The 72,089-nt window shown below is 37.6% G+C and overlaps 2 protein-coding genes across 5 annotated transcripts in view; one reads left to right on the forward strand and one right to left on the reverse strand.

Annotated features, from left to right (window-relative positions):
• Positions 1-411: 411 nt before the first annotated feature.
• ASB2 (ankyrin repeat and SOCS box containing 2) lies at positions 412-37,035 on the reverse strand. Of its 4 annotated transcripts, XM_087952125.1 has the most exons (11): positions 36,608-36,913; positions 32,469-32,824; positions 28,855-29,115; positions 26,862-26,954; positions 25,288-25,454; positions 24,169-24,324; positions 23,484-23,729; positions 22,327-22,498; positions 19,746-20,307; positions 4,230-4,383; positions 412-3,557 (listed from the first exon to the last, which is right to left on the reverse strand). In XM_087952125.1, the coding sequence occupies exons 3-11, from the start codon at positions 29,070-29,072 to the stop codon at positions 3,421-3,423; spliced, it is 1,905 nt and encodes a 634-aa protein (XP_087808251.1). In that variant the 5' UTR covers positions 29,073-29,115; positions 32,469-32,824; positions 36,608-36,913; the 3' UTR covers positions 412-3,420. The 4 variants fall into 4 exon arrangements, with proteins under 4 accessions (XP_087808251.1, XP_026535009.1, XP_087808252.1 ...); XM_026679224.2 differs by lacking the exon at positions 32,469-32,824 and having other exon boundaries at positions 36,608-37,035; XM_087952126.1 differs by lacking the exons at positions 32,469-32,824; positions 36,608-36,913 and adding an exon at positions 30,285-32,448.
• A 13,051-nt stretch (positions 37,036-50,086) lies between these two features.
• Positions 50,087-72,089, forward strand: part of CCDC197 (coiled-coil domain containing 197) — a 30,296-nt gene continuing 8,293 nt past the window's right edge. Inside the window, exons 1-9 of the mRNA XM_087950059.1 lie at positions 50,087-50,091; positions 51,521-51,560; positions 60,913-61,089; positions 62,859-63,016; positions 66,556-66,638; positions 67,145-67,197; positions 70,080-70,155; positions 70,336-70,508; positions 71,882-71,992. Coding sequence (XP_087806185.1) covers positions 50,087-50,091; positions 51,521-51,560; positions 60,913-61,089; positions 62,859-63,016; positions 66,556-66,638; positions 67,145-67,197; positions 70,080-70,155; positions 70,336-70,508; positions 71,882-71,992 — 876 coding nt within the window. The remainder of the gene's footprint in view (positions 50,092-51,520; positions 51,561-60,912; positions 61,090-62,858; positions 63,017-66,555; positions 66,639-67,144; positions 67,198-70,079; positions 70,156-70,335; positions 70,509-71,881; positions 71,993-72,089) is intronic.

Consider the following 72,089-nt stretch of genomic DNA (forward strand, 5'->3'; position numbering starts at 1 on the left):
GGGATGTCGGTATACACATACACCTGTTCTTATTTCAATATCCCTATTTACTCTAGGAACTTTCCTTCTCACAGTAACAGAAGAATCAGTTCTGCAAGCACAATGTTTTACAAAATCACTAGAGAAGGCAACCTATGTAGCAGTCTATGAATGTATAACATGTACACAATATCAGATAAATATATAATTGAACATGTTTATAAATTAGAATTAGAGAAACATGGTAGCCAAATGTACCTGGAAATGCAGTTTCCATTGCAGGGGTCTGATTGATTATATTGCATTAACCTTTTACAGGCCAAATTTATCTAGACTCTCCCCCTCCTACTACATGTATTTCATTTAACATACATATATATATGATGTGTGTACTCCTTTCAGAAATGTCTTAACAGTAAAAACACAGTGCAATTAATTTTACTCAAATTTAATGCAAACAACAACACCTAAAAAGCGGTGCTTTTAAAATATTAGTACACTGATCCCTCCCACTTTAATCTCCACTTTATTAAAAAAAATCTATTGTTACCATAACAAAAATCTCAAAACTACATTGCAGTCTTGTTAGGCACACATTTATAAAATAATAGATCAAACAGATAATGTTAATAGAACAGTTTGCAAAAATCCTAAAATCTTCTTTGAATATTATAGAGCATAATAACATGTTCTTTCTATCTTCAACACTATCAGGTAAAGCATGGAACTATGAAGCTTATTTTAAAGTCCTAAATATTCTTAACTTTAAGATTTACAATAGTATTTTGTACTTGTATAAAACAACAGAATTTGTACAGATTTGATAACTAGTGAATTTTTTTAAAAAAACCACAAAATCACTGGAGCAGTAGAAAGCTACTTATCTACCATTATACTTGTATTTCCCTGGAGCAGGCTAGTATATAGAATAATATTTATATTATTTTACATATGCTAAACCAGTGTTAAGGCATTACTCAGCTAATAGACCTATGTAAACCTAGCCAAGCAGATTTCTTGAAACTCTTTCTGTACAAATATTTATTACCTTAGGTGAAATGATTAAGAGAGGTAGCATGCAGAATGTGTAAATAAACGTAAAATATATATTTTTAATGACAAGAAATAATAAAGTGAAAGGATGACTCTCAAAGGGACATTTAGTGGAAAATTTCCTCCTCATTCTATGACATCCATTGAAGTTAATCCTGGTTATATGAGTGAGGAATTCAAATTGACAATTTATCTGTGTGTGTATAATGAGAAAAACTAGGAAGTCTTTTTTAATGCTTCCTTTTCTTCAATATATTGGATATGTGAACATTTCCTAAAACCAACTAGATTTCTCAGCTTGTAGAAAATATGAAATTGTATATTTTTTAAATTGGTGCTATCCTCAATCATGTCATATTAAAACAATTCAAAGGGTTTTTCCCCCCAAAAAAAGTTGTTTACAGAACTGCAATATTGTGAATATTAAGCCATATATATATATATATTCAAGGTGTCCTACAGTTTATTTCAGACATTTCTGCAAAGCACTCTTGAAATGCATACAATGAACTTGCTTAAATCTGTTTGAATTAACTTAGATGCAGTATCGTTAAGCTTCTTACACTTACACAGCAAATATAAATTATATCAATTGAAGCACTTTTTATATATACTTCAGAGACCCCTAAAGATGATCTGAATAAGAAAGATGAATACTTTCTCATGGAAGTATTAAGTGTTAAGAGGATGTCAATTTAAGGTATCTACAATACAACATCCATGAGGATACATTTTTCTTCTAATAACTCAATGCCACTAAATTATTTCCCTAAAAGTATACAAGGCCACCAAACCAGAGTTTTATTTTAAAAACTATAGTGCTGCTAAGTCATTGCTTACATACAGATCATTGGTCATTAAGACTATTCTAATGAAAGCCTAAGTTATTAGACATAATCTAATTAAGCAATAGGATTCTCAATTCATAACCGTGTTAAACTACATTATTTATTCTGAAATTAACCTAACTTCGCAATGATGCAACTCGCTATTATTGTTTTTCATCAATAGCAGATCAAGAATTTTCTCCTGAAGTCTTTCTGAAACAACATAGGCTTTGAATCTACTGTCCCCTTCAATGCTGCTAAAATAATGTTAAATACCATGAGTTTCAGTGACATTAATCCTCATAACTAATGTGTGTACATATACTGGTATCTATATAATATGATACAGATCTATACATCTGAGTTAAATGTTCTGTTCTTATTTCCTGTAAGTTAAATTCTTCAATATTTTTCATTTCTTGAAGATTAGTATTTGCAAAATTGCTTTACCAGGAACAAGAAAATAATGTTAAATGTTTTTATAAATAAGAATAAAAGGTGAATACATGTTAAATTAGATGGGAAAACATGACCCTATAATGATATAGAATAGAACAGCTGAACAGGGTAATTCAGCAAACTGAAGTAAAATAAAATACAACCCCAAAACTGAAATATTATGCTGATCTAACCATTATTGGACTTCTTTTAATCTTTGCATTGCATCAAGATGGTTTTCCAACATGACTATTCACAAAATACAGTTGTTATCCATATGAATGAGTTAACTTGTTAATGCCTGTTAACAATTACGTCAACAGATACAAAATCCAATATATTATACAATTGGCAGCAATATTTATAATTGCTGCAACCAAAAAAGAATTGATTGATGTCACTATGAATGATTACTGTGTGATCATCTGCATAATTCATTGCCTATATGTAGAGATACAACTTTTTTACCTCTTCCTTATATCTGGTTATAAACAATTTAGGCTTTCAACATGTATTTATTTTTCACTAGAATTGTGAGGTCCATCAACCAGAATCAAGTACAAAACAACAGCTTAAGAAGGCAGATTTAGAACTACTGGACTCATGCCCAGATCAGGAATTTCTTTTTGGTATTAGAACTGGAGTTTGTGCTTATGTTCTTTCATATCATAAAATCCTCCTATTTTCTTCCATTTATTTTAGCAGTTTAATGAAGGAGGGAAAAGGTTTTCTGTCACCATTGTTAAACCAGGGAGACTTGGAAGTTCTTGGTGACATGCAGATCACCTGGAGATTTATTGGTAGATTACAATCTACATTTTACCCTGCCTGCATTTTGTACTAAATATTGAGCTACTGAGAGTGTTTTTCCTTGCAAGATAGCATAATATCCCTTTCACTATTTGCTGAGTGCTTTATTCTCATTTTTTCAGCTCTTTCTCATACTCTAAATGCTGTTGCATTTGTTCTGAGATTTAACTTGCAGGAATCCTTATTTTTCTTCTTATATACCAAAACAAGTTTTCTGTTCCATCATATCAGTCTGTTTCCATCAAGGCAGCTCGCTCTATAATACATATGATTATCACTCCATATAATGGTTGACTGTCAGGTTCACCTGAGATCACTGGGTAAAATCATATTGTAAATAGCGAATTAGTCTTCTTGGCAAAGGTAAAGTGTCAATAAGTGAAAGACGGTTTTTTCCAATCACAATTCGAATTTTGATTCGACAAAGGTGTGCAAGTGGCCTTGGTGGCTCTGGAAATGAAAAGAATATTGTCAAGTAAATAAGTAAACAAGCAAGTAGCATGTTATGTTTATACTACTTTTGGCCTACAATAATTCTCTATGAGCTAATATTTTTTCATAAAAATTTGAATATATATTTCAAAGGCACTGTACCACAAACATACTTTAAAAAACTAGGGATTTTTAAATAAAGTAACTAAATATGAATGGTTAAAATGTATGCATATCTCAAGTTAGTAAGATAATATTCAGATCTTAACAGAACAACAGATTAACAGAATAACATTTGAAAGGGACCTTGGAGGTCTTCTAGTCCAACCCCTGGCTCAAGCAGGAGATGCTGTACCATTTCAGACAAATGGTTCTCCAACCTCTTCTTAAGAACCTCCAAAACACCCTTATCCCTATTTTAATGAAGTAATTTGAACAAATCATTAGGTGGTATCTGCTGACAATCAGACTATATATTATACAGTATAATTCTTGGGAGTCATTGAATTAACGTTCAACATATCTTAGAGGCTTGAATATTTTCTCCTATATAGTTAACTTTTATAAGTTGGCAATCATTCACATATAAAAATGCCACTGCATTTAATAGTAACAGTTGCATTACAAAATATTACTGGTGTATTCTATTATTCTTGAATAATAACAGCGTGAGCCCACATTGCAACTAACCTGCTTTGACTTTAATGTTGGACCAATCTTCATAACTGTCAATTTGTTCCTTCAACCGGGAACAAAGTTGCACATTGCCCACATAATCCAAAAGAACATCTATGATAGGGCCTGCCCAACGACTCATCTCTGGGGTTGAAACCATTTCACAAAACTTGGGTGGGTGGGAAGAATAAATTATATATAATCAAAACTGTAAATGATCAAAAGGCTTAAGAAAATACAAGACATAGCAGCATAGAACAGTTTTAAGTATAATTATTTGCAATAATTATTTCACCGAAACATAATTTATTTTCTCAATCTATGTGCTAGTAGCTACAATGAATTAAATTCTAGTGTGTGTGTGTGTGTGTGTGTGTGTGTGTGTGTGTGTATATATATATATATATATATATATATATATATATATATATATATATATATATATATATATATATATATATATGGCATTCAGCTTTGTTCGGGTATTTTCCCACGTCATAGCAGTTGTGCTTTTAAAGTTGTAGCGAGGTTTCAGCAGAATCTCATCTGCCATCATCAGGCTTCTGTATAGTGTTCATCTATATATGTGTGTGTGTGTGTGTGTGTGTGTGTGTGTGTGTGTGTATCTTTGGTTATTCAGGTTTTCTCCCACGTAAGATTGGAAGTATCTAGGCAACGTTTCTATGAAGTCTCATTCATCATCTTCAGGCTTGCGTCTTCGGCTCTGTGCTTCTCAGAGTAATGTGAGTTTGCAGCTGCTTCTTCTGGAAGAAGAATATATATGTATGTATGTATGTATGTATGTATGTAGGTAGGTAGGTAGGTGTAGGTGTATATATGTGTATACACACACACACACACAGATTATATATTGTTAGGTATAACATTGATACCAAATATGGTTTGGGTGAATAAATATATAAAACTTAGATATCATGGTTTAAGTGCTTATCACTTTAAGCACAATGCAGCAGGCAATTAGCCGATTAAGGGTGCGGTTAGAAGTTACAATATAAGGAAGCATTAGAAGCTGGAAAGCTGTCTGGCTGTAACTGACTGTAACTGTAACTGTGTGCTGCTGCGACTTACTGAGTGTTGCTGCGACTAACTGAGATTACTGACTGTGAGTGCCTGTGACTGAACTGTTTTTGTTTGCTACTGTTTGCTGAATATCCAGCGTTTGTTTCTCTGGAGAGTGAAACCGGAGAAGGAGAACATATCTTTATCGGCTGATAAAGATATTGCAAGGACTCTTAACTTGGACTATACTAGTGAGTCTTACTGGATGGAAATACTGTGAATGACTTAATGGACTGAATGACAATGCTTAAACTCTAACTGGATTAAAAACTATTTAAACTACAAACAGTGTTTGTATTCAGTGTGTGTATACTCTGGGGCCCTTCCACTCTCGTTTGGTTGCCTGGCTTGACTACTGCTGCAATACTCTTCTAGGGGTTAATTCCCAAACCCTAACATTGGTTATGGGCCCAGCAGCATAGTCTAACCAACCAGGATATAGCAGAAGAGAGTTGGTGTGAGTTGCACATTACTGTAAAAACAAACTGTTTTAATTAGTTTAAAATAGTCAAAATATCTGAAGAGTAATGGCACAAGTAAATTTGTCACAACTGTCCATGATATCCAGGCTGGATGGAACAAACTATGTTTCATGGTCAATGAAATGTAGTTTACTTCTACGCAGAGAAGGTTTGTGGGACATTATAGCAAACCCACCAGATGTGAGTAGATGGGATCCTGCTGATGATGATGATAAAGAAAAGTTACAAGACTTTAAACTGAAGAATGAGCAGGCTTTATGCATCATAGGACTGACTCTCTGTGATCAGCAGCTTGTCCATATTCGTGGAGAAGAAAATGCTGCAAACTGCTGGGAGAACCTCAGGAAGATTTATGTTCGGGACAGTGTAGGAGCACATATAAATCTTACACGGAAGCTTTTTCGAACGCATCTTCAGAGGAATGGAGATATGTTAGTTCATTTAAACTGTATGAAGAGCATTTTTCAAGAATTGCAAGAAAAGAGCTTATATTTAATGAACTGCAACAAGTCTACATAATATTATCTTCATTAGATCAAAGCTATGATGACTATGTGACTTCGTTAGAGGTATTGCCAAAAGAAAGCCTCTCATTAACCGACATAACAGGCAGGCTACTAGAAGAAGCCAGAAGAAGGCGTGAGCGTGACGAGCTGAGAGAAGATAAGAAAGAAGAGAAATTATCTTCAAAGCTTGAAAGAAACCAGCAAAGCAAAGTAAAGCACCCGGAAGAAGAGAATTTATCTTCAACAGCATACACAATTAAAAAGTGTTTTAATTGTGGAGGCAGAGGACATTTGGCAAGATTCTGCAAAAAGAGAAAAAGCCAGAATGTAAAAAAGCCAAAGAAAGCATTTGAACTAGCCACGTTTAGCAACTCTGAAGTGAAGAATAATTTATGGGTGGTTGACAGTGGCGCATCCCACTGCATCACAAGAGATAAGACAAAATTTATAAAAATGTCTACAAGTTCTCAACATATATCTCTTGCCAATGGCTGGAACCTGAAAGCGAAAGGTCAAGGTTTTGCACGTTGTCCGTACATAAACCAGGATATAAAAATGTTGTATGTACCGCAACTAAAGTTTAATTTGCTTTCAGTAAGGGTATTAGATAAATTAGGTTATGTAATTACTTTTAAGGATAATAATTGCATAATTGAAAAAGATAACAAAAGGGTAACTGCAGCTTTAAATGGAACATTATATGTATTAGATAATAGTAAGAAAGGGGAGGCTCAAACTGTATTTAATAATATAAAGCCTCATGATGAATGTATCCATTTATTGCATAGGCGTTTGGGGCATGTAAATTTTAAAATGCTAAAACGTACAGTTGAGTTATCTGAAGGAATAAGGTTAAAACCTTGTGATAAATATTTGCGTTGTAATGTTTGCTGTGAAGATAAGAGCAAGGTATTGCCTGCAAATAGGCTAAATGGTTTCAAAACAAAAGAACCTTTTAGAAGTAGTATTTGCAGACATAATAGGTCCAAAGAAACCCAGTATGGGGGTGCTAGATATATACTGAGCATTATGGATCATTATTCTAGATATGGGTTTTGCTATTTAATGAAAAGCAAAACTGAAACATATCAACATTTTTCAATTGGCTTAGGTTTGCTGAAAGAAAGTCTAAACGACAACTGATAACCCTGGTGACAGATAATGGTACGGAATTTATTAATAACAAATTCCAGAACAGACTTAAGGTAGCTGGAATAGAGCATAAGAAGTCTGCTCCATACAGGCCAGAACATAACGCTTTTATTGAAAGAAGAGGCCAAACACTACAGGCAATGGTTAGAACAATGTTAAATGATTCTGGGTTACCTGATTCTTTGTGGGGAGGCTACAATGTGTGCTAATAACATATTAAACAACGTTGTTAATACAACAACAGGTGAAATTCCATTTACCAGATGGCATGGCAGGAAACCTGATCTAAGTTACCTGCACACATTTGGTGCACCAGCATGGGTGCATATTCCTGCACAACTCAGAAAAAAAGGGCAACATAGAGCTAAAAGATTTTTCTTCGTTGGTTATCAGGCAAACCATAGGGCATATAGATTTTGGGAGAAAGGCACATCTAAAGTGTTATGTAGTGCTAGTGCCCAATTTCTAGAAAATGAAGGATGGGAGAAATTAGAACAGGATGCCAATAAAGATGTAATTATTGAATCCTATAGAAATCCCATTAGTTATCCCTGTAACTTTAAAAATAAAGTAAAGAGACAAATACAGGATGAAATAGTGCCCATAAAGGAAGAAACAGATTCAATAGCTGAACAGGATGAGGAAGATGAACAGGTAGTAGTTCAACAAAGTCCTCCTGTAAGCCCTGTAATTCCCAGAAGAACTACCGTATATCTAGACCGCCTGATAGGTACCAGGCTAACACAGTGTGCCAGATTAATGAAGTTCCTAATTCTGTAGAAGAAATTAAAAAGTATCCTAATAAGGAAAAAGAAAAATGGTATGCAGCAATGAATAAGGAACTGAATTCATTAAGTGATATGAAGGTGTATGAAAATGCCAAATTACCTGCAGGAAAGAAATCCATTAGCTGCAAATGGATATTTAAGATAAAAACAGATAAAGATGGTAATTTAATCCATAAGGCAAGGTTAGTAGCCCAAGGTTTTAGGCAGAATGCTAATGACTACGATGAGGTGTTTGCACCTAGTCTTAAGGCAGCAACCTTGAGGGCAGCTTTAGTGTGGGCAGCTAGTAAAAACTATATAGTTAACCATCTAGATGTGGAAACTGCTTACTTGCACGCCCCATTAAAACATACTATTTATATGAAAAAACCTGTTGGTATTAAAAGTGAAAATAAGGATAATAATGATTGTTGGTTGTTAAAGAAAAGTCTATATGGTCTTAAACAATCAGGCTATGAATGGAACCAGTATATTGTAAAGGAACTAGACAATATAGGATTTAAAGCTGGTTTAGCCGATCCATGTTTGTTTAAGAGGGAGACAAATGGGAAAGTATCATTATTATTACTATTCACAGATGACATTGCATTGATAACTGAAACTAATGATGAAGCAAATAAAATAATAGCATCATTAGGAAAGAGAATAAAGATCAAGCAATTAGGGAGATAAAGAAGTATCTCGGTTTGAATATAAAGAAAACACGGAAAGGTTTTAAGATATCTCAGGAAGATAAGATAAGCAAATTGCTAAAAGATTACAAGATGGAGCTTTGTAAGCCAGCTAAGACTCCAATGAGTCAGGAGTTTAGCAACACTGATGTACAAAGCCCTGAGTTTGATAAGGTGATTTATCAATCTTTAATTGGTAGTTTGAGTTATATTAGTAATTGGTCTAGACCAGATATATCGTACTGCGTGAATCAGTTGGCTAGATTCAATTCTGCACCATGTGAAAGACACTGGATTGCAGCTAAGAGGATATTAAGATATCTTAAAAAAGACAATGAATTATTCATTGTATTTAGAACCAAAGGGTGATTTAATTCTGTGTGCTTATGCAGATGCTAGTTTTGCATCAGAAAGAGACACTAGAAAGTCGACTTCAGGAACAGCCATAATGCTGGGTAAGACATTAATAGGCTGGAAGTCAATAAGACAACAGCATATAAGTTTGTCTACTATGGAGGCAGAATTCTCCTGTTTATCATTGTTATGTACAGAATTAATAATGTATAAACAAATGTTAATTGATATAGGTATAACTGTAGATTATCCTATAATTATACATGAAGATAATCAGGCAGCAATTCAAATGGCCACAAATATTGGAGTAAAAACAAGGAGCAAGCATACAGATCTAAGATACCTAAACGTGAGACAATCTGTAAGAAGTAAGATGATTCAGCTAGAGTACTGTATGTCGGAGGACAATCTAGCTGATAATTTTACTAAAGCCCAAGGTGCAAGTAAGCACCAAGAGAGTTGTGAAAAATTTGGGATTAGATTGTAAAGGTATTATATATTTATTTCACCCAAAAGGGGAGTATGTTAGGTATAACATTGATACCAAATATGGTTTGGGTGAATAAATATATAAAACTTAGATATCATGGTTTAAGTGCTTATCACTTTAAGCACAATGCAGCAGGCAATTAGCCGATTAAGGGTGCGGTTAGAAGTTACAATATAAGGAAGCATTAGAAGCTGGAAAGCTGTCTGGCTGTAACTGACTGTAACTGTAACTGTGTGCTGCTGCGACTTACTGAGTGTTGCTGCGACTAACTGAGATTACTGACTGTGAGTGCCTGTGACTGAACTGTTTTTTGTTTGCTACTGTTTGCTGAATATCCAGCGTTTGTTTCTCTGGAGAGTGAAACCGGAGAAGGAGAACATATCTTTATCGGCTGATAAAGATATTGCAAGGACTCTTAACTTGGACTATACTAGTGAGTCTTACTGGATGGAAATACTGTGAATGACTTAATGGACTGAATGACAATGCTTAAACTCTAACTGGATTAAAAACTATTTAAACTACAAACAGTGTTTGTATTCAGTGTGTGTATACTCTGGGGCCCTTCCACTCTCGTTTGGTTGCCTGGCTTGACTACTGCTGCAATACTCTTCTAGGGGTTAATTCCCAAACCCTAACATACATACATATATATATATATATATATATATATATATATATATATATATATATATATATATATATATATATATATATATATATATATTTTCTTAAGTTTTCATGGTACTTACATGTATGGTGTTCGGCTTGGTTCGGGTATTTTCCCACGTCATTGTAGTTCTTTTAAAGTTGTAGCAACGTTTCAGCAGAATCTCATCTGCCATCATCAGGCTTCTGTATTGTGTCCGTCTGTGAGTCAGACTTTTACAGTAGTTTCAGATTTGAATTTGGGGCAGCCTATTGCTGTGCCAGAATGGTTTTTCTTCATCCTGATTGGTTGGGAGTCTTGGTCTGTGTTTATTGGTCTCGGAGTTTGCTGTGTTCTGCTTGATTGGTGTCTCTAATATCTTCTGTCTGTTTTTGGCTCTTTTTGTATCTTGATTGGCTGGCAGCATTGTGTTGCTTTAATGGAGGCCTTTAGTGCAGCTTGGCTTCGGGTAAATGGACGGCTATCATTAGTTAGGAAGCTGGGTTTCATCTGGGTGCCTGGTTGGGGTGTGTTTGAGCTGGAGGTATCAGGGGGGATCTGTTTGTGCCCAGGTGTTTGCCTGGCTTGTGGTGTGGAGATTTTTTTGTTTGTGAGTGCAGGCTTCCAAATGATTGACAGCCTGGTGGAATCATCTCTTCTGTTCATGCTTTCTGGTCTTTTTCAATCTCTATGGCTTCTCTGATGATTCTGTGATTAGGGTTTTCTATAGTGGCCAGGGTTTTGGTGCCATTGAAGTTGATGCTATGACCTGTGGCTTCCATGTGTTGGACTAGTGAGGAAGTGTGTTCCAGCTTTTTGACTGCATTTTTGTGTTCATCCAGGCGGGTGCTTATTCTTCTATTAGTCTGTCCAATGTATGTGGCCGGGCATGATGCACAGGGGACTTCGTATATGCCTTGGTTTTCCAGGTCAATTTTATCTTTGGGGTTGCTAAGGATGGCTGCTATTTTTCTGTCTGTTTTGAAGGCAGTCCTGATGTGATGTCTGTGTAGTACCTTACTAATTTTGTCTGTAGTACCTCTTATGTAGGGCAGGACAGCTGTTCCATAGGTCTGTTCATCTTCTGGGTCTCTATTATGTTTCAGTGTGTTTTTTGTGGATCAAGCTGGTGATTTTGCTTTTGTGGAAGCCGTTGGCTGTCAGTACTTTAGTCAGGGTGCATAGTTCAGTCTTAATGTGTGTCTTGTCTGCCAGGCGTTTGGTTCTGGTAATTAGTGTTTTAGCCACGGAGTTTATCTGTGCTGGGTGGTGGTGGGATTGGGCGTTGAGGTAGCGGTTGGTGTGGGTTTTCTTCTGGTATATGGTGTGTCCTAGTGTGCCATCTGTTTTTTGTAGATTAGTACATCTAGGAATGGTAGTTGTTTGTTTGTTTCTGTTTCCATGGTGAACTTGATTTTGGGGTGTGCGCTGTTTAGGTGTGTTAGGAAATTGTTTAGGTTTTCTTGTCCATGGGGCCAAATCACGAATGTGTCATCGATGTATCTTAACCATAGTTTGGGTTTGAGGGTGGCATTGGCCAGGGCTCTGGATTCAATTCTTCCATGAACAGGTTTGCAATGACAGGTGACAGTGGTGATCCCATGGGAGCTCCTTCTATTTGTTTGTATCTTTGTCCTTTGTATATGAAATATGTGTTGGTTAAGCAGTGTTCTGTTAGTTCCATGAGGTGTTTAGCTGGTTGGTATTTATTTTTGATGATTTCAAGGGTCTCTTTTATCGGGACTTGAGTGAATAGTGAAACCACGTCAAAACTTACAAGCAGATCTTCTTGCTCCACGTGTAGATCTTTGATCATTTCCAAGAAGTGGTATGAGTTTTTACATGAGAAGCTGCTGTTTCAGCATGGGGCTGTAGCTCTTTTGCTAGGTGTTTAGCTAGGTTTTGTAGTGGTGCTCCTCTGGAGCTGACTATGGGTCTGAGAGGTATGCCTTCTTTGTGTATTTTTGGGAGGCCGTATAGTTTGGGGCATCTGGAAGATTTCTCTCTGGGTATGATCATGTGTTGGATCTCTTTGCTTATGTGGCTGGTTATAATTTTCTTCTTGGTTAATTTTTTCCAGATATGTGGTTGGGTCAGTGTTTATGGGTTTGTATGTGGAGTCTTGGAGTAGGTCTGTCAATTTTGTTTCGTAGTCTTTTCTGTCCATTACTACAGTGGCATTCCCTTTGTCTGCTGGGAGGATGATTATGCTGCTATCTCTTTTCAGGGTTTGTAGTGCTTTGATTTCATTTTTCTGTAAGTTGCTTTTTGGTGGTTTGCTTGTGCATAAGATGTTGGTAACTTGGTGTCTTATTTTATCAGCTTCATCTGTATTTAATTTAGTTAGGCTGGATTCTACTGCACATATGATGGATTCTGTGGGGATTTTTGGGGTGCTATAGCATAATTGAATCCTTTGGTTAGGACATCTGTTTCTGTTTTGGTGAGTTCTCTGTTGGAAACGTTGTGCACTAATTGTTTCAGGTGTTGTTGTGAGTTGTTGGGGGTTTTTCTTGTCATGTTCTAATTTCTTTAATTTTTCAATAATTTTTCTTGTTTGTAAATACCTTCAGAATCAGCTCTCCAAGTTGTAAGTTGTTTTATCTTGTCCCAAAGTAGAGGGTGGATTTTGCTGCTCAGTTCCAGGTGTAGTGCTAGCAAATCTTTGTTTAACTGATCTAATCGGAATCTCTTACTGTGGAGCTCGTTCCGTAGTAAAGCCATTTCAGTTCTTTTCAGGATACGTTTAGTGGCTGCTGTGCTTTGATGAAATGTTAATTTGAAGCAGGTTGGTGTAGTATTGTTGTCTCTGCAGCTGCGTAGGGTGGAGGTCACATAGTATTCCTGCTCTTTTAATTTCCAGTTTCTCGTAGGTTTTGATCTGGCTGTTTATTTCCTCCCGTGAGGTTTGATATTTGTTTTCTTAAGTTTTGCCGGTACTTACATGTATGGTGTTCGGCTTGGTTGGGTATTTTCCCACGTCATTGTAGTTCTTTTAAAGTTGTAGCAACGTTTCAGCAGAATCTCATCTGCCATCATCAGGCTTCTGTATTGTGTCCGATCTGTGAGTCAGACTTTTACAGTAGTTTCAGATTTGAATTTGGGGCAGCCTATTGCTGTGCCAGAATGGTTTTCTTCATCCTGATTGGTTGGGAGTCTTGGTCTGTGTTTATTGGTCTCGGAGTTTGCTGTGTTCTGCTTGATTGGTGTCTCTAATATCTTCTGTCTGTTTTTGGCTCTTTTTGTATCTTGATTGGCTGGCAGCATTGTGTTGCTTTAATGGAGGCCTTTAGTGCAGCTTGGCTTCGGGTAAATGGACGGCTATCATTAGTTAGGAAGCTGGGTTTCATCTGGGTGCCTGGTTGGGATCACCAGGGATCACCACTGTCACCTGTCATTGCAAACCTGTTCATGGAAGAATTCGAATCCAGAGCCCTGGCCAATGCCACCCTCAAACCCAAACTATGGTTAAGATACATCGATGACACATTCGTGATTTGGCCCCATGGACAAGAAAACCTAAACAATTTCCTAACACACCTAAACAGCGCACACCCCAAAATCAAGTTCACCATGGAAACAGAAACAAACAAACAACTACCATTCCTAGATGTACTAATCTACAAAAAACAGATGGCACACTAGGACACACCATATACCAGAAGAAAACCCACACCAACCGCTACCTCAACGCCCAATCCCACCACCACCCAGCACAGATAAACTCCGTGGCTAAAACACTAATTACCAGAACCAAACGCCTGGCAGACAAGACACACATTAAGACTGAACTATGCACCCTGACTAAAGTACTGACAGCCAACGGCTTCCACAAAAGCAAAATCACCAGCTTGATCCACAAAAAACACTGAAACATAATAGAGACCCAGAAGATGAACAGACCTATGGAACAGCTGTCCTGCCCTACATAAGAGGTACTACAGACAAAATTAGTAAGGTACTACACAGACATCACATCAGGACTGCCTTCAAAACAGACAGAAAAATAGCAGCCATCCTTAGCAACCCCAAAGATAAAATTGACCTGGAAAACCAAGGCATATACGAAGTCCCCTGTGCATCATGCCCGGCCACATACATTGGACAGACTAATAGAAGAATAAGCACCCGCCTGGATGAACACAAAATGCAGTCAAAAAGCTGGAACACACTTCCTCACTAGTCCAACACATGGAAGCCACAGGTCATAGCATCAACTTCAATGGCACCAAAACCCTGGCCACTATAGAAAACCCTAATCACAGAATCATCAGAGAAGCCATAGAGATTGAAAAAAGACCAGAAAGCATGAACAGAAGAGATGATTCCACCAGGCTGTCAATCATTTGGAAGCCTGCACTCACAAACAAAAATCTCCACACCACAAGCCAGGCAAACACCTGGGCACAAACAGATCCCCTGATACCTCCAGCTCAAACACACCCCAACCAGGCACCCAGATGAAACCCAGCTTCCTAACTAATGATAGCCGTCCATTTACCCGAAGCCAAGCTGCACTAAAGGCCTCCATTAAAGCAACACAATGCTGCCAGCCAATCAAGATACAAAAAGAGCCAAAAAACAGACAGAAGATATTAGAGACACCAATCAAGCAGAACACAGCAAACTCCGAGACCAATAAACACAGACCAAGACTCCCAACCAATCAGGATGAAGAAAAACCATTCTGGCACAGCAATAGGCTGCCCCAAATTCAAATCTGAAACTACTGTAAAGTCTGACTCACAGACGGACACAATACAGAAGCCTGATGATGGCAGATGAGATTCTGCTGAAACGTTGCTACAACTTTAAAAGAACTACAATGACGTGGGAAAATACCCGAACCAAGCCGAACACCATACATGTAAGTACCGCGAAAAACTTAAGAAAACAAATATCAAACCTCTACGGGAGGAAATAAACAGCCAGATCAAAACCTACGAAACTGGAAATTAAAAGAGCAGGAATACTATGTGACCTCCAATTCCTACGCAGCTGCAGGAGACAACAATACTACACCAACCTGCTTCAAATTAACATTTCATCAAAGCACAGCAGCCACTAAACGTATCCTGAAAAGAACTGAAATGGCTTTACTACTGGGCAGAGCTCCACAGTAAGAGATTCGATTAGATCAGTTAAACAAAGATTTGCTAGCACTACACCTGGAACTGAGCAGCAAAATCCACCCTCTACTTTGGGACAAGATAAAACAACTTACAACTTGGAGAGCTGATTCTGAAGGTATTTACAAACAAGAAAAATTATTGAAAAAATTAAAGAAATTAGAACATGACAAGAAAACCCCCAACAACTCACAACAACACCTGAAACAATTAGTGCACAACGTTTCCAACAGAGAACTCACCAAAACAGAAACAGATGTCTAACCAAAGGATTCAATTATGCTATAGCACCCCAAAAATCCCCACAGAATCCATCATATGTGCAGTAGAATCCAGCCTAACTAAATTAAATACAGATGAAGCTGATAAAATAAGACACCAAGTTACCAACATCTTATGCACAAGCAAACCACCAAAAAGCAACTTACAGAAAAATGAAATCAAAGCACTACAAACCCTGAAAAGAGATAGCAGCATAATCATCCTCCCAGCAGACAAAGGGAATGCCACTGTGTAATGGACAGAAAAGACTACGAAACAAAATTGACAGACCTACTCCAAGACTCCACATACAAACCCATAAACACTGACCCAACCACATATCTGGAAAAATTAACCAAGAAAGAAAATTATAACCAGCCACATAAGCAAAGAGATCCAACACATGATCATACCCAGAGAGAAATCTTCCAGATGCCCCAAACTATACGGCCTCCCAAAATACACAAAGAAGGCATACCTCTCAGACCCATAGTCAGCTCCAGAGGAGCACCACTACAAAACCTAGCTAAACACCTAGCAAAGAGCTACAGCCCCATGCTGAAACAGCAGCTTCTCATGTAAAAAACTCATACCACTTCTTGGAAATGATCAAAGATCTGCAACGTGGAGCAAGAAGATCTGCTTGTAAGTTTTGACGTGGTTTCACTATTCACTCAAGTCCCGATAAAAGAGACCCTTGAAATCATCAAAAATAAATACCAACCAGCTAAACACCTCATGGAACTAACAGAACACTGCTTAACCAACACATATTTCATATACAAAGGACAAAGATACAAACAAATAGAAGGAGCTCCCATGGGATCACCACTGTCACCTGTCATTGCAAACCTGTTCATGGAAGAATTCGAATCCAGAGCCCTGGCCAATGCACCCTCAAACCCAAACTATGGTTAAGATACATCGATGACACATTCGTGATTTGGCCCCATGGACAAGAAAACCTAAACAATTTCCTAACACACCTAAACAGCGCACACCCCAAAATCAAGTTCACCATGGAAACAGAAACAAACAAACAACTACCATTCCTAGATGTACTAATCTACAAAAAACAGATGGCACACTAGGACACACCATATACCAGAAGAAAACCCACACCAACCGCTACCTCAACGCCCAATCCCACCACCACCCAGCACAGATAAACTCCGTGGCTAAAACACTAATTACCAGAACCAAACGCCTGGCAGACAAGACACACATTAAGACTGAACTATGCACCCTGACTAAAGTACTGACAGCCAACGGCTTCCACAAAAGCAAAATCACCAGCTTGATCCACAAAAACACACTGAAACATAATAGAGACCCAGAAGATGAACAGACCTATGGAACAGCTGTCCTGCCCTACATAAGAGGTACTACAGACAAAATTAGTAAGGTACTACACAGACATCACATCAGGACTGCCTTCAAAACAGACAGAAAAATAGCAGCCATCCTTAGCAACCCCAAAGATAAAATTGACCTGGAAAACCAAGGCATATACTGAAGTCCCCTGTGCATCATGCCCGCCACATACATTGGACAGACTAATAGAAGAATAAGCACCCGCCTGGATGAACACAAAAAATGCAGTCAAAAAGCTGGAACACACTTCCTCACTAGTCCAACACATGGAAGCCACAGGTCATAGCATCAACTTCAATGGCACCAAAACCCTGGCCACTATAGAAAACCCTAATCACAGAATCATCAGAGAAGCCATAGAGATTGAAAAAAAGACCAGAAAGCATGAACAGAAGAGATGATTCCACCAGGCTGTCAATCATTTGGAAGCCTGCACTCACAAACAAAAAAATCTCCACACCACAAGCCAGGCAAACACCTGGGCACAAACAGATCCCCTGATACCTCCAGCTCAAACACACCCCAACCAGGCACCCAGATGAAACCCAGCTTCCTAACTAATGATAGCCGTCCATTTACCCGAAGCCAAGCTGCACTAAAGGCCTCCATTAAAGCAACACAATGCTGCCAGCCAATCAAGATACAAAAGAGCCAAAAACAGACAGAAGATATTAGAGACACCAATCAAGCAGAACACAGCAAACTCCGAGACCAATAAACACAGACCAAGACTCCCAACCAATCAGGATGAAGAAAAAACCATTCTGGCACAGCAATAGGCTGCCCCAAATTCAAATCTGAAACTACTGTAAAGTCTGACTCACAGACGGACACAATACAGAAGCCTGATGATGGCAGATGAGGATATGGAAAATAAAGGGCAAAGTGATTCCAGTGGTTGTTGGCCTACTCAGGGATGTGCCTCCTAAGCTGGGAGAGTGGCTCCAACAGATCCCAGGAACAACATCAGAACTCTCTGTCCAGAAGAGTATAATGCTAGGAACAGCTAAGATGCAGCAGAGAACCCTCAAACCCACAGCCTCTGGTGGAGAACCGAGATTGGGAGACATATCACTCATAAGGGTGAGAAGGAAATTTGTATTCCAGTAGTGGGGGGAGAGCATTTGCTGTCTCAGGTCAGATGAGGGATCACCCCATTTCTAGTATGTTATACATTATGAAAGTATAAAACAATGGAACATTTATTTATTTAATCTATTTGTATGGCTGTCCATCCTGCAAGAGTAATTTTGGCTAGCTAATCAAACTAAAACCTAATAGAAACAAAACAAGAACAATACCCCAAACAGCCAATAATGATGAATATAAAAATACAGAGAATATATACACAGAATGGCACCAAGGGCAACAAACAAGAATTATAACAATCCCCAACTCTCTGACCAGCTTAACCTTCTAACCCCCATACCCCAAAACAGCCATGTTTGTAAGACTTTCTAGAATGCTGACTGAATCAGGGCCAGATGGGTCTCAGGGGCATGACAATATTAGGCTCTTTTAACATCATTGCAAATGTGCATTAATTCTGCCTAGAATTAGATACCCATTTTTGTTTTTCTCCACAATGTTCAAAATGGTTTAGTTGAATGAATCCAGTGAAATACATATTTTTGGGATTGACATTCCAAATGAAAGAATTTCAGTCTACTAAATTCCTTAAATATATTTATATCTTTTTTTGTTTAGAGAATACTGGAATGAAATATACTTGTAACTAAATCGAGGTGAATCAAAGGAGAATTTATCAAATATGATATGTGTCTGACTTCATATTTATTGTCTGTTTATTGTCCTTGAAGATCATTTCTTTATTATTATTTGGGGGAAAATAGCATTAATGACTGCTTTATTTCATCATAACAGAAAGGTGGGAGTTTTTCAAAAAACTCAAGACAAAGAAATTCTACAACATAGATGACCATTCTGCAGAAAAAGCTGAAATCTACTCATTCCTACATAAATCAACATAGGGACATCACGGTAGATACCCAAAAGGAAATGGAGAGAATAGAATATTTAATGTTACCATTTATGATTGTAAAGTTGTGTTTGGATTCTTTTCTGCATTAAAAATCCATCTATTGTTTATTATATATGGGATGAAAGTTTATACGTGGCATTCAAAAATAAAACTCTGCCTGCAGTCTGGAAGCTATTCAGTGCAGAATTCTGTGGGTCTAAGCCAATTTTCTATGGCCATCTCACCACAGCCAACTTCACTCAAACCTTCACTACACAAATGCTATCCTTCCTGCATTCTATATGTCTGTCTATCTGTCTATAGCTGCCCATCTTACACAAAATAACTCTTAATATTAATTTTGTGATTAATTCAGCTGTCTAGGAGCTAATAAGAAATTTGATTTCTGGAGGCTGGGTGATATTGCCAAAGGCAGGGAGCCTGAATTTCTATGGACTAGACAATAAGATGAGTTGATATTGTTTAAACTGGAGAAACCAGAATTTAAACTTGTAGCTGTTCTAAGAAAAATACTATGTTGCTTACCTCTGAGCTATTTTTCCCTTGTATTCTTCTAAATGTCATAGAAAAGGTGAGATAATAAAAAAAATTACCTGTACAATTTTGTTATCGTTATTCACTACAGGATCATTATATCTGTCCCTCCTAATCTCAATAGGAGGATGTGGGCCACACCCATAAGAACATGTAAAGCAAGAGTTGGCATCACAGCCCATGTCCATCAAATATTTCAGCAGGACAAGATACTTCATTGAAAACATTACTGTAGCAGGGAAAGTTGTCGGGTGAGAGGCAATGTAGGCATTAATGTTAGCTCCATAATCAAGAAGCAGTTTCATTGTCTTCAAACAGCCATGGCGGATAGAGATGAGTAATGGATTGATAAGGTCAACATTAGGATCAGCGCCAGCCTCAAGCAACAGCTCAGTGGTATATACATTGTTGTTGAAGACTGCAAAATAGAGGACGCTGGTGCGCCTATCCTCATAGAGTCGGGAACGCTCAAAAGAAAGGGTGGCATTTACATCAAAGCCAGCATCAATTAGCTCTTCCAAGACATCATCATGGTTGCGCTCAGCTGCCAAATGCAGAGGGCTGATGCCACTACGCTTGATGCGAGTACGACTTGTTACTGGGAGTAGCATTTTCACAATCCTGGCAAAAATGAAATTAAAACACAAATGCAATCAAAGTTATTTATTATAAATGGGTATGGTAGGTAAGCTTCAAGTAAGAGACCCTCATGCTCCAATGGACTGATTCGGGCTGAGATCTCTCTCTCTCTCTCTCTCTCTCCCTCCCTCCCCCCCCTCCTCACACACACACATTTTCATACACAAGTTATTGACAAAACATATTGGGGTTTTGAATAAAAGCAGAGAACACAATTCCAGCCTCATTCCCAAGTCCCTGCTCTTTAGTTTCCCAGCCCTTGTGTCCTGCACTTCCTTTTCTAAGATACAGGATTTTTAAACAATTTTCCTCTGGCAGGGGTACACTACTTGTGGAGCATTACTATATCCTGTCAGCATTGTGCATGGTCAGTACTCAGGAATGATGGGAGAAGTGGTTTGTTGATATGTGAAAGGCACAAGTACCTCCCCCGAGTTATGTAAAGTATTAGGGGAAAAATAGGCAATAATTTCTCCCTGTGCATTCTCCTTGGATTGCATGAACAATAGGTGTTTTCAGTATGTAAACTGCAAAAATCAATGTTCTACATCTGATTTACAGATATACAGAGCTTATTAATGGAAAAGATAGGAAGCTATTATGAATGGTTTTACCTGAAACTTGGATCATTTTGATACAAACCAGCTTCTTCATAGAATAGTATTCTGTCAGAGGTGGTATTCAGCCAGTTCTGGAGAACTGGTAGCGGAAATTTTGAGTAGTTCGGATAACCAGCAAATACCACCTCTGACTGGCCCCGCCCCATCTATTCTCTGCCTGCCAAGTCCCAGCTGATGGGCTGGGTCTTCTTTTGTTGCCCTACACAGGAGAATGGAGCTGGAAAGCAGGTTAGTGGGGTGAGGAGGGAATGGGATTTTGCAGTATCCTTTCCCTGCCACGCCCACCAAACCATGCCACACCCACCAAGCCACACCCACAGAACCAGTAGTAAAAATTTTTTGAACCCCACCACTGTATTCTATAAATGGAAGTCTACCCCAACAAGAAAACATTCTAGTTCACCTGTTTAGATTAGTAACTGGGGCTAGAGTTCTTAAGTTGAATAAACATATCAAAATATACACCTTATTGATACACATATTACAAAAGTTACACTGAGATTCAGATTTGTTCATCAAAAGATTAAATCTCAAATTCTTTCTGAAAAAAAATCCATATTATTATATAACCCTAACAATTACTATGAGCAATTAAGACTTCCCTGTGCAATGAATCTCATTTGTACCTTGAAACTTACTTGAAGTAAGAATGACTGAAAATAAATTAAAAATATTGACCCTATGATGCTGATCTGTGTAAGACCACTCTGGTTAGAGATGCTGACTTACTAATATAACTTGAAATGGGTCTTGAATCATCAGTTTATATTGTGTACTGAATTTGCAAAATACTGCTAAAACAGTATAATCACTAGGATTTTTAAAAATTAAATCAACTTGGAAGGGGCCAAACTGTATAACCATCTGTATAACCTTGTTACCAAACTATAACTTTGTGGCCTAAAGAACCCATTTTCCCCATGATTCAGATCTAGCCAACTATTAGAACATCAAGGCAATTGCAGTGGTTCATCTTTTGTTATTCGTACTTCTTTCTGTTCCATGTCTTGTACCTTTACAAATAAACATTAGCTTTTAAGAACCTTGGAGACAGAAGCTTTTCTTGCCTTTATTTTTTATATTACTAATTCACAATAAATAACCAAAATAACTCTGCATAAATGTCCATATATGGAATAGAGAAAGAAATATCACATATATCTGCAGTAGAAACTTGAATATCTCTTGTTATTTTGGGTATTCTAAATTGTATATGATCTATCACATCCTGATTGTTTTTTATTTAGATGATAACTGAATTTTTGATGTCAACTGCTGAGGTGAACATAACTGATTTTTTTATTTTAACCTGCAGTTTATGCACAGTTAATCTTCATTTGTTTAAACTGACCAAATACTGAAAATTAAAGAAGCAACTTACTCATAATAGCCTTTTTTGGAGGCTACATGAATTGGCAAGAACCCATCCTTATTGCTTTTGTTAGCATCAGCTCCTTGAGACAAGAGAAATTCCACAATCTTCTCATGTCCATTTTTTGAAGCTTCATAGAGAGCTGAAGCTTTGTCACTAGCTTGGGTATTGATATCAGCACCTGAGAATGAAAGGTGTGTAAAGTAGAATCTCAAAAGATCTGGGATTAATAAGAGCACATAGTTCTTTACCAGGAATTTCTAGTCCAAAGAAAACATAAAGATTTCCAACAACAGCTTTATGCTTGTGAAGTGCTAGAAATCATACAATAATTTGATTCAATGCACGCAGAATAAATACATTTACACCGTAAAATATAATCTCCTTGTATTTTGCAGCTGTTTATTTTCCTTTTTCAGCTCAAAAAAAGTCAGTTATGACAAGAGATATGATATGGTTGAATGATCTCTTTTGATTAGGGTTTCAAGAAATCCTTTTTCTAGGAGCATACCCATGAAGGGAATGGAATGGCTGGACCAAGAGAGGGGGAGATAGAGATGCAGACAAAAAATGCAGTCAAAGAAATGACTGGGACAGCTTTGTTCTTTGCAGATAAACCACACACACACATGCGCGCGCACACACACACACACTTTGAGAACAAAACTCTTTCAATAGGGTGGTGGTTTCATTTAAACAAACATGTCAATATTCAGCTGCACAAATCTCTGCCAAGCAGAATTTGTTTCCCTTGCAAACAACAGAAAACTCTGTTATATTTGGCAGACTTAACAAAACTGTAACTAGAAACACAATTACAAAGCCCAACACTAGACTTCTTTTCAATAAGAAAAAAAATGAATATTCAATTAATGCAAATATTGCACATTTACAAGAGGAATAAAATTATTTCAGGATTCTCAGACAGGCTTTAAAGCTTGGAATAATATACAGGTGTAATGATGTTTCTTGACATTTCTATTGTTTCTGTTTCATTTATAAATAAAATAATAGTAAATATAAATATTTAAATGTACTCAAAATGAAACCAATAGCAAATTATAGGCTGATTAAAGAAAAGCACAAATGAAAACTGAATGAATGATGTACAGACTACAACCGATCCATCAATGGTTCGGTTGTGGCCTCCTGCATTTGGTACTTACCACATTTCGCCAGGAATCTCAAGGCTTCTAAGTGGCCACTCTCAGCTGCTACAAATAAAGAGGTAATTCCATAACAGTTTGTAGATTCAACCTTGGCACCTCCTTGAAGTAGAAATTCTATAATTTCTAAATCATTTCGAGCAACAGCTTCATGAAGAGCCGTCCATCCACGATTGCAGCGATGGTTCACATCAGCATTGTACTGCAATAATACCTGCACGGCTTCAGAATTTTTGCGTTCACAAGCTGTCATATCAAAAGAAAGAAAATCTGTATGTTGAGAGCTTTGATTTTATTAATTATGACACCAGCTACAGCACGGGCCATGCATACAAACATACCTTGTATTTTATTTCTCTGGGGAGATTTGTGGGGGAAGGAAATAATTTGAAATCCATGAATTTATTTTTGTTAAATGGAACAGATGTATTTCTTGAGGCCAAAACAATTTTATAACCAGAAAATTAAGAATTAGAAATGGAAATTTCAAGGGCATGTTGGGGGAAATATTGGAGGGAAAAAGGATGGGAACCTCTTTATTTCTCTGGCATATCCTACTTTCAAGACAAATTATGAACATTCAACACTCATTACATGTGTGAAGGTTCCAGGGCAGAAAACATTTCCAAATCTAAAGACACCAGTACATGCTAGCTCAAAATCCAACATGAATGAAGTTACATACCCTTATAAAGTGGGGTCTCCCTGGCTTTATTAGCAATATCAGGTTCTGCTCCAGCCTGAAGCAATGAACGCATACAATCAATATTCCCTCTGTTTGTTGCTAAATAGAGTGCTGTTTCTTCCTGAAGTGTACGTTGATCAATTGTCCCAGGGAAAGCTATTGAGAAAACATTGAACCACATTAAGCAAGGCGTACAGCGCATCTAGATAATATTAATAGTGAGTATTATTTAGCCTTCTCCAAACTGATGTAACCCCAGATGTACGAAACCACAGCTCTCTTCTTGGCAGCATAGCCAAGCAGATAAATAAAGTTATAATCTAATGCACCTGAATGATCAAGGCTAAAAGCTCACCCATGGCAATTACTATTGGAACCTGTATAAGATGGTAAAGTACTTTAGTAGATAGCATATATTGATAGATTAATGTCTTTGAGACTTAATTGGTATGCGTTGTATTGATTTGCTTTTGTAGGAAGATAGGATCGTTGTAGAATAGCTTTGGAAAGTACCACTGCCTGAGATCATCATCATCATCATCATCATCATCATCATCGTTGTCTTTTATATCAGTACAACAGTATAAACAGACAAAATGTTCATATACTAAGCCCACAGCTTTCTTATGAAAAAGCATTACAGTCTTTTAAAGCTATGGACTAAGCTGGGTTTGAATCAAATGTGCTTTCCTTCAATAAATGCCTCGAAGACTTGGAAATACACACACTCTCTCTCTCTCTCTCTCTCTCACACACACACACACATGCATAGAGAGTGGGGGGGAGATAGATAGTAGACATGGGGCATTCATTTATTTAACATTACTGTAAACTACCCAAGATTATGTTGAATAAGATAAATAACCATTTAAGTTTCTAAGTTAAAAAATACGTAAATAATGAAATTATGAAAACTTGCTTTCATTGTTGTTTACAGATAACAAACTCATGTTCAAATTTGGGGGAACTGTTTAAATAAAATGTCCATGTGTAGAAACAAGTTGCATACGCAAGGTACTTTTCTATGTTATATATAATACAACCTAATAGGTTGCTTTGTATCATAAAGTGACTTTGTCTTTCATCCACTCTGCAATCAGCCCCTTTCCTGATACTTGCCTCTATGCAGCAGTTTCAAGCAGCCCTCTTGTCCATAATAAGCAGCTTCATGGAGTGGCAACCATCCATCTTTGTTAGGCTGTGCAAGGTTTTTTCCTGCCTGTATCATGTTCTGCAGTGCGGTTTCGTCTCCTTCCTTGATCGCCAACACTACAGGATCCAGCACTCTTTAAAACAAAAGGGAGAACTGATCACTTTCTCTAGAATTATTTCTGATACAGGATTTGCAATGCCTGTTTGCATATTTATTTGTACCATATGTATACCATGTATATCAAGTACCATTTGATGTCACCACACTTCACAAGCATTGACAAAGCTGCACAATAAATGTAAAAGGGAAAGCGATTCAGGCAGCAAACTGAAACAAAATATTATATAGATAAAAATATAAACGGAAATGTTACTAGTGTCAAACCTATATGTAAAAACTAAAGTCACCTTCAACTCAAATTCAGTTCGTAGTTTTCTTGGCAACAGGACAAAATGGGTTGCCATTACATTCTTTTGGGATTATTTTGTCTTCTCAGTCTAGTCTGCATCTGTGACATTCTCTCATGGTCTCCCATTCTACTAACTAGGCCAGATATGACAAAACTGCAGCTGTCAAAACTGTTTTGTAAATACAGATACAGAAAGTACAATAAAGTCCTCAACTTACCACAGTTCCTTTAGTGATCATTCAAAGTTATAACAGCACTGAGAGAAGTGACTTATGACAGTTTTTTATACTTATGACCATTGCAGCATCCCGAAAGTCATGTGATTTACATTTGGATGCTTGGCAACTGGTTCATATTTATGAGGTTGCACTGTCCCAGGGTCATATGATCCCCTTTTTCAACTTTCTGATAAGTAAAAGTCAATGGGGAAGCCAGATTTACTTAACAGCCATGTTACTAACTTAACAACTGAAGTGATTCACTTAACAACTGTGGCAAGAAAAGTCGTAAAATGGGACAAAACTCATTTAATAAATTTCTCACTTAGCAATATAAATTTTAGGCTCAACTGTAGTCATAGGTGAAGGACTATCAGTATACTAATCATACTGAGACACTGTAGTTAATTTAACTACTAAACAACAGGTATGTATTATGGCCATAGTAGGGCCCTCATCAGAGAGCTGACATCTTTTGCAACATGTAGTAATATATACTGTATAATTCCTTCAAGGACTATGAAAAATTGATTACTGCTAATTATTCTATATTGGAGTAAAATGCATTGTGGCAATGCAGCTAAAGAAAAAAAAAATCTGGCTTAAATGGCAGTCAAAATTAATCACTAGAGAAGCCACTCATTCTTACTTTTTCTGACTCAGCTCAATGCACCAGAAAAGCCTACAAGTGACACCAAAACCAAATGAAGTTAACTATTAGGCTTTCAAGAGAGAGAAGCTCAAGCAAAGATAGAAACAGTGGAGGAGGGCAAACAGTCTAAGGGAGCAAAGTTTCCTTCAGTTAGTTTTGTAAATTCTTCACGAACTGCTTAATATGTCATTCCAGCTGCCTAAACAAGCCTACCTCATAAAAACAACATTTTTCAACAGGAAAGGGAAAGGAAGGACTTACTCAGCCTGGGGTAAGATGAAGAAGCTGCCATCGTACCTCCGCCTGACTCCTGAACCGGATGCTGAAGTCTGGCCTCCGGACTGTATAGCACGCCTGAAGTGATGACAGCATGAATAAAATAGCGAAAAATACTCCGAATAAGAAAAGCAAATCATATCTGGTCTCGTAAAGAAATCAGAAAATGAGACTGAAGAAGAGAGACAAAGAGAACCTGTTTCTGAGGCTTAAACAAAAGCAGATGGTCTTGGCTTTTTTAGGCCTTGGTCTCAGCTGCTCTTTCACTCCTAGATTATTTTTGGCCCTCAGAGGAAGTGTCATGGGATTTAAATGACCATATATGACTGCAATGAGATTAATCCCACTACCACAGAGCGGGCCGAGAAAGGACTTGAAGGCATTTCCACTTCAGGGGGAAGAAAGGCCTGAGAGTGTTGTTCAGAAATGAAAAGAAAAAGAAAGCTCTGAGGTTGGTTCTGAGTGACAAGGTTGTGCAAAACACCTGAAAGAACTGTTTCAAAGCTTGTCTCTTCAAGCCTGAAACAGCCACATCTTTGGCAATGCTTATGCAACCACTCTGAATGTTGCTTCTGCTATTTGCATGTGTGTATGCAGGATTTCAGATCTGAAGACAGAAAGTGCTTCATGGCCCAAGACACATAAACTGGCCTGTAACTCTATAAACCCAACACAGCTTTTCTGACAGGTCTGGGAGGCAGCTACACAATCCCAGGAAAATGTGCAGCTTCTTTTAAAAAATTGCAGACAAACGTGTATTAGGTTTTTCTTCCACACATACACTCCAAAGCAGCTTCTCCTTTTCCGTCCTAAGCTCCTTGAACATAAGCAGAACTACTTTGTGTCAGTGCCAGGGACAGAATGGGGTGTGGGTGCACATGGATGGAGATCTAGAGAAGCTTTGGAAGTAGTTGTGTGTCTCTTGCAAAAGATGTGGTTGCTTTAATGCTTTGAAGAAGAATGCTGTGTCAGAGAGCTTTGCACAACTAACTAAACCAGGTCAGGAGGAGATTGCTAGGTTGGGCCTAATTTTCATGAGCTTCCAATATCTTTTCAAGTTGCCCTGAAGATAGAATTATATCAGATGCAGCTTTTCCGGTCATCAGAGATTTCCAATGATGGGCCAAAGCATACATGGAATCAATCTTTACGTACGGGCTTTAGAAGTGTTCGTGGGTACTTACATGTATGGCATTCAGCTTTGTTCGGGTATTTTCCCACGTCATTGTAGTTGTGCTTTTTAAAGTTGTAGCGTTTCGGCAGAATCTCATCTGCCATCATCAGGCTTCTGTGAACACTATACAGAAGCCTGATGATGGCAGATGAGATTCCCAACGTTGCTACAACTTTAAAAGCACAACTACAATGACGTGGTAGGTATGATCAGTAGGGGATATACTGGGTGTTGTAATTCAACAGAATTTGGAAGATTGTAAGCCCTCATACCTGAGTGAGAAGAATAATTTAACTTTTCTTATTACAAAGGAAATCCAGATTCAGATAGAGTAGTTATGAAAGAATCCCCAGATTCTAATTAATCTGGAATGGGGGGAGAATACTTACATGAGAAAGAGCATGCCTTTTAAACTATCTTCTGGAACCTAACTCAGGGCCAAGCTACACATTATACACATTACGTATAATTACATTATATGTAACTCCTTGGAACATCTCTGAAAATGTTCCAGCCAGTACAGGTAGTCCTTGACTTAGGACCACAATTGAGCCTAAGATTTCTGCTGCAAAATGAAACATTTGTTAAATGAGGGGATTTTTGCCCCATTTTGCAATCTTTCTTGCCACAGTTGTTAACAGTTGCAGTTAAGTTAGTAATATGGTTGTTAAGTGATATGGCGGGGAACTTCCACAGAGCTTCAAGAAAGCTGTATCAGAAAAAAATGCAACACTGAGGTGTAGACGTGTGCAGAATTCTGGTCTGAGTTCTCTCTCATCTGTGCTTTCTCCCTGGCATGCTTACCTTTCCCAAGGATAAAGATAGAAGTTCTGACAGTAAGGTTCACAGGGTGGTGGTGCCGCAGTAACTGTCTTCTGCGCAGCTATTTGTTCAGCAGGGTCTTCTGTCAAACTCTGCTCAATGGCCATCTGAATAAGTTCCTCCTCACTCATGCTGCTGTAGAGGCTGTATTCCTCATGTCCAATTGTACCTGCTCTTGCTACGGTAACTTGTGTTGTCATTTTCCGTTCTCTTGTAAGTCAGAAGGGATGGTTAAAAATAACCCTGGAATGCATATAAATACAGGTCACATACCTTATCATGGGTAGGTCACATCAGGGGTGGGATATGACAGGGTTAACTACCGGTTCAGGATTTACGAGCTTCCCTGCATGCTGGGAGCCGCGCGCCTGTAAATCATCATCAGCACGCTGGGTGCAGAGAATCAGCCTTTGAAACAGCCCTCTTTTCCTGCTTTTTTAACTGCAGCTGTGCCTTGTTCGGCAGCTGAAGTTGCAAAATCAGAAAATAAAGATCAGGTAAGAGCCCGGGTGGGCAAAAACATCAGCAGACATAGAACCAGTATATGTGTGCTGCTCTTCAGAACTACCGGTTCTACAGAGGTGGACAGAACCGGTAGAAACGCACCCCTGGATCACATGGACTCTGCTGTCACTCAAGCAATACTTCACTCCCCAGTTTCCAGGCACTGAAAATGTGATAACAGATGAAGGCTGACTTCACGCCTGATTTCAAACCTTATGAGCTTATGGGCATCTCAGGGAGAACATCAGCTGTGACCCCTCCCACCCCAAAGACAATGACCACTGAATGGTAACTTTTGACATAAAGAAGGGGAGACATTATTACATGATTTAAAACTTTATCTCATCATAGTAATTATATGTAATTAGTTTAAAGATGATTGTAATTTAAATGCATTTGATTTCAATCCTCTTCCCATCTTTTATCATGACCAAACATTTTTACTTGTGGAAATGGTTTCTTGACATATCATTTAAAAAACAAGTGACACAGGATTTTTCTATACATTCCCCATGGATCATCTTAAATACACAGTCATCTTCTTTGGAATAAATATGTTTTTCTTTTTTATTCTTTTAATTCTTAAATTAAACGTGAACAACTTATAAAGTAGTTAAAATTATTGCCTGATTGCTTCATTTTTTTATTGTTACTAGTGTTATTAATTTTCTTATCCATTTGATTTATATCCCACTTTTCTTCCAGCTCAATGCAATATATGTTATCTGCCTCTAATTTCAAGTCTAAAAGCAGAGTGTTATTGGGATAATCACATTACTGACCTAAAAGTATCTCATTAGTCTGATCAGATAGATAAAATGTATGATTATGTTTAAGGAAACCCGGTTTCAACTCTATATTTAACCATAAAAATGTATTAAATGACTGGGTCAATTTGTGATACCTACTTTTGTCAAAACATTTCTTGGAATAATTAAAAAGTAACATGAATAAATATATTTGCAAAAGTTGGATTATTATTTAGTTCTTTCTCCCAATGCCTTCATATGTCAAGTTTATTGTTGTCCAACTTGTTGTTCAGGCATTCAGTCCATGTGATGATTCCGGTAAAATGTTAACCCCCCACTGACATCACTCAAATGATATCTTTCTTTGGCAGATCTTTTTCCATTCTCAAGCTCTTATGTTTTGAATGTCTGAATTGAGGAAAAACAGAATGAATGTGGAGGGAAATCATTGGGTGATACCAAATAGATGACAGTGTGGCATAGATGACTAAGTGCCAATTCGACTCTACATTTCTAGTGCAGAAGTACCCTAGTATGTCTTGGGGGAATATGGACGTATCCTTAATGGAAGTAATGTATTCAGAGCAGTTTCTTCTTCTTTCATGCATATGTTCTGGCTGGCAACAACTAGTAACAGAATGCTGGGTAAGGTACTCAGTCTTAAATCAAATAGATTGTGCCTGTGGTTGATTGTATTGGTCTGGAGTCCCAGGAGGGAAAGGGTACTTTCCAGAGGAGTAAGTGATAGCTCATTTCAAATAGTCTGTGTCAGACAAAGTGGATGAAGACAGTCCCTCCTTGACAGTTCTTATTGTACAATTCCTCAGACCAGTGGATGGGCATCTATCAAAGATAAATGTGTTAAATAAATAAATAAATCACCGGGGTTAAAGGAAAATGTACCAAATTAGAAGCAATATGATAGCCATATATATTTTATGCACTCATTGTCCCAGTTACATAGAACATGGAGACAGTTTTTCTATTCAAAGTGTTTATGTGTATTACTAGGAAGAATAATCCTCTTCTCCCTTGCATTGGCCTGATGTGTTGCATTATTTTCTGCATTACCATCCCTGTTTCAGTATCCAAAAAATAAATCAGGGAAGGGATTTATCTACTTTCTTTCACCATCTACTCCATTTTAAACAAATAGTAATTTCCCCTTGCTTTTTATGAGAAGGGGACAGGCATATGGTAAATTTTACCATCCTAAACATTTTGTTATAAACTTTGTAAATTAGATGACTGTTTCTCTAAAACATTGAAAAGCTTCTGGGGACCTAAAAGGAAACTTCTCGAAGGATGTCATCAAACAAGCTTTCTTCCCAAGGCACAGCAATAGAGGAAAAACAACAATTGGCAGACTTTAAAATAACAATTGGCAGACTTTAAAAATGTAATGTAAAAGATTATTCCCATTAGTTGATATTTTCAGAGAATTGTATATTTTCTACAAAATCAGAAGGGGCCTCTTATTAGTGCTATTACAAATCAACTTTCCCTCTTTCCTTCCCACTCATCGTCTCTAGGGTTGTGTATTTTAAAAATATTCTGCTTGGGTCAGGTTGCAACTGGCATTTGCCAAGTATTTCATGTGACACATAAAACAAAATAAACAGCTTGCAGCAGGTCACTGTGTGAAAAGCATTGCAAAGCAAAACTTCCCTTTTAGTAGGTATAGTGTTGCTTGCTGTTTTATAACAGCAATAAAATAATTATCTGGATACCCTGGAAAAGTTGTGCACTAAACAGCATAGTTGCTTTAAATGTATTCCAATCCAAACAATATGATTTGGAGACCAAGCTGAATTTGTCAAAAAAACCCTAAACTTTGGAGGAGTGGCATAGCCCCTAGGTACCACTGCACTAAAATTCCTGGCATCCATAGCTGATTTTGCTAGTAAACAAAGATAATGGAATCTGCAATTGGTGATTGTTCTGTTATATCACTATCTTAGAATTTTGGCTCATCCCTTTGTGGCAAGCTCCATCAACTCAGTAACTGCTTGTTTATGCTTTGGCCAAATATATCTATGGAGTTTAGACCGGAACTTTGACAAGGCCCTTCAAAAATCCTGAATTGTTTCTTCTTCCTCTATTCTCTTGTAGACTTGCTTGTACATTGACTTGCTGCTTGGCCCACTTAACACTTCAGCTTCAACTAACAGAGATGGGCTGTTCTGTAGAATTCTTTGATACAAAGCAGAATCCATGCTTTCTTCAATGACGGTGAAGTCATCTAACTCTTGAGATAGCAAAATATCACACAATAAAGAATAACAGAATAATACTTTGGAGGTCTTCTAGTCCAACCCTCTGCCCCAACAGGAAATCCTATACCATTTCAGACAAATGGTTGTCCAATTTCTTCTTAAAAACCTCCAACTTCTGGAGACAAGTTGTTCCACTGATTAATTGTTCTTAATGTCAGGAAATTTCTTCTTAGTTTTAGGTTGGTTCTTTCCTTGATTAGTTTCCATCCATTGCTTCTTGTCCTGCCTTCAGGACAACAATGATACTACAACCTCAGAATTTCACAGTTGGTATGAGGTTCTAATTGTGCAATGTGGCAAATATTTGGTTTCCATCACATGTAACATCACTCACATATCCCCCAAGGTACAATTTTTAACTCATCTGTTCTCAGACCATTTTTCCAGAAGTCTGACCAGTCATCCAAGTGCTCCTTGTCAAACCTGAGACAAAGAAGATCTGCTTAATGAGCAAGGAATTCCACCTTTCCATTTCCCCATGAATCTGATTTTCACCCAGTGCTTTTGTACTGGTGGTGCTATGAATACTGGCATTAGCTAAGGTAGAGGAAACTTCCAGATCACTATATGTAATTCTGGGATTCCCTGTGATTTTCTAGATTGTTATAATTGATGGAACTAAAAGGTCAACTGATTTTTTTATATTAATCCATTGCATGATAAACAATTTAAAAAATAAAATAAAATAAAAGGAGCAAGTGCCAACTCTAGAGTTATTTGCTTACCCATAATCAATTTACCCCTTACTAGGATCCACATGAAATTCTAATAATATCCAGTGGGAAATATTCTATGATTGTGAAATCAAAGATTTTAATGCAAGCATTTTTTTTTCATGGAACTTTGTAACTGTACAGCTCCTCATATGATTAGGATCCTAAACTATTGTATCTATGGTAAACCATTTTCTCTTTTTAAAATCAAAAGAAGTATTAAAACACTGGAAATAAACACATGTTTGGAGTTTAACTACAAATCTCTAGAGTGCTATTTTATTCCTTTCTTTGGGGGGTTGATTGGACCAAAACATTACTTTATGGCACTTTCTATTTCATTATAGACATACAACCTTGAAAGAAAGTATTTGGCTGAGGTATCTGGCAATATGCAGGTGATTAACCAAGATGCTGTAGTTCAATGTGTACAATGTTCTGGTGCCAGGGGACATACTCCACAAAGTACTGTAGGTGGAGCAGCTCAGTAAAGTACACTTTAGTGGCAATGTTTTAAAGGATTCTGGGCCATAGCCAATGTTTTCAAGAGCCTCGTGTTGTATACCCCTGATAAGACAAGCACCTTCAAACATTACCAGATTTATGTACATGACTTGTCCCTTGTTTTCCTTTTAGGTTAAGAATGAAATAACAAAGAAATTGTTACTGTGAAATAGAAGTAAGCAATCTAGGGTTCTCCAGATGTTTTATTAAATTGTACTTTTTACAATTTTTTTAGAATAGAACATAATTCTTTATTGGCCAAGTGTGATTGGACACACAAGGAATTTGTCTTGGTGAAAATACTCTCAGTATACATAAAGAAAAGGTACATTTGTCAAGAGTCAAGAATCATAAGGAATAACACTTAATAACAGTCATAGGGTACAATAAACAATCAAATCATACTAGGAAACAGTCAATAAAAATCGTTAGGATACAAGCAACAAGGTTACAGTCACACAGTCACAAGTGGGAGGTGATGGGTGAAAGGAAGGATGGGAGGATTAATAGTAATAGTAATAGTAAAGCAGACTTAGTAAATAGTCTGACAGTGTTGAGGGAATTATTTGTTTAGCAGAATGATGGCGTTCGGGGAAAAAACTGTTCTTGTAAATTTCTTGCCATTAGCTAAAGTGTATCAATGGGTTGACTGTTTTCATGTATTTGCCCTACGATAGAAGTTTCAAACAGGAATCACCTGAAGTATGAATGAGGCATTGTTTGCCACATTTGTCTGGTCCCTTTGAAATCTCATTCTCTATAGAATTTCTGCAAATTGCAGGGTGGTGGTGGTGGAAATCAATGGTGAAATCTTGCCTTACTGTTGACTGAGTGCTGTTACCCTTTCCAGAACTCAGAAAGCCTCCTCATTTCCAGGCTGCTTCGCTAAATTTTTCTAAGACTTTCTGATATCCATAAGAAAATGTTAATTAGCAATTGTTGATTTGATTTGATTAGATTTGAAAATTTAACCGAAATGGGGTCTCCTGGTTCTTACAATAGTTTTATTCATATGAAGCCAGGATTTGGACAAAGTCCAACTGACTTTGAGATCAGGGCTCTTAGAACTCTTTATTCAAAGGCCTAATCATTGCTAAGAATATATGCTATAAACCTAGATTATCCATATGTTCAGACTCTTTTATTCTATCAAATTAAGAATTTTGACAAATTGTAGATTGACTTTAACGTATGAGATCATAGCCCTTGGTACTATGGATTCGATGACCTATTCATTGCTATGAATATACACTATGAACCTAGATAATCCATATGCTTAGACTGTTAATTACATAGAATTCATAATGATAATAGTTCTATAATATACAAAAATGAATGTCCTGCAATTTGTCCTGCTTCTCATATTCCTTACACGTCATAGCAAACATAATGAAAGCAAAAACAAAGTTTGCATTAAAAATTGTCCTTGGTAGAAGTGCGGTTAGGTAGTTTTAGCTTTTGGATTTAATGGTCTTACAGGAAGCCCCTTCCTTAGATAATAAGTAAACATTAGATTACTTTAAAATGTGGTAAACCAATCCAGCTATTCGTTTAGCTGATTAGATCAGTGCCTTGTAACCTTGGCTACTTTAAGATGTGTGGACTTCAATTCCGAGAATTTTCCAGCCAGCATGCTGGGAATTGCTAAAGGCCATCATTCCATGCATTTAATATCCTTCCCCCTTTCTCTTTTTCTGCAAAAGCTTAACTTGCAATCCTGTTTTCTATGAAATACTCACCTCTCTCTTTAATAACAATGGAGCCTCTCCTGCTTACTTGAATACAGGATTCCACCTTGATATACACTAAGCAATTTCTTTAGGTGGTGGGAACTGTAATGGACCCAAAGAGCTACAACCATTGAGTGAACTGTGTTTATTTCACTATGCCCACATGTATACTAGAATGAAATGCATTGCTTTTTTACTGCAAATTGGACAAGGGAGGATTGGAGATCATTCTATAAGCACACAATTTGTGCATTTCTATCTCACTCATTTCTTTACTTACATGTAATTTCTTGTATTGCTTTAAAATCTGCATAGTAAATCAGCATAGAATTGGTCCTCAATTCTATTTTCCTATCTTTCCTTAATTCTTCCTGAGCCAGCTTATTGTTGTTGCTATTATAGCTTTGCTTTATACATTACATAAAGCCACACACTACTTAACTCTAAATTATAATTGGCTGGGTTTTCATAATATATAAAAACACAGCAGAGGTTTCAAAGCACAATTTGATTTACATATACTGAATCAAACCAAATAAACCACAATTTGATTTAGTGTACTATATGAACCAGGCTAGTGTACAAGCTGTTGTTTATTGTCCAAGACTACCCACTGCATGAGCCATAATTTTCCAAGCATTTGATTTCCAAATACAGACATTACTTTGCAGATTTCTCAATCCAATATCTTTAGATGAACTAAATAACCTGTAGATCGAGAACTGCCAAATATATTTAAAAGCTGGTTCAGCACAAAGCAGGGCAGTTCCTGATGATGAAACATTTCTGAGTAAATAAATTCCATCCATCCTCAGCTGCCTAAACAGCTGTTTATGAAGTAAAGTTGGCACATCACTTGGCACAACAAGTTTTTTGCTCTATTTTACTGTTTATCACTACATCCATTCATCCACACCACTGGTATAAAGAGCTAAAACTATCTGAATAAAATAAATTGTAACTTCAAATGACTTTCCCTCTTGTCGAAGAAATTGATTTAGAAAGTGGAAAATGTTCATATTCCCATAGTATATTTCAGAAGTAGTTCCTAGAGAAATGCATATAGATATGTACTTTGTAGAAAGTAATTTAAATTCAAAATAACATATATATTAACATTTGTCCTGCTACTACATGTGTAAATTCTTTCTCATAGCTAATTCATTATAATTCAGCATTTGGAGAGAAGAAAAATTATGTATATTGCATGCAATATTAATCCTGGACCAAAATAATACACTTAAACCATGCATGATTACCTTGTAATTTGTAGAAAGTTGTTTACTGCAGAATTATTTTTTCATGGACTATTAAATCAGAATATTCCCTTTTGGATGCATTGCTCTCCTGTCTCTCTGTGTTGATAAAATGCAAAGCAGCTTTGAACTTTCTCCTGCTTTGAAGTCTGGAGTTTATTTCTGGATCACCCCATGATCAACATTTACAAGCCAAAATGTAAGTTGTTCTGCATATCAAATTTCCTGTCTGAAGTTTGAAACAAAATGACTTGTTACTTCTCTTTAGACTTCTTTCTGTAGCATTATAATTTGTAGAACTTCACTTTGCCTAACTTCCTTTCACTAAATGAAACAAAGCCAGCCCTTTTATTATATCACTATTCATTTGCTGTCCTGGACAAGTAGACCATATATGGCCATTCTGCTGATGGTGAAAGGAGGAAAAATTGCCTGTGATTCCCTTTAGCACATCTACTTCATTTATACCCCTGGCTTTCTCTAAGATTGTTTCTCTTCTGGTATTTTTAAACTCCAAGTTCCATCAATGAGAACAAAGAGGTCAGGGATAATGGGAGGATTAATAATTGGCTGAAAGGTTTTAAAGAGTGAGAAAGTGCTGTCTTAGTTCAGATCTCTACATCTGAATTAACAAACTGTGAATTCTATATCAACAGGTATTACTCACCATTTTTAATCATAGGGGGAAAATACCTAAAAAATTAGAAATTTTGCATTGGAATGCTTCAACTTTTAAAAAATATTTAAATGTCTGCTTTTTCTATAAGACTTTTAATGCAGTTGGATATAAAAATTGGATAGGTTGAAGATTTAGTGCGCATGTTGGACTAAGCAAGATGTATTAGTTATCTACAATTAGTTAATACATGGCTAATGCAACAAAATACAGTTTAGTTTGATATGTAAACCCACCTTTTTAAAAAAATCATAGACTTAAAATGAAAATAGAAAGAGATTGTGGGTGAAGACTGTTATCTTCTAACCAATTCCCATGAACTGAATTGTAACAATCCTCTATAAGATTATTTTAATGAAAAGAGGGCTTTACTTTAATAAATAAATACAATCAATTTTAGAGGGATATTTATGTTATTTTGATGTAACAAAACTGACACCACTGTATTCCAGCTTAAAAATTACTACTACTACTATTCTGGGTGTCTCAGAACAAGCAACAAAAAATACAATAAAATTAACAGAAAGTAAAGAAAAAAGATGGCAAGTAACATGGTGAAAGAAGAGGCCTGGGAGAGATGCTATATGTAATGTGTTCTTTTCCTGGTACCAGAAGATTTTGTCACTCTTTTTTTCAGAAAAAGCTTGATCAAACAGTGTGGCTTTCCTTTAATTAGGCTGCTTTTCTGTCTTAATAATCTATGTTTATTCCTGTTTTCTTAAAATTCAGTTTGGAGTTCTACAAAGTTATTATGCTTTATTAACAGAATTCAGTAACATTTGGAGTACATTAATGATGGAAAAATAGACGTTATTAATATTCTTTGAATTAACATCTCTTCCTGTTTTTTTTCTTGTGCAATACAGTGTCTGAGGTTATTTTTCATACTGTTACTAGAACAAAATGTAGGCCATCATTTCTGAATTCAAGGCATGCATCTATCAAGGAATGCATCTGTTTCTGCTATTCTTTGAACTCTGCTGGCTGCACAGACATCATTGGTTGTATGAAGGAACTCAAGAGGCAATATTTTCCTTAGATATATCAAATCCAGCTGACCATCAGTAGTGAAACTTCAGACTATGGGAAATATTTATTTGTGTTAAGGCAAGACCTTCCAAAAATGATAAAGGACATTCTTAAAATTGTACTAGACCACTGAGCATTAAAAAAAAACCTGGCCTCAGTTCCTGCCCCTCAAGGCTGCATGACAGACAAACATCTGAGATGAGCCAAAAGCAAAGCAGAAGTTGAAAACAAAAGGCAAAGCAGGAAGTGGCATTCAGAAACCAGCCAAAAGTTCAAATGGATGAGAATTAGGGATGCAGAAACATAAGCCCTCTTACACACTTTTCTGTTCATGAATGGTGAGTGACCAGTTTGAGTGGTCATTAAGATATTCTACTGAGGAGATGAGTCCCTTCTTGCCATGAGGATAGTACATGTGCTTGTACCTATACATACTTCTAGACCAAACATGAAGATGGCAGTCCATTTATTTCTATGACCAAACAGTTTATCATTGTCCATTTTATAACTCCAGAGCGGGGGTGATTTTCCCCTTGATCTCAAAGACTTCACCCTTATTTTCTGCTGCTTGAGTTTATACCTTGACTAGATGCAAGTCAAGAAACCAAAGCAACGAGAAGGAAAATTTTAAATATGACTTTCTTTTCCAGCGGTTGGGTAACTTTTGTTTTTTAAATAATGAAGCAGTTCTTTCACTCTTCTGAAAATATTGGGGCTTATATATAATTTAAATTATGTATAATTTTTGTGTATAAAATACACACACACATACACATATATTAAAATGTCATTCCAATTTATATTGAGTAGAAATAGATTTTTAATTTTTTTATTTATTTAGTGAGTTTATGTTAAGATTAAAGACAATCTTTAATATTAAAGAAAAAATTAAAATTTGAAAAATACAAACTAAGAAAGAAAAGAAAAAAATCAACAGTCACTGTCTTAGTAATGAATTCAATTATAATATAATATGAGATTATTATAAGATATCCCAAAATGTCTGCCATACTAACACATATTGTTGCATTCATTTATCTTTTATACTGTCTTTTTCAAAACAGACAAATCACACATATCCAGCAAACACTTCCAATTTCTCTGTATAATTACTTTAGCCAACACCCATGTTCAGCACATAATATCTGATAAACAGTCATATTCAAAAGCTTGTGTAGAAATAGCTTTGCCTTTTGCCTGGTGGACTTCGATGGATACCAGAGAGCAACTAAGCAGATTAAGAATGCCAAATAAAAATGGCTAGTCTTTATTAGCATTGTGGATCCTGCAGGAGAAATTCCTCCAGCATGTCCATTTAATGTTCATAATTTAATATTCAATTGCACAGCATTAGTAAAAGTTCATTATATGTCACCTGCAGAACTAAATCCTTAAGCTCTTGTTGTTGGAGAATGTTGGAGAAACTCTACATAAACGACCTCTGTGATCATATTAAGAGCAATTGCGTTCTCTTCGCTGATGATGTAAAGCTGTTCAATACCACAGACAATACTGCTACCCTACAAAAAGATCTTGACTATGTATCCGAATGGTCAAACAAATGGCAACTTCAAATCTCAACAAATAAATGCTCTGTCTTACATATTGGCAAAAAAATCAGAAAATAAAATACAAGCTGAATAGTCAAGACCTTGTTGATGACCCAAGCTCTGTAAAGGACCTTGGAATACTCACCTCTAATGATCTGAGTGCTAGAGCCCACTGCAACTACATAGCCAAAAAGGCATTAAGAGTTGTTAACCTAATCCTATGTAGCTTTTTCTCTGGCAATATCACACTACTAACCAGAGCATACAAAACATTTGCTAGACCAATACTCGAATACAGTTCATCAGTCTGGAACCCTCATTACGTATCTGATATTAGCACAATTGAGAAAGTCCAGAAGTATTTCACAAGAAGAGTTCTCCACTCTTCTACTCGTTGTAGAATACCTTATGCCACCAGACTTGAAATTCTAGAACTAAAAACCTTGAATTACGCCGCCTTTGGTCTGACTTAAGCATGGTATATAAAATCATACATTGCAATGTCCTACCTGTCAATGAATACTTCAGCTTCAACCATAACAACACAAGAGCACACAATAGATACAAACTCAAAGTAAACCGCACCAAACTTGATTGCAGGAAATACGACTTCAGCAATAGAGTAGTCAATGTCTGGAATACTCTACCCGACTCTGTAGTCTCTTCCCCAAACCCCAAAAACTTTAACCTTAGACTGTCTACCATTGACCTCACCCCTTTCCTAAGAGGTCTGTAGGGGCGTGCATAAGCGCACCAACGTGCCTACCGTCCCTGTCCTATTGTTTCTCTATTCTTTTATTTTTCTTATATGTACCCATCTCATGTATTCACAACTATGTATACACTTATACTTATTATCTTGTAAACAATTGACAAATCAAATAAATAAAATGAATAAAAAATGTACTAATTATTGTTTCTCTAAATTGGGGATGGGCAACTAGGGCCCCTTTATGACCTGTGGACTTCCAACTCCCAGAATTCCTGAGCCAGTCATGCTCAAAGGCCATAGTTGACCACTCCTGCTCTAAATAGAACTGGGATAACATCATCAAACAAAGAACTGCCAAGAGAAATGAATGGCCAAGAGGAAGAGAGGCTTGCCAAAAATAAATAAAAAATAAAAAAAATCAGAAGACAGAGGGGAACTGAAAGCAGCAAAATTAAGTGAGAAGTGCAGTTTTCAAGAAAGGTTCCTGCTTCTGGTGTGAAAAAGCCCAGGTTGGTTTCTAAAATTAAAATTAACCTTCTTTTCAACTCTACATTAATATGGAAGCCTGCTATGAATAAGTTAAGCAATTACATCCATTAAGATCTGATATATATATTTAAATATGCAATTTCATTCTAGAATTTTAGATAGTTTACAATAAACAAAAACATACACAAAATATCTTGGTAAACATACACGCACATACAAGCAAACATATATGCCCCCCAAATTACTTACCATAATTTCTACAGTAATTCTTCCCCTGTTATACCTGTTTTCAAAGGACCATTGGAAAAACATATCTTGACTGCAGTTTGCAACAGCAGGAGAGGGACCATCCCATAAGATTCAGAGAGTTGTGCTTAGGGTTTTAGAGATAGCTTATCTCTCTCTGTATGGAAAATACAGAGGTTTATTAATGTGCATAATTAGGGTTCAGTTTCAAGAAAAAGTGTGATAAGTAGGCTTAGAATTGGTCCTAATTTCTCTTAACTAGGCATCCAGTCACTCTGAATGATATATACATTTTCTCCTACACTGTCATAGCAAAGGCATGCAGTTGTTATATTATTGAGTTTTGTATGTTCCCATGTATGGAGTTTTATTGTTCTGTATTGTGGTTACTATAGCTCAGGGATGTCAAACTCGCGGCCTGCAGGCCAGATGCGTCACACACTGGCCACTGGTCTAGCGAAGGGGGAAAAAGTCCTAATACGTCACATGATGCCACTGTGACTACGTGAGTTTGACATCCTTGCTACAGCTGGAAAAAAATACACCCTCATTTGCAAGAAGTGAACAGGCCTTCCTCCATATCCTCCACCTCTTCCCCCTTTTTCCCTCCTTTTTATCTATCTGATGTCACACAGCCTAATGTGTATTATGTTGTCTAACCCCGTTTGAATATACCGTACTTCAAAAACACCAATATGGGAAAACTGGTATACAGAAACAGTATAGTTATCTGAGCCTCTCACTGCCATTTTAGCTGTCTGCTGTCTTAGGCTGATAAATCAAACCTTAGAAGAACTGACTGTTATTACAATCTTAGATTCACTTTGTGTAAATATCAAGAGAAGGTCAGGCACACAGCTTCAGAATGGAAGTACAGTTAAAGTGGAACATAGAGTTATAAATAGAACTGGATTTTAAGCTAAAATAAAGGGAAGTATATACACATATACATTCCCTTAGTGAATAAACATGGCTGTCTATGGTCTTTGCTTAGCAAATATCATTTGTTTTCAGATGTGGTTAAGAGGAATTTTTAATTAAAGCTTTGTTGCTGAATTTTAAGAAATATTTGGAAAGCTTGTCTAGTTAGCAGTAGTCAAAGCAGAGCAAGGAAAACAAGAAATATAATTATATGACAAACACTTTTACTAAAAGTGTGTGATTGAAGTTCTACTCATTTAAAAAGGATTACAGTACAAACTGGTTTTAAGAGTTAAGATTCAGCCCTGACATGATTTTCACCTGCAAAAATAGCCAGTATCTTGACACTGTGTACACTTGACCTAAATAAAGAGAAATGTTCAAAGGACATTTACTACAAACTGACCATTTTTCTGACCATTTTTCATTCATAAAGATTAAGGAATACTGCAGAGAAAACAGATGCAAAACAACTGTAGGGATTATCATCATCATCAATCATTATTGTCCATTTATAACTCACCTCAGTCACTATTATGTATCATAGGGCAAGATTTAAGGCGATAGTTTATAAAAAACATAAAAAATAAAACTGATAAAAATGTCATAAGAAAACAATTTTAGATTAAAAACACATAAACGGACCTCATAAGGAAAATAAGAGTTGATCAAATAAAGTAAGATGTTGGGCCCATTTCTGAGGATTTAAGAGAAACAGTGATGAGAAACGTTTAAAAGAAGGAATTCCACAAGTGTGGGGCCTCCAAAAAATGGCCTTCCCTATTGCTCACCAACTTGATCCTCAAATAGTCCTTTGTCATGTTTTTGAACGTGACATTTATGTGAAGTAAGTCTGGTCCAACTCTGGTTTGAAGGAAAATAACAATAAGAAAATATATTGGATCATACTAGATAAGGGCTAATTGTGATTGCTAAAAACCAATACTGACTCAATGACAGATAATCAGTCAATGCACTAGCTAGTAGATCAAAACAAAGAACAGAAGTAATTCTAATCAGAAAAAATTGTTTGTTGAATGGGGGGAGCATATCTATCCAGCGGTGGGATTCTACCGGTTCGGACCAGTTCTATAGAACTGGTCGTTATGATTCTGTGCAGTTCGGAGAACCGGCAAATCATGCCCCTGGATGGCCCCGCCCCTCTCTGCCTGCCCCTCCCCTCCCCGCCCAGTCAGCCCTTATCATGCATGTGCAACATTGCACGCATGCCCGACATCATTGATTGCGTTCAGTCACTCATTAAGGTATTTCTTTTTCCCCTCTCCCGATGATCAGCTGTTCCTATGATCAGCTGTGCCAGGATTCCCCTCGCTTATTTACTGTTTCGCCCAGGAGGCTTCCCTGAGGCCCAGGAAGGCAAAAAATGGAGGGAGGGGGACACAGCCCTGGGCCCCAGTGAAGCTTCCTGGGAGCAAAAACACCCTCCCAGGAGGCTCCTATGAGGCATAGGAGGCCCCAAAACAGAGCATGGGGGGGTGCTACAAGTCCCCCCATGCTCAGTTTTTCTTCCTTCCTGAGCCCCAGGGAAAACCTTCTGGGAGCAAAAACACCCTCCCAGGAGGCTCCTCTGAGGTGTAGGAGGCCCCAAAACAGCGCAGGGGGTGCTGCATGCCCCCCCCTGCTCAGCTTTTTTCCTTCCTGGGCCCCAGGGAAGCCCCCCCCCCAGGAGGCTTCCCTGAGGCCCAGAAGGCCCAAAAAATGGGGCAGGGGTTGCTGCAAAAAGAAAGACACACCCACACAGTCACATGGCCGTGTCCACCTAGCTACACCCACCAAGCCATGCCCACCTAACCATGCCCACAAAACCGGTTGTTACAAAATTTGAATCCCACCCCTGTATCTATCCCCAATGGCTGATTTAAATTCTTTAAAATAACATGCATTACCTTATTGTAAATGTTTCCACATGACTAAGTCTGGTCCTTAAACTAGTTAACTGCCGATAGAATTTTAATCCAAGCCTAAAACCAGCCCAAATATGTGTAAAAACTTTCCTAATAAACAAAACAGAATGGAAATCTTTCAGTGGCCAAAGTCTTAAAAAATATGGTAAGTATTTGATTTTTGTATGTTTTAGTATACATATAGTCCTCAATTCATGATCACAATTGAGCCAAAAATTTATGTTGCTATGTGAGACATTTGTTAAACGAGTTTTGCCTCATTTTACAGACTTTCTTTCCACCGTTGTTAAGTGAATCATTTCTGTGGTTAAATTAGTAACACAGTTGTTAAGAGAATCTGGCTTCCCCATTAGAAGTTCACAGAAATTAATCACATGGCCCCGGGACACTACAACCATCATAAATATGAGTCAGTTGCCGAGCATCTGAATTGTTATCACGTGACCATGGGGATGCTGGAACAGTTGTAAGTGTGAAAAATGGTCATTGGCTCCTTTTTTCAGTCCCATTGTAACTTTGAATAGTCATTAAATGAATGGTTGTTAAGTGGACTACCTTCATAAATTAATGTATTATATGTTTCAATTTTTTCCCATAGAAAATCAGAAAGAGAATGTATTTCCTTCTTAGTAGCTTTCTAAAAATATTGGACCCTGCAACTTCTAAGCCACAAAATAGGGGTTCAATATATGCCTGCAGGCTGTGGATCAACCAGTACAGAAAAAGTAATTGTGAATACCTGTAACTTTTTCTCCTGTTTTCTACAACTCTTGCTGCACCATAGGATGTTAGGGATGCCTCATTGGAAAAAGTTCAGAGAAACTTATCTTTACCCTTTAGATTGTCTTTTATCTTAGTCTACAACAATTCAACATTTAGTGTGAACATCTGCAGCCCACAGTGGCTTTATACATGTTTGAAATTTCTCATTCCCCAGTTTAAGTACATCGGCTTTTCCCATAGATATTCATACGTAACATTTTGGGGGATGGGCCTAGAAGTCAACAGTCTTGGGAGTAAAATAGAATCATAACTTTTCTATGATTATTATTATTAATAACTTTCCTCTTTACCTCTTTTCCATTCCAAAATACCACTTTCTAACACTGCATTTCAGAAACTTTTTTTATAACCAATGGTAAAATTTGACCTAAGTACAGTCTTAATTGCCTCAATCACTTACTATTAAAATCATTTTGAAGGAATCAGATTTTCCTATCACCTTCTTGTTTTGAAAAACTGACATTTATTTGTTTGCCCTATATCTACGCTGTGAAGTTAAAATTAGCACAAGTGTCTGGACGAAATGTCAGATGACGCTAAAAAATATCTGTTGCACAACATACCATCAAATGTGTAGCATTTAAATCAGTTAAAAATAACACCACACTTAACAAACATGGCAGGCTCCTGGATTATATCTAATGATGCGATAAACAAACTCAATAACAGAAATCAACTCAAACTGGAAAGATGGATCATGAAAATCAACAACAAACAAACTATTAGAAACATATAAATGTATAAAACTGATGGCAGAAAAAAACATAGTGGTCCATCAAATCTGTCCTTTAAGTTATTTGGGTATTTTTTGTTTTCTTTTTAATGAAATCATTATTTTTAAATTTTATTTTTATTTTATTTATGTTGGATGATGGGCATATATTTATATTAATGAGATAAATTCTCATCTGGCTGATGTTTTTTAAAACATATTAACAAGAAGTTCATACAATTTAAAGCAATTTTAAATGAAAAAAATTCTCTTTCAACTAATACTAACAGAAGGAAAATAATAACTATGCTAAAATGAGTGGGAGAGAAGGTAAATTGAAGCTTTGAATCAGAAGCTGTTAAATAAGAGTCATCAATTCTGTATGTTTAAATAGCTTCCAAACAGAAAAGCACATCGGGAATTTTGAACAACTGACCATTGATACAATATAAGAGAGAGAACTTTCAATCTATTTCTGCTGATGCAATAATAGGAAAACAATTCTCAAACTAAATATATCCAGGTTCCTTTACCTTCAAAAGTTAAATGGCCCATGCTCTGGGATAAGGCTTTCATAATGGTAGCATCTCTGATGATTTGATAAATAGAACCTGTCACATAAGCAATATTAAATCAGAGTGCCTTCTCTGAACTGGATTCCTCTGGGAAAGGCTATAAACCTGAAAGGGCCAGGGTCCAATGCTTTCCAATTGTCAAGAAATTGGAGGAGAGGAAATTGGGTGGAAGGCTATATTAGTCTAAAACAGCTTTTCTACCCAAGGATAACTTATAGTGTTTAAAGTTTAGTTTAGTTTAGTTTAGTTTAGTTTAGTTTAGTTTAGTTTAGTTTAGTTTAGTTTACTTTACTTTACTTTACTTTACTTTACTTTACTTTACTTTACTTTACTTTACTTTACTTTACTTTACTTGTCATTGCACCTCGTACAATGAAATTAAATGCCATTTTCAGTGTACATTATAACTATAAAAATACAACATAAACATACATCCTTCGCATTCTATTCAATTGAATTGAAAACCCTTAATGTGACTGGTTTAAATACTTAAACTGAAGCCTGTTAGGCTAGGATCTGAAGAATGACCAGGAGTGGTTAATTTACTAGGAACAAAGCAGATAGTTTGGTTAGGATAATGAGCTGTGGTGGCGCAGTGGCTACTTCTGCAGCCTGCTGGCAGCCTGAAATTTGGCAGTTCAAATCTCATCAGGCTCAAAGTTGACCCAGTCTTCCATCCTTCCAGGTGGGTAAAATGAGGGCCCAGATTGTTGAGGGAAATACGCTGACTCTGTAAACCGCTTAGAGAGGGCTGTAAATCACCGTAAAGTGGTATATAAGTCTAAGTGCTATTGCTATCTATGAAAATGGATTTAAAGGGTAATAATCTAAGCAAGTTTGATTTCAGCAAATGCTCACTGAACCATCTTTTATTTCAAAAGGGAAAATGTGTTCAAGAAAAAGGAAAATAACATAGTATAAATTACCCATCACTAATTTTGAGGATAATTCTGGGAGTTGGAGTCCATCAATCTTAAAGCTGCTGAAATTGAGAAGCACAGAGATAGAGGGTAAGAAATGGGTGATTCCAAACAGCTATGCCAAATAAACTTTGGGTAATAAAACTTTTGGATACAAAACTTCTTTCGAAAGACCAACGATCAAATAATCCATAGAATGGTGAACAGAGTCTGAAATGATTTGTTCCAATCATCCTGCAAAACAACCCCAAATAAACAGAATGTTTCACTGTCATTATATTTCACATTCAAAATGTTATGCCCCCTAACTAATATCCCTTTAGGCCAACCTTATTTTAACACTGTTGGCCAAGATAAAGTACTTTACAAACGCTGTAGAAAATGTTACAGGGTCTCCAGGGTTGAGTGAATGACATTCTATAACCTTTGGCTGCTGTTCTCTGTGCTTTATCTCCTGAAGAAGCTTTTTCATTCTGTTTAATGATAGGGCTTAACCTGGGAATCAAGGGGTACAATTTCTCAAGTTATTTCCCAAGTTACTTTAAGACAACACTGCTTAAGATGACAGCATACTATGTGTTTTGCCAATGTGCAGATTGAAAATGATTTCTATTTTTTATTTCTATTTTATTTATTAAATTTGATTGCCACCCATCTTGCCACAAGGCCTTTATATGGTCCTTTGAAATACTAGTGGTGAATCTGGAACTTTCTGAAAACAACAAATATACTTTAACTATTGAGCTGTAATATTGCAAGAGATGACCAGGCTGAGCCCAAAGGAAGGGTCAATTGTGTCATCAGTCATGAGTCCCTTCACACCCACAAGAGATCTAAGTCCAGCCCACCTTGAATTCCTTATGTATCGCCAAATTGCTTTGACCATTAGTACTTCAGATTCTTGTAGGGAGCTTAAGCTTGCAATAAATCTTGTTAGCCATTTGAACTACCTGGATCTCCTGATTTCCCTGGCGCTTGATAGATATTTTCCCTAATTCTGTCTAAAGACTAAGCACAAATTGGCCTGGAAGAGAGATCTTTGGGATGATCTCTTGAGTGATTTAGTATCTGCTTAAATTGTGTCTAGATGTGGTCCAGATTTTTTTTCAGCAAACAGAATATATTGTCCCCTGGCATTTCAGGACTTCATCCACAAGGTGTGCTGGGGTTGTTTGGTGAACATAGAAGCCATTGAATGCATGTAGGATTATCAGATCTGGGCTACTAAAATCCTTATGAATATTAGATGGCAGCAAATGATGAATATGGAAAACTATCCAGTGGTTGCTGGGATTTGCTGGGAAGCCAGATCTGGTACTGCTGAGCCCAGAACCCAGAATATACCTCCTACTGAACTTTATTTATCAATTTTGCAGCATGAGTTTGTTCTTCAAGCTTACAATTCTCTATCTTTATTTCAAGGGAAAAACTATTCTAATGACAATAAGAGATAATGTTCACACATATGTTATGTAAATAGAAAGGAATTCGAGGAGAAAGGGCGAGGGCTTTTTTTGGAAGAGGGTTATGTCTAGTTGGGAAATACAGGTAAAATCAATTATTTATGTGATTTACTTGCAGCCTCAATCCAAACACACTCTAATAATCTATGGTGCATCTTTTAGAGAATGCTGAATGCCAAAAATAAGGTGGAAAACTTATGTCAGTGAAATATCTAGTCATCATCCTCACAAATATTGATGGATTGTAGTTTGTGTAGTAAGATTATACACTTTCCTAGAGGATAATTCTGTTGAGTGATATCATTAAAATAGCATGCTGATGCAGAATCATTTCCCAAAGAAGTTTGTCTGATACTAATTTTAGCACTAGCTAAAGCCTTTTTTTAAAAAAAGTCATCAAGGCATTTAAATCACCACTGATTTATGCATATAGAATTTGATTCCGAGTCCGTAAGCGATGCTTTATTTTCACAATGGACCCTTTGTCAAGTAACCTTTCTGTTGCTAAATGTTAATAGTTTTGATTTTTAAAGTTATGACTGCATCTTGACTTTTAATGCTGTATTTCATTTCTTGTATTGTAAGCTGTCCAAGAAATGTGTTGATGGATGGCATATAATATATTAGCAGGAATAATGGCATAGCTGTGACAGCAAAATGGATTTTTCCCCATGTATTGAGATATTGGAATGTTGAAGACCAACATCAAAGAATAGCCTCGTCCCTCTGAGTCAAGTTGTGAATTTCTAGGGACGTCTAGCTGGCCACTGTGAGAAGCAGAGTGCTTTATTAGGTACAATAAAACTAAATTTAACATACACCTAATGACAAAGAAAATGTCTGAGTAAATAGAGTACGGATGTATATATGTTTGTATGATGGGTCATTATAGATGCTTCCCAAGCAATAGACCAGTGTGGTGTGTGTGTGCGTGTGTGTGTGTGTGTGTGTGTGTGTGTGTGTGTGTAAATATACATATTAACAAAACTAATGGAATAAATTACATATACATTTAATTAACAGCCCTAAAACTATGTGATAAAATCGAATAAGTACCCTCCTCTATCAGCCCTTATTCTGCATCTCTTCCTACTGTATTGATCACCTACTACTAACAATGGATGGGGGATGGGATTGTTCCCCTTAGCTCCTGCTACCTCAGGAGTTATAAAGATGCAGCTCAGTTCTTTGCTTGCATTCTTGCAGCACCATGCTATCTGTAGTACAGCTATTCAGAAAGGAATTATACAACTAACTTTGCTTAATGATCAGTTTAAACAAGGAGAGTCTGGTGTAATCTTGTGAACTGATTTTCCCTGTAGTTAAGGCTGCTTAAGAATGAAGCAAAGAGATGTCATGGAGATGGAGGTGCCATTGTGATGCTTCATGCCATTCCTACACACTGCTGGAGTATGTCATGATCATTGCTGTCAGTGACCCAAACCTTCTTTAGAGGTTTCAAATTTGGGATGCTGAGAAACATGCGGTAAGGATGCTTTCCCCCCCCTCCCCTCAAAAAACAGTGTGAGATATTACTTGTAAAGTTTAGATAACTTAGATAGTTGGCCAACTGGATGAAAATTATAGAAACTGAGTATCATCTATGGAGAGCACTAAACTAGGGAAGATTGATTTAAATCCTCTGTGACAGGGGTCTCCAACTCTCTGGTCCGTGGACCAGCACTGGGCCGTGGCATGCCAGAAACCGGGCTGCGTAAACAAGCGAAGCCCCATTTGTGGGAGGCAGGCAGCATGCGAAACCATGCCCCGTCCGATTCTACAGAAAAAAATTCTCTCTACGGAACTGGTCCCTGATGCCCAAAAGGTTGGGGGCTGATCAGTGGTGGGATTCAACATTTTTACCACCAGTTCTGTGGGTGTGGCTTGGTGGGTGTGGCTTGGTGGGCTTGGCAGGAGAAGATTACTGCAAAATCCCCATTCCCTCCCCACTCCTGAGGGAAGGTTACTGCAAAATCCCATGTCCTTCCTACCCCACTAACCTGCTTTCCAGCTCCGTTCTCCTGTGCAGGGCAACAAAAGAAGACCCAGCCAATCAGCTGGGACTCGGGAGGCAGAGAATAGATGGGGGCAGGGCCAGTCAGAGATGGTATTTTCCAGTTCTCCGAACTACTCAAAATTTCTGCTACCTGTTCTCCAAAACTGGTCAGAACTTGCTGAATACCACCTCTGGGACTATATCTTTTATATGATATTCTTTTTCAAAACTATTTTCTTGTAAAGCATATCAAACAAAGACTGGATCTTAGAACAAAGGAAGTTCTTGTGCTAGAGTTCTTCAGTTCATGGCCAGTGCAGTAGCTGGGATGCCCTGCATGTTCAGTAGCAAAATTGAGAAGACAACAGCGGTGCTTAAAAAGACCGCAAATATGGTCAACCAGGAATGTTGCTGACACTAAAATTAGCAAATGGAAGACTATTCAAATCCTCTCTCTTACACAGAGCGCTCAGGCACAAAGTGAAGACTTGGATGATATGGTTTCTACACCAAGCAACAGTGTCCAAATCTCTTCTATTACACAAAATGTTGATCTAAGCATTTTCTTGATGTGTGGATTTTACGTTCCCAAATCCTTAGCACTAACTAACTATTCTGGATGGGGAATCCTGGGAATCTAAGTCCATACTTCTAAAAGGCATCCCGTTTGGGAAAGGCTGACCTAGGGCTAGAGCAAGGAAGCCATAGTGCTGTCAGGTAATAAGCCTTAGAAAGAAAAGCTAATGGCTCAGCCAGGAGATGGATAGGTGATGACAGGACCTGGGTTGCATAGCCACACTTGGATTCCATTTCTAGGTCACACAAGAATGACAGAATGTTGAGAGCTGCCTTTTACATAGAGATAACTTCTAGAAGTTAATAAGAGTTGTGACAATAATTCTATTTTTACGTTTTACAGGGAAGAAGACAGTGAACATGTCATTCATGTTACCATTCCGGTTTGTTGCTATTTTTTAAATTCCACATTATCTTCAATAATATTCCCAGATTAAATACACAGTGGAGCTACCTGTCAGTCCTTCAAGATAGTCCAGACATGAAGCACAAACTATGAGTACTAACAGTATGTTTATTGTAAGATACAGCAACAATCTTGCAAGTCTCCTTTAATTTTCATGTTCCAGAAAACTAGAGAGAGTCCCATCTGAAATGCTTCCTCTGTCCCATTTCTTGTCCTATGGGCTTAAATAGTTCCTGCATGATGGTTGTCTAATATTCCTTCTGTCTTCCAAGGTCATTCCCACATACCATTACAGTAGCTCTATTTCTTTTTAGGAATGTGAAAAGTTGGTAGAAAGTTCACGATGCCAGCTTACTCAGTATTACAGGTGGTCCTCATTTAATGACCCTTCTATCACTGAATGAGTGGTACTTATTAACAAATCTATCCTCCCTCCTTCTCTCCTCCTCCTCCTCCTCCTCCTCCTCCTCCTCCTCCTCCTCCTCCTCCTCCTCCTCCTCCTCCTCCTCCTCTCTTCTTCTTCTTCTTCTTCTTCTTCTTCTTCTTCTTCTTCTTCTTCTTCTTCTTCTTCTTCTTCTTCTTCTTCTTCTTCTTCTTCTTCTTCTTCTTCTTCTTCTTCTTCTTCTTCTTCTTCTTTTCTCTCTCTCTCTCTCTCTCTCTCTCTCCCTCTCTCTCTCTCTCTCTCTCTCTCTCTCTCTCTTGTGAACTACCCCTCTCCCTCAGTCTATTTATGGCTCTCACAGTGTTCTCACATCACATGATCTTCCCTTTCAGCTTCCCACAAGCAATGTCAATGGGAAAGCCATCAGGAAGTTGGAAGTCATGGTTACGTGTGGTCCTTGCTTAATGATGGCAAGTAGGACTTCTGTAACTGCTGTCACTAAGTGGTGTAGGCTATACCGTATTATGACTGCATTGTTTAATGACAGAATTTCTGGTTCCAATTAGCATTGTTAAAGGAAGACTACCTGCCTTCCTGGCATCTGTGTGTGAATGAAATGGATCAGACAATTCCAATAGATTGAATTTTGTTTTATTCTTTGGAGAAACATGCCTCTGTAAGATGATGCATGTTATCTAGGAAAATTGTCCATAGTCCACAGTTCCTGATAAAATTCACTTGAGTGCATCTTACTTTTCCAAAGATGAAAAATTCCAAAGCAAAAAGTAACCTAGGTTTGGTTTCTTTGGTAATTTTACTATGTATTTACAATGATACATAAGAACAAGGAGTGAACAAATGCAAGTTATATATGAAGAGCAAAATACAAGGACAAGTAGATGAATTTGTATACTTTGATAGACTGTTTACTAAAGATGGGAAATGAATAAATTTCCAAGCTATGCAAAATGTTGATAAAGACTGGGCATAAAGATGTGGACATAAACTGTTTCAACTCCTTCCCTCAAAACGACGCTATAGAGCACTACACACCAGAACAATCAGACACAAGAACAGTTTTTTCCTGAAAGCCATCACTCTGCTAAACAAATAATTCCCTCAACACTGTTCAACTATTTACAAAGTGTACACTACTATTACTGTTAATCTTCTCATCACTCCTTATCACCCATCCTCTCCCACTTGTGATTGTAGGACTGTAACTTTGTTGCTTGTATCCTTACGATTTATATTGACTGTTTCCTAGTGTGATTTGATTGTTGATTGTACCCTATGACTATCATTAAGTGTTGTATGTTATGATTCTTGATTCTTAATGAATGTACCTTTTCTTTATGTATACTGAGAGTATTTACACCAAGACAAATTCCTTGTCTCTTCAATCACACTTGGCCAATAAAGTATTCTATTCTCTATAAAGTATTCTATTACATGGTCTGTTTTAGGGATGAGTGGGTTGGTTTTTTTTAAGGAAAAATGTCTCTTTCTAAAACCATACAGGCAGGGAATGGATTATATTATTCACCAAATTAGAACATAGAATAACAGAACTGGAAGGGACCTTGGAGGTCTTCTAGTCAAACCTCCTGCTTGAGCAGGAGACCCTATACTATTTCAGACAGGTGGTTGTCCAATCTCTTCTTTAAAATCTCCAGTGGTGGAGCACCCACAATTTCTGAAGGCAAGCTATTCCACTGGTTGGCTGTTTCAACCATTAGGAAATCTCTCTTTACAATTATATTGTGACTTTCCCTTTTTCTACCTTCCCTTTCCTGTACAATGAGCACTCCAGCACTGCTTGGTCATTAGAAGGAGATACTACAGGTGAAACTCAAAAAATTAGAATATCATGCAAAAATTCATTTATTTCAGTAATGCAACTTAAAAGGTGAACCTAATATATGAGATAGACTCATTACATGCAAAGCAAGATAGTTCAAGTTGTGATTTGTCATAATTGTGATGATTATGGTTTACAGCTCATGAAAACCCCAAATCCACAATCTCAGAAAATTAGAAGATTACATGCAATCAATAAAACAAGCATTGTACATAGAACAATATCGGACCTCTGAAAAGTATAAGGATGCATATGTACTCAGTACATATTGGCCCCCTTTTGCAGCAATTACTGCCTCAATGCAGCGTGGCATGGAAGCTATCAGCCTGTGGCACTGCTGACGTGTTATGGAAGACCAGGATGCTTCAATAGCGGCCTTCAGCTCTTCTGCATTGTTCGGTCTCATGTCTCTCATCTTTCTCTTGGCAATGCCCTATAGATTCTCTATGGGGTACAGGTCAGGCGAGTTTGCTGGCCAATCAAGCACAGTAATCCCACGGTCATTGAACCATGTTTTGGTGCTTTTGGCAGTGTGGGCAGATGCACAATCCTGCTGGAAAATGAAGTCAGCATCCCCATAAAGCTCATCTGTGGAAGGAAGCATGAAGTGCTCCAAAATCTCCTGGTAGACGGTTGCGTTGACCCTGGACTTAATGAAGCACAGTGGACCAACACCAGCAGATGACATGGCTCCCCAAATCAACACAGACTGTGGAAACTTTACACTGGGCTTCAAGCATCTTGCAGTGTGTGCCTCTCCATTCTTCCTCCAGACTCTGGGTCCTTGGTTTCCAAATGAGATGCAAAAGTTGCTCTCACCAGAAAAGATGACTTTGGACCACTGAGCAACAGAGCAGTTCTGTTTTTCTTTAGCCCAGGTAAGACGCTTCTGACATTGTTTGTTGTTCAGGAGCGGCTTGACAAGAGGAATACGACATTTGAAGCCCATGTCCAGGATCCGTCTATGTGTGGTGGCTCTTGATACACTGACTCCAGCCTCAGTCCACTCCTTGTGAAAGTCCCCAACACTTTTGAATGGCCTTTTCCTGACAATCCTCTCCAGGCTGCCGTCATCCCTGCTGCTTATGCACCTTTTTCTTCCACACTTTTCCCTTCCACATAACTTTCTATTAATGTGCTTTGATACAGCACTTTGGGAACATCCAACTTCTTTTGCAATTACCTTTTGAGGCTTTCCCTCCTTATGGAGGGTGTCAATGATGGTTTTCTGCACAACTGTCAGGTCAGCAGTCTTTCCCATGATTGTGATTCCTACTGAACCAGACTGAGGGACCATTTAAAGGCTCAGGAACCGTTTGCAGGTGTTATGGCTTAATTAGCTGATTAGAGTGGGACACTTTGAGCCTAGAATATTGCACCTTTTCACAATATTCTCATATTCTGGGATTGTGGATTTGGGGTTTTCATGAGTTGTAAGCCATAATCATCACAATTATGACAAATCACGGCTTGAACTATCTTGCTTTGCATGTAATGAGTCTATCTCATATATTAGGTTCACCTTTTAAGTTGCATTACTGAAATAAATGAACTTTTGCACGATATTCTAATTTTTTTAGTTTCACCTGTATATTGAACACTCCAAGCATGAAGCCAACCCTTATGCATAGTAAAACTCCAGTGAATTGGAGAGATTATTAGTAATATTTCCTTTGGATACATATATGCTCTTCATGCAGCAGCAGAAGTTTTCTCCAAGTGTATGATGCATTTCTTCAGACCCAGAGCCTTGTAGTGCCTCCATATCCATAACAACTTTCCTTGGTATCAGCCACCTGAGCCATTTCTTGGGATGCATCCAGCTGCTATTAACATCATACTGTTCTGTATCATTCTTTTGTTTACAGACAACAAGCCATTTTCCTAGAGAGTTTGATAAATGTGTTATGTCCTTATTAGCTTGAGAATAGTATATTTATTGCATTGATGATTTTTAGATCATCCTAGTCACAATTAGAAATGCTTGTGGACCAACCTTTCAGCCAAATGTTGGAAGAGCAACCACAGCCAGGGAACGTATTTTCACATGTGGTGAACATGTCCCCAAGTACGAAAGTATTGGCTCAAAATTTGAGCATGATTAGAGGAGTTAACAAAAACAAAAGATCAAATTCAAACCAGAGATTTTTCTGTTAGGTATGTTAGAACCGACATGGGATAAGAAGCACCAACACCTAATACTACACATTATAACCGCTGCAAGAATCTCTCTAGCTCAAAACTGGAAACTGACCACAACACCCACAGATCTAGCGGTGATTAATAAGATACATCAATGCACAGAAATGATTAGACTAACTATGTTATTAAAAAACAGGGAAGAAGAAGAATATTTTACAATATGGAATATATGGTATAACTGGTTAAAAAAGAAGTGGAGTAGAAATGTTTTGTAAAAATGACCTATGAAATCACAAAGAAGAATATGATATATAACCTATGTGTGTGTATATATGTAAAGTAATGTAGATAGATAAGTATTGCACTTTAACAGCAGTATAACAAGTAAGGAATTAGTAAATTAACTATAGATATACTTATGGTAAATGAACTTAACTGTTATTAAAGGACATGTACACTGCTATGATATCACTGTAAAATGTGAGAACTTGTTTCTCTTTTTAAATTTTTTTGAAACCTTGAAATATATATATATATATATATATATATATATATATATATATATATATATATATATATATATATATATATATATATATATATATATATATATTCTTAAGTTTTTGGTACTTACATGTATGGCCTTCAGCTTTGTTCGGGTATTTTCCCACGTCATAGCAGTGGTGCCCTTAAAGTTGTAGCAACGTTTCAGCAGAATCTCATCTGCCATCATCAGGCTTCTGTATTGTGTCCGTCTGTGAGTCAGACTTTTACAGTGGTTTCAGATTTAAATTTGGGGCAGCCTATTGCTGTGCCAGAATGGTTTTTTTCTTCATCCTGATTGGTTGGGAGTCTTGGTCTGTGTTTATTGGTCTCGGAGTTTGCTGTGTTCTGCTTGATTGGTGTCTCTAATATCTTCTGTCTGTTTTTTGGCTCTTTTTGTATCTTGATTGGCTGGCAGCATTGTGTTACTTTATTGGAGGCCATTAGTGCAGCTTGGCTTCGGGTAAATGGACGGCTATCATTAGTTAGGCAGCTGGGTTTCATCTGGGTGCCTGGTTGGGATGTGTTTGAGCTGGAGGTATCAGGGGGGATCTGTTTGTGCCCAGGTGTTTGCCTGGCTTGTGGTGTGGAGATTTTTTTGTTTGTGAGTGCAGGCTTCCAAATGATTGACAGCCTGGTGGAATCATCTCTTCTATTCATGCTTTCTGGTCTTTTTTCAATCTCTATGGCTTCTCTGATGATTCTGTGGCTAGGGTTTTCTATAGTGGCTAGGGTTTTGGTGCCATTGAAGTTGATGCTATGACCTGTGGCTTCCATGTGTTGGACTAGTGAGGAAGTGTGTTCCAGGTTTTTGACTGCATTTTTGTGTTCATCCAGGCGGGTGCTTATTCTTCTATTGGTCTGTCCAATATATGTGGCCGGGCATGATGCACAGGGGACTTCGTATATGCCTTGGTTTTCCAGGTCAATTTTGTCTTTGGAGTTTCTGAGGATGGCTGCTATTTTTCTGTCTGTTTTGAAGGCAGTCTTGATGTGGTGTCTGTATAGTATCTTACTAATTTTGTCTGTAGTGCCTCTTATGTAGGGCAGGACAGCTGTTCCATGGGTCTGTTCATCTTCTGGGTCTCTATTATGTCTCAGTGTGTTTTTGTGGATCAAGTTGGTGATTTTGATTTTGTGGAAGCCGTTGGCTGTCAATATTTTAGTCAGGGTGCATAGTTCAGTCTTAATGTGTGTCTTGTCTGCCAGGCGTTTGGTTCTAGTAATTAGTGTTTTAGCCACGGAATTTATCTGTGCTGGGTGGTGGTGGGATTGGGCGTTGAGGTAGCGGTTGGTGTGTGTTTTCTTCTGGTATATGGTGTGTCCTAGTGTGCCATCTGTTTTTTTGTAGATTAATACATCTAGGAATGGTAGTTGTTTGTTTCTGTTTCCATGGTGAACTTGATTTTGGGGTGTGCGCTGTTTAGGTGTGTTAGGAAATTGTTTAGGTTTTCTTGTCCATGGGGCCAAATCACGAATGTGTCATCGATGTATCTATTTATTTATTTATTTATTTATTTATTTATTTATTTTTAAAACAAGTTTTATTAAAAATTTCAACAACAAACAAATCATTACATATTTAAATCTTTTCCTGTCTTTCTACAGAAATTTCCCCAATATTCTCATAAAACACAAACAAACACAAACAAACATAAAAAAAATCTTTTAGTAAAGTACCTTGGCCCCAGTTACCTCTCTTTGCATGGGCAGCGCATATCACTCTTCACAATTCTATCTTATTTAATCCATCTTAATTAAATCATTATATTTATATCTTTTGCCCATTCATTATCCCTCTATCTCTTCTTATAATAAAAAGAATTTCTCCTGAAATCACTAATCAGAGTATGATGCCTTTCTATCCTCCCCCTAAGTTAGTAAAATTAACATTCAACATAACAAATACCCAATTCGGTTCTGCTTGGTACATTCTATCCACCAAAAATGTTTAAATACATTGTATCCTCCTTTCCTTCAATATTTTATTACATTTTAAAAATCAATCATTATTAAAGACTTCAACATTTTAATTTCTTATTAAATCTTAAACCATTCTAATTTACTATTTCAAATATAAATGTTACAATACCATCTTCTGTACCTAGCAGAATCTTTCTTACAGAAGTTTATATTTCATCCTTTGTCCCTAAAAAAATTCCTCTTCTCCCATCCAATTTTAAAACTTTGAGGCTTTTCTCCGCCTTTCCCTTTCTTTCTTCCCCCACCAAATCTTCCTACCCCCCTTCTTCTTCTAACCTCTGCCTTGCTGGGATCCCTTCTCTGTTGTGTTCCCTTTTTCTCTTGTTTGCTATCATTATATTTACTTTGCATCATATTTTTCTCTTTCTCAAATGTTTTAGATCTTAAGTCCTTCATTTTCCTTGCTCTCTTCCTTCCTTCTTCCTTAGATAAGTTTTGGGATTCAATAAAGATGGCGTCTTCGTCTTTTCCTTGTTGTTGTTCTTCTGTTTCCATCTGTTTCATTGTCTGTTGGTAATTGACCAGCGCCATTTCTAGAAATAGAAAAGCTTTCTCCATACCATCTTTGCAGGCTGCTTTTGTTTGCTCATATTCATCCCTCAGGTCTTCAAAAGGGAAAGCCATTATAAATAAATCTTTTCTTTTCTTTATTCCTCTTTCTTCTTACACCAACCAAATATTCCGAGAGAAAGGTAAAACAATCCCAAAATCCACAATCCTCAATAAATCCAAGCAAGCCAAAATTCCCCCTTCCTCTTCCAGGGGTGGTATCAAACAAATAAAAAGAGAGTCCAAATCTATATTTTAAAGCCTTATTAAAATTATGTTTCTGTCCTCAAATCTTCAAGGCATCTCCTCCAACAAGATCCAAATTTATATATTTTCTTTATCCTCTCCCTTCCGGCTTAATTCCGTCGGGAGGGAGAGTAAACTTTCCTTTCAGCACCTCAAAATTGCCGCTTTTTTTCTCTTGTGGAAAAAATCATCAAAAAACCATCTTTTCCAGGAATTAAATTAGATAAATCTCAAAGCCCTGGGTCGACCAAGAAGAACTTTCACTTTCAATAACTTTCTCTTCTTCCTCCTGCGCATACTTGCCCTGCTGCCAACTTCTTTGTGGCGGCCATTACGGACCGCCGCTGCACCGTCCTGGTAAAAGGGGGTTCTGCCGGCCAGGGAGGGGGTCTGCAACACCCCCAGACCCTTCCTCCGGATCCCCCTTACCTTCAGCTACCCCTGCAGGGCAGCCTTGCTCCGCACCCATCCGGGTCAGAGCCCCAAAACGGCTAGCGCGGCAGGGATCACGCAGCTTCGCGAATCCCTACCGCTTGCGAAGCCGACAAACCGGAAACCGTCATCGATGTATCTTAACCATAGTTTGGGTTTGAGGATGGCATTGGCCAGGGCTCTGGATTCGAATTCTTCCATGAACAGGTTTGCAATGACAGGTGACAGTGGTGATCCCATGAGAGCTCCTTCTATTTGTTTGTATCTTTGTCCTTTGTATATGAAATATGTGTTGGTTAAGCAGTGTTCTGTTAGTTCCATGAGGTGTTTAGCTGGTTGGTATTTATTTTTGATGATTTCAAGGGTCTCTTTTATCGGGACTTGAGTGAATAGTGAAACCACGTCAAAACTTACAAGCAGATCTTCTTGCTCCACGTGTAGATCTTTGATCATTTCCAAGAAGTGGTATGAGTTTTTTACATGAGAAGCTGCTGTTTCAGCATGGGGCTGTAGCTCTTTTGCTAGGTGTTTAGCTAGGTTTTGTAGTGGTGCTCCTCTGGAGCTGACTATGGGTCTGAGAGGTATGCCTTCTTTGTGTATTTTTGGGAGGCTGTATAGTTTGGGGCATCTGGAAGATTTCTCTCTGGGTATGATCGTGTGTTGGATCTCTTTGGAGCTTTGTTGGAGCTCCAGCTCAAACACATCCCAACCAGGCACCCAGATGAAACCCAGCTTCCTAACTAAATGATAGCCGTCCATTTACCCGAAGCCAAGCTGCACTAAAGGCCTCCAATAAAGTAACACAATGCTGCCAGCCAATCAAGATACAAAAAGAGCCAAAAAACAGACAGAAGATATTAGAGACACCAATCAAGCAGAACACAGCAAACTCCGAAACCAATAAACACAGACCAAGACTCCCAACCAATCGGGATGAAGAAAAAACCATTCTGGCACAGCAATAGGCTGCCCCAAATTTAAATCTGAAACCACTGTAAAAGTCTGAATCACAGACGCACACAATACAGAAGCCTGATGATGGCAGATGAGATTCTGCTGAAACGTTGCTACAACTTTAAGGGCACCACTGCTATGACGTGGGAAAATACCCGAACAAAGCTGCTTGCTTTTCTCCACCTTTCCTGTTTGGCATGTCCTTTTAGCCACATAAACTTATGGTTCATTTTCTAGGCTTCCAGCAATTTTCTATATCCTAGTAGGAAAACACTGCAACAGTTACGTCTCCTGAAGAAAAAGGCTAAAAATGACATTATTACTGCTGACCTGGCTGCTAAGAAGCAAGACATCGAAATGAGGATAGAAAGGGTGGCCCAGTACAGAGAGGAACTTCAACAAAAAGATCAGAATGCAAGTATTATTTCTCATCTGTGAGGAAGGTCTATCATCTCTTTTACACAAAATGTAAAACATAAAAGTGTAAACTGGGCATGCAAATGAGGATTCCTTTTCTTATCCAATTATGTGGAGGAAACTCCTGCTTCTGCTTTTAAAGTGGGATATTAAATTGAAACCACTTTAATGGATGGCCTACGTTGGGAATTTTTGGGATGCTAGTTTTCTTGACTTTTTGTACAGTTACACATTTTTCCTTCTGTGCTTTCTCCTGACTAGAATTTCCTACCTCCTGTTTTCTTTCTGATGTTTTTCTTACGAATATTGATCTTAGGCATTAATTCCTGTTTTCCCATACATTTAAAAATATTTTTATATTTTATATTCTGTGAGATTGATATTCCTATGGAAAATCTTCTAAAAAGAGAAAGAAAAAACAGGAGTAATAGAACATACTCTGCAGAAACCACTTATTTTTCAGGTAATTTGGTGAGAGTGACCAAAGGTCAACTTTTAGAAAGTTAAGCCTTCAAGAAGAGCCTCAACCACCAAAGTCGAGTTGCTGACTCACAAATGGCTGCTGCTGGGCAGAATGGGGAAGATATTCAGGAAATAGATGGAGAATATGAGAGAGTGAGGAGATCATCAATGCTCTCTCACTTTTGCAAGGTCTCTTCCCCTTCCTTTGGGGAAAGAAGAGGAACAAAACCAACAGCATTGCTTGTCTTGGGCATGTTGGCTTTGGGGACATGCAATATTTCTTCTAAGCCCAAAGTCACTGGACTTTCTTGGTTCACTAATGCCATGGCAAGGCTCCTCTTGAGAGTATCTCACAGCATGGTTTGCAGTAGGCTGGTTTTTCCTGATGGAAGGCTGGGGCATATAGTCATTGGGAGATCAGAAGGCAGCATTATTGCTCACCGAGTCTCCAGAGAATAGATCTTGCTATTTCTTTGGTCTTTCTGCATATAATGGAGGTTTGGATTAGATGATCTTTATGGTTCATTCTAATTCAATACATCTATGATTCCTTGAAATCAATATGTCAGCTTCCCTGCCTTTGGCTAGGAAGTTGAAGCATGTTTCTAATACTTGACAGCATCTTCAAAAACCAGGAGGGCTATTACACAATTTAAGGATCTTCAAATGTAGGGTGATTTTTGCTAACCTTTAACGAGATATACTAAGAGGAATGTGATTAATAATCCTGTGACAAACAAAACAAGAACAATATATGCCAGCTGACAGATCTATACCGTGTAAGCCAGATGTCCAATCTCTTTTCTAGGCCAAACTGAAATGCATGTAGTGGGTCTTGCTGAGTTACCAAATGGAGAGTGGTATGCCACAATAGATGGAACTGATCAGTAGGAACTAGGCACATCTCTGCACCATCTGTCATCACTGGCACTATCACTGAAGCAACATAAAGTGTTTATACGCCAAAATTTATGAAGAGGAATAACATTACTTTGCCACTTCTTGTCCTAGCCTCTGTTTCATCAGAGAACAAATCTGCCATCTTTTACACATGCAGCCTCTCACATATTTGTGAATGAGTTTCAGATCTAGCCTCAGCCTACTCCCCCCCGCCCCAACTTCAACAGAATTTGAAAAGAAATTATATAAAGGTCAGGACTTTTTTCTGTCTGTCTGTCTGCCAGCACAACAATCTTCCAAGAACTGAACAAAACAGGGCCAGATTTGATGTAGGGGAAACAGATCTTCTGAATAGTAAAATTAATGCAAAATTCAGTAAACATTTTCTCTCCTTTCTTAATTAGCACAGGACTCAGGCTTATGGATTCCAAATTTATCTCCAAGATTGTGATCTGAAAAAGGAACATGCACTTGCAAAATACAAGATTGAACAAACAAACAATGCACTTAAGAAGCAAGAAATACATACTTTGAAAAGAGAACTTCAAAAACTGAAAGTAAGGTACGTGACAGATTGAGGAGACACCATGAATTTGTGCCTGAGATTATATAGTCAATGTGTATGGTTGAAGTTCCAAATCTGATGGTAATTTGCCATAGCAAGATAAAATTTTCTTGGGATCACCAGACACATGGCATGTGTAATTATCTTTATACATTAAACCATAAAATACAATCTAAAAAGTATTTCAATTCTGTTAAAAATAAAGCAAACCTAAAATATTTTGCCCAAGTAGTTCTGCATTTGGAATGAATAGGTTCATGGTTTCAGGCTTGATCTTCTAGAGCAGGGATGGGGAACTATGGGCCTTTGATGACTTGTGGACTTCAACTCCCAGAATTCCTGAGCCAGCATGACTCAAGAATTCTGGGAATTGAAGTCCACAAGTCATAAAAGAGCCATAGTTCCTGACCTCTGTTCTAGAGGCTTCAGGGTGATGTAGTCTACTATCTACTTCTTTATATAGGGTATGTCTGTTTTCTCATAGTGACTAGCAGTGCTGTTTGTACCATTAAACAAAATGCGGTGACAGCTATAGGCAGTAAATATTAGGGTGTCCTAGAAATGGGACTGAGATTTTGGAGAACCAGACAGAACTGTTTTTGCCTGTAGCATATGCTGTATTTCCTCAATATGTCCTTTCACAAGTACTTAATAAGATTTGTCAAGCAGCTCCATAAAATATAAACTCTTGTGATGAATGTGGCTGGGAAGATGAGGTTGTATTGCAATATTTCTAGGCAGTTTGTCCAAATGAATCCCGTAATTGGATAATTTGTCTATAATGGATAAATGTATGATATGCTAGCAGATATGTTCCACTTCTGTAAATATTAACACATGTATAATATGCTACCATATACATCCTACTCTCTGAGCAGTGAGAATATTAAGAAGCAGAGTATTTACCTGTACTTTAATTCCTTTAGAATGAGATTACTGAAAATTATCTGGCAAGCCATAGTATTTACATTCAATTTTGAAAGCTATTGGCTTGCTCTAGAAATAAAAGATTTAGGTGAACACTGGAGCAGACATTCAAATTATCCAGCTCTGACAAAGATTTCTAGGAAATACTCAGCTCCTCCACACTAAACATTATTTTCATTTGCCTTGGTTATGCTATTTCAGATATCACACTTAAAAATATTTCCTGATCATATAGAAGGCTATTTAGTTTCTATGAAATTTCCAGCATACAACAAAAATACTTGCCAAAATTGGCCAGGAATTTTTAATGAAATCTGGTTCAAAGCTCAATCTTAGAAGCACAATGATCAAGGATTCTGTTTAATTCTTCACTACATACAGCAGTGCTGTCATTATAAATGCTATGTCTAGCTGGAGATGTTCTAATCAAATGGTGTAGGGTCTCCTGCTTGGGTGAGGAGTTGGACTAGATGACCTTACATTACAAGGTCCCTTCCAACTCTGTTAATCTAATATTTTTCTATAATAAGAAATGTAGATTAATACCTTTGGACTAGAGGTTTATATTTAACTGATGAATGTGGAAATATATTCAGCACAGAGAAACATCTGCTTTTCATATAGAAGATTTAGCTTTGGATATTTCTAGTTAATAGATCTCAGGGAATGGGTTGTGTTCCTATCGGAAAGGGTGGACAAAACTGGATTAGATTAATAAATAATTGATCTGATATAAACCCACTTCAGAATGAGTTTGAAGTAAAAGATTGGTTGAATTTTTACTGTGCAATTTCTTAAAGTCCTCTTGAATTCAGTATAGCTTTGCTTTACACAGTTGCTAGTTGAGAAGCTGTTGCCAAGGAAAACTCCAAATTGTGGGGTCCCCATCAGTGTCATTTCTGCTAACTTGCCAATGAGCAGGGTTCCCCCGCAGCATTTCCCTTCTCCTTCTACACAACTGATAAAGAAGAAAAAAGACATTGCTAGTTACAGACCAACTCTTTATTACTTGCATTCAGAATTTAACTAAGGACAGCACAACTTACTATGTGCATACAACGATAAAGAAAATCCAGTCCTTTACTGAAAATTGACTCTTTCTTTCTCCTTTCTCTTTCTTTGAGAAGACTCAAAACAAATCTAGCAGGATTTAAAAACATAACCATATCCAAACAATTCAGTCTTCCCCCCTCTCTGTGTGCTTTACAACCTTGGCTGGCTCCCAAAAGTCTCAGAGCAGTTGATACTCTCCTCATTCTGGCTCTGCCTGATTCCTCTTGTTCCTCCTCCTGCTCCTGCCCCAAATCTAGGTTGGCTGCTCTTTGTCTCTGCCAGTCCCAGTCCTTATCCAAATGACCTCCTCTGGATGGTTCTCAATCTTTTGGCCTCAGTCCTCTCCCCAGTCAATACTCTGTGGGAGTCTTTTCTAATAACCTGTTAGTGTCATCTAGAGCAGGGGTCTCCAACCTTGTCAACTTTAAGACTTGTGGACTTCAACTCCCAGAGTTCCTCCCAGAGCTTTGCTGGCTGAGGAACTCTGGGAGTTGAAGTCCACAAGTCTTAAAGTTGACAAGGTTGGAGACCCCTGATCTAGAGTGTTAATGCTCCCTGTGAACAATTTTAGCACTCTCTTTACTTTGTTATGGTTGCATGATAACCTGTGATGACCCGGCGTGTGGCACAAAGGCAACACAGTCACAATAAGTAAGAAGAGTCCTTTTAATACCTCTAACTTTGCCCCCTATGTCCAGGTTACCTTTGGCTGGAGAAAAAACTCTCCCAAGAACAGTCTTTAAGTGGAGGAAATTCAGTCTGAAAACGAAGTACATACAAACTGTAGATAAAAATCCACACAAACTATGCTGCAGTAATTAACTTGACAGGGCAGGATAAGGAATTGCAGGCTTGAAAGGCCAGCAAAACACACACAGTTGGGAAGATGCCAGGAACCCAGATGAGCCTCAACAGTACCAGACAATTCACGATTTGCTCTCAACAGTTTGCTGTGCACAACTTCCTTTTTAAAATGCTGTATTCCCAGATGCAGCTAATGAAGGGAATCAGGGCCCCTTCCTCCCCCGTAAGCCATGCAACTCACGTTGCTCCCTTCTCCGTTCCTCCCTGTATACCCTAGGATGAAGAGGGAGTGGGCCTGGATCTCCCTCCGAATTCCCTCTCCCTTGCTGTACCTCTTCCCTGCTCTGCCCAGCCAGACTCTGCCCTTCCCCAGTTTCTTCCACAGCCAATGGAGCCACACTCCCACTTCCTGTCAGCTGCTCAGCCTCCCCCTCTGAATCAGATTCTGACAGGGGCATGACATAACCTTTCCACCATATCAGTGGCCCCCAACCTTTTGGGCACCAGAGACCAGTTCCGTGGAGAGAGGTGTTCCCACAGAATGGAGTGGATGTGGTTATGTGTGCTGCCTGTATTCAGTGGATGGGCTTTGCTTGTTTGCACGTTCCAGTTTCTTGGCATGCTGTGGACCAGTGCTGGTACATAGACAGAGGGTTGGGGACCCCTGCACTATATGACTGATAATATGTAGCTATCTCCTAGTAAGATATTTTTGCTAAACATCAATAAATATCATTGATCTGTTTCTTCAGACAACAGGAACTACAGAAGAAGATAGACAAATATAAAAGTTATGAACATTTTTTGAAAAAAATTGTCAACCTGTTGCCACCAGGTGTGTACCTATCATTAAAACATTCCTTGAGAATGATTTCCTTGAAATTGTACTGTGCCCTTAAAAAGCCACATGACCATTTGCAAAACTGTTTAAATGACCACTTACCATTATTTTAAATAATTATGTTCATCTCATTAATCATCTCTTAAATAATAAAGTAACATGTCCTTTGATTTGTCATTTAATAAAATGACAAATCAAATTGCATGTACATTCAAAGAGGCAGCAAATAAGATTCTGAGACCTAAAGCAGCAATTATTGACAATATTCGTCAGCCCCTCCCTGCTTCACAGATGCACAAATTTTGAAAGAATTAATGAAACTGATGTAAGAAAATGTAGAGATTTATTAGACTTGGTAGTTTAGATGAAAAGGTGGCCAAAGGAAGAGCTTGGCACTTTCCTTCAGATCCCAAACTTTCCCTTGACAGCTCCTCCTTTCGCATCACATAAAATCCTTTGCATTATACAATGTTGATTATTTGTATATTCTTACTTGGCAGTGAGGCATAGTGAACTGAATGTTTTATTTTTCGGAGACATGCACACTAATACAGTAGGATGGCAGTGCTATTTTATTTCTTCATTTCTAAAAGGCAAAACCAACATTCCTCTTATTTATGATCAGTTTCTGTTTTTTAAATGTTCTTTAAGGACAGAAGGGCATTTCTGAAAAATAGGCTATTTTGGCCTTGGTGAAATTGAATCCTCTATAATGCGTGTGAATGATTTTTATGGGCATATTCTCATACAAGCAGTCTCCCAGACTTGATGCTGTACTAGAGTGCACATATGGACATACATTTATTTTTATTTTTATTTGTTTTTATTTTTATTTTATTTGGTTTGTCAATTGCTTACAAGATAATAGGTATAAGTAAAAACATAGTTATGATTACATGGATACATATAAGAAAAATAAAAGAAACAATAGGACAGGGACGGTAGGCATGTTGGTGCGCTTATGCACGCCCCCTACAGACCTCTTAGGAAAGGGGTGAGGTCAATAGTAGACAGTCTAAGGTTAAAGTTTTTGGGGTTTGGGGAAGAAACCACAGAGTCAGGTAGAGTATTCCAGACATTGACCACTCTGCTGCTGAAGTCGTATTCCCTGCAATCAAGTTTGGTGTGATTAACCTTGAGTTTGTATCTATTGTTTGTTCTTGTATTGTTATGGCTGAAGCTGAAGTATACATTGACAGGTAGGACATTGCAATGTATGATTTTATATACTATACTTAGATCGGACCGAAGGTGGTGTAGTTTTAGGTTTTCTAGGTCTAGAATTTCAAGTCTAGTGGCATAAGGTATTCTGCAACGAGTAGAGGAGTGGAGAACTCTTCTTGTGAAATATTTCTGGACTTTCTCAACTGTCTTAATATCAGATACGTAATGTGGGTTCCAGACTGATGAGCTGTATTCAAGTATTGGTCTAGCTAATGTTTTGTATGCTCTAGTTAGTAGTGTAATATTACAGAGAAAAAGCTATGTAAGATTAGGTTAATAACGCTTAATGCCTTTTTGGCTATGTAGTTACAGTGGGCTCTAGCACTTAGCTCATTAGAGATGAGTACTCCAAGATCCTTGACAGAGTTTGGATCATCAACAAGGTCTTGACTATTCAGCCTGTATTTTATTTTCTGATTTTTTTTGCCAATATGTAAGACAGAACATTTATTTGTTGAGATTTGAAGTTGCCATTTGTTTGACCATTCTGATATATAGTCGAGGTCTTTTTGAAGGGTAGCAGTATTGTCTGTGGTGTTGAATAGCTTTACATTGTCAGCGAAGAGAATGCAGTTGCTCTTAATATGATCACAGAGGTCATTTATGTAGAGTATGAAGAGAGTAGGTCCTAGAACACTGCCTTGGGGGACACCACTGTTGACAGGTACAGAATTTAATAGGATGCTCCCCATTTTGACCATTTGTTGTCTGTTTGACAGGAATGCTTCTATCCAGTTATGCAGGTGTCCAGAGATACCATAAGATTTTAGTTTTAGGAGTAGTTTGTCGTGTACCACTGAATCAAAGGCTTTACAGAAGTCTATTGCTTTTCCCTGATTGAGTTGTGTAGTCCATATGTTTTTGCAGTGTAAGAGTTGCAGATTACAGGATAGTTTTTTTTCTGAAACGAAATTGTTAATTATAGAGTAGGTTGTTTGTCTCTAAGTGGAGGACAATGGATTGGTTAATAATTGATTCCATGACTTTACAGGTGACGCAGCATAAAGAGATTGGTCTGTAATTTTCAACTAGGCTGGGCTCTCCCTTTTTGAAGATGGGGATGACTGTGGCTTGTGACCATAGTTTTGACAAGGAGCTGGTCCTGAAAGATTTTTCAAAGATTATGCTTAGAGGTTATTGGGCATGATCCATTGCTGTTTACAAATAGTGAGCCAAAGAATGTATTAAAGAGCTTGGCTTTAATAGTGTCGTTGTTGCAGTCTTTACCATTAGGTCCTTTCAGGGGTGGGATAGATCTTGAGTCTTTTAGTTTGTTGTTTACAAAATTGTAGAAAGTGCGGGTGGAATTGGTGCGTAGAAGGTTTTACTCTTGTTTAATGTGATAATTGGTGCATTCAGTCTTTATCTGGTGGCATAAATTTTTGTATCGGCTTTTGAAGTTGGCAACATGACCAGATTTGTTTTTCCACCAAAATGATCTCTTTTTGGATTGAAGTTTCCTTATTGTTATGGGTAATCTGTTTTTTTCTGGTTTTGGGAGTTGTTATTGGTACATATAGTTTGATGACTCTTTTGACTTCAAGTATAAATATGTTGTAATGGTCTTCTACAGTATTGCATCCAGTGAATAGAAATTGCCAATCAAGGGATGAGAGATCATTGTCTATAAGATCATAGTTGCCTTTTTTGAAGTTATAATTGGGGATCACATTGTTGTGTTGATTTTTGTGTGGACGTATGTTGAGACAAAAGTCAATCATGCTGTGGTCACTGTTGGAAAAGGGTTCTTTAATTTATATTCCGTAAATTGAATTCAAACTATTGCAGAAGATGAGATCGAGGTAGTTGTTAAGTCTAGTATTGTTGGTTACTAGTTGTTCCAGTCCCAAGAAGGTTGCATGTATGGGTTCAGTTTTACATTCATTTAGGGTCCAGTTAATGTGAGGTAGATTGAAGTCACCAAGAAAGATAAAAGTGTGTGGGCAGGATGTTGCCCATGTTAGTAGTAAATTTAGCTTGTTTACATGTTCGATGTCATAATCAGGGGCTCTGTAACATAGTAAGAATCGAAATGTGATATTTAAGGACAGTTCACAGACGATGGTCTCAGGAGGAGCAAGCTCTTGGGTAACTTGGATATATTTTAGATGTAAGGACTTTTTATAGAAGATAGCAACACCATCTCCTCTACAGATTTCACGATCTGATTGGTAAACATGATAGTCTCTTACTGTGGTAATGTAGTCAGGGAGAGATGCATTGAGCCATGTTTCTCAGACAAATATGATGTCGAATTTAGCCATATTTAGTAAGAGGAGAAATTCAGGTATTTTATTCACAAGGCTTCTTGCATTGAGTAGCTTGCATTTAAGGCCAGTTGCATGTACTGGAATTTAGTGGACTGGCCTTTCTGCTTCACTCAGGTGGGGCTCCTAAGCTCTTCTGTAATCACTGACTTATGTGTGTTGTCCATGAATAATACGCCCTCCCTTCTTTCTGATTACAGACTTTTTGGAGCATAAGGAAGATTCTGTGATTAAAACCCTCACACAAAGGCATAAGGCCCTGTTTTCTACCAATCAGAACCTGAAGAAGCGTTTGTTCATCCAAGAAGAAAACATTGAGATAAGCCATCATAAACGTGCTGTCACACAAGAAGAACATAACACCATGAGATTTGTAATGTTGCCAATACCTGACCATGTTATGATGCTTAATTACGACTGTTTGTTTACTTCAGAGGCCTGGTTAGCCATGCTACAGAGTCTGTTCTCTACTGATTTCTTAATATGGAGTCAGTTCTGCTTTCTGAAAAGGATAAAGCCTTAAAAACTATTAAGGCTTAGTTAGGGTCTAACTATGGTCATGTCACAAAGACAAAATATTTGATTTCAGTTTTATGAATGGGATATAAATGGATAATCTATCAGGAGACAAAAAAGGCTACAACCTTCCTTTTCAGTGTATACCATTTTATATATTTCAGTATGGCCTTGTTAAAGTAAGCAAGGTATTTATTAGTTGAATATACTAATCAAAACCTGACTTTTCCTCCAAGAACTGGGATAGAGTGAGGTGGATGAGGGGATTTAAAGATGGACTGCATGCACAATTTAATTTTGTAGCCAGGTTTTTAATGTTGATGGTTTTAATATATTAGTTTAGAAGTTATAACTATTAAAACCATAACTATTAAAAATCTGGCACCAAAGTTAAGCTTCCAAATGCAGTCTATTGTTAAATCCATCTCACCCTATAATTTTTATTATTGATGTTGTTTTAATGTTGGTTGGGAGCCACTCAGAGTTTGATAAAAGACAGATGGTTATATAAATGTTAAATAAAATAATGATATAAGTAATCATTATAGCCAGTGGATGGACTGCTTCTCTTAACAGTGCAAAGGTAGGAAGACAATATTTTTTCAGATATAGCTACACCCAGTAGCAGTCCTAGCCAGTATAACTAATAGTAAGAGATGCTGGGAATTTTAGTTAGTTTAGTACATCAGCAAAATTTGAATCAGACTTATTTTGCAATTTGCTGCAAGTCGGTGAGAGAACTCTTAGAAGAATCTGATCTGCATTCTGCAATTCTCTAAGTGTTAGAGAGAGAGATTTTCTCAGCTCTTATATGAACATTGTTATAGAACGTATCAAGAATTGCACCGGGATGTTGACAAGCAAAACAGCTGTTCTGCTCCTGGACCTTGTCCAGCCCAGATGTATATTTTATTGGGGCGAAGGAAAACACTCTCAAAATAAGGACCTCATTTTATTGATCCAGATTCTAGTTCACCATCAGTCATGGAAACTCAATAGATGACTTTTAGCCACTCTCCTTAACCCAATCTACCTCACAGGATTGTGATGGGTCCATGTTCCAAGGACTGAAATTATTGTAGTGCAATCTAGCCGTCTATTGATTAAATTTTATTGCTGTAAAACTACCAACATGACATATTTGTAACTGTGTAGGTGACAGAAATCAGATGCACAGATTATTTTTCTTTTTGCAAAAGTGCATCCTTTTTTTCTATTATATGCTTCTAGGTGTTGATTAGCAAAGTTTCTGAGCTCCAGTCAAAGTACAATGCACTGAAGGAAAGAAACATAGGGCTGATTAATTATATTGATAATAAAGAAGGCCTCAGAAGTAAACGTGTAAGTATTATGCACTTCTTTTTCTCAAAATCCCTCCCCCCCCACCCCCATTTTTTCTTCCAGTGTTCAGGCTAGAGTGGGAATGGAGAAATATTGT

Source organism: Notechis scutatus, chromosome 1 (genome assembly GCF_049901735.1).
Source record: "Notechis scutatus isolate UNSWTSFEM ecotype Mainland chromosome 1, rNotScu1.2, whole genome shotgun sequence".
NCBI lineage: Eukaryota > Metazoa > Chordata > Lepidosauria > Squamata > Elapidae > Notechis > Notechis scutatus.

What these genes read in the sequence shown, in the direction of transcription:
- ASB2 (XM_026679224.2), bottom strand. Translation starts at nt 29,072, where the DNA reads ATGACAACACAAGTTACCGTAGCAAGAGCAGGTACAATTGGACATGAG. An exon ending in TATCTTTATCCTTGGGAAAG is followed by an intron (nt 26,955 to 28,854) that starts GTAAGCATGCCA and finishes TCATCACTTCAG; the next exon opens with GCGTGCTATACAGTCCGGAG. An exon ending in TCCAAAAAAGGCTATTATGA is followed by an intron (nt 20,308 to 22,326) that starts GTAAGTTGCTTC and finishes CATTTTTGCCAG; the next exon opens with GATTGTGAAAATGCTACTCC.